The sequence below is a fragment of the Hordeum vulgare genome, chromosome 6H, assembly GCF_904849725.1.
Source record: "Hordeum vulgare subsp. vulgare chromosome 6H, MorexV3_pseudomolecules_assembly, whole genome shotgun sequence".
Lineage (NCBI taxonomy): Eukaryota > Viridiplantae > Streptophyta > Magnoliopsida > Poales > Poaceae > Hordeum > Hordeum vulgare.
Window position 1 is genome coordinate 224937922 of NC_058523.1, and position 72089 is coordinate 225010010.

Sequence of the window (72089 nt, forward strand, 5' to 3'; positions counted from 1 at the left end):
CCATGTTTTCATCTTATCAGTCCACAGGGACTTCCACCGTCCTAATGGGCAACGGTTCACCTGCTTCTGTTCGTGGTGTTGGCATGGTCGATCTGAAGTTTACTTTGGGAAAAGTCGTGCGGCTGAAGAACGTGCATTATGTCCCCTCCGTCAATAAAAATCTTGTTAGCGGATCTCTTTTGTGTAGAGATGGCTACAAGCTTGTATTTTAGTCTAATAAATTTGTAATATCCAAGTATGGAACTTTTGTTGGTAAGGGCTACGATTCAGGAGGCCTGTTCCGTTTATCCTTGGCAGACGTTTGCAATAAAGTTGTTAATCATGTTTACAACAATAGTGAATCGAATGTGTGGCATTCACGTCTTTGTCATGTTAACTTTGGTTGCATGTCGCGACTAGTCAAATTGAACTTAATCCCTAGCTTTAACACCGTCAAGGGATCTAAGTGTCAAGTTTGTGTGCAAGCCAAACAACCTCGTAAGTCTCACACGACTGCCGAAATGAGGAATCTTGCACCACTAGAACTCATACATTCAGATCTATGTGAAATGAATGGTATTTTGACAAAAGGTGGAAAGAAATATTTCATGACACTAATTGATGACTCCACTAGATACTGCCGAGTGTATCTTTTGAAATCTAAGGATGAGGCTTTGAACTTTTTCAAGATCTATAAAGCTGAAGCAGAAAACCAACTTGATCGAAAGATCAAGAGGCTTAGGTCCGATCGTGGTGGAGAGTATTTCTCAAATGAATTTGATTCCTTTTGTGTGGAACATGGTATAGTCCAGGAGAGGACGCCTCCCTATTCACCTCAATCAAATGGGATAGCCGAAAGAAAGAACCGTACTCTAACTGATTTGGTTAACGCCATGTTAGACACATCGGGTCTCTCCAAGGCATGGTGAGGGGAGGCGATATTGACTGCATGTCATGTCCTAAATCGAGTTCCCACAAAGAACAAAGAGATAACTCCATTCGAGGAATGGGAAAAGAAAAGGTTAAAACTCTCTTATCTACGAACCTGGGGTTGTTTGGCAAAAGTCAATGTGCCAATCCCAAAGAAGCGCAAGCTAGGACCAAAAACTGTGGATTGTGTTTTTCTGGGATATGCTTTTCATAGCATTGGATATAGATTCTTGGTTGTAAAATCTGAGGTATCTGACATGCATGTCGGTACAATCATGGAGTCGAATGATGCGACTTTCTTCGAAGATATCTTTCCCATGAAGGATACAGCTACCTCATCTAATCAGGAGATGCCTAATTCATCAAACCATGAATTAGTCACATTTACTGAACCTATCATTTCGACGGAACACTTTGAAGATATTGTGGAGGAGAACAATGAAGTTCCTACCAGGAGCAAGAGACAGAGGACTGCAAAGTCCTTTGGTGATGATTTTCTTGTGTATCTCATAGATGACACCCAGTTCTATTTCAGAGGCCTATGCGTCTGAAGATCCTGACTAGTGGAAGGAGGCAGTCCGTAGTGAGATGGATTCCATCTTGGCAAATGAAACTTGGGAGATCACTGATCGTCCTTATGGGTGCAAACCTATAGGATGCAAATGGGTATTCAAGAAGAAGCTTAGGCCTGATGGTACTATCGAAAAGTACAAGGCACGGCTCGTGGCTAAGGGTTATACCCAAAAGGAAGGTGAAGACTTCTTTGATACTTACTCACCCGTGGCTCGACTGACCACTATTCGAGTACTACTTTCACTAGCCGCCTCACATGGTCTCCTCGTCCATCAAATGGATGTTAAGACTGCTTTCCTAAATGGAGAGTTGGATGAGGAAATTTACATGGAACTACCAGATGGGTTTGTAGTACATGGTCAGGAAGGGAAAGTATGCAAGTTGCTGAAATCTCTATATGGACTTAAGCAAGCACCAAAGCAGTGGCATGAGAAGTTTGAAAGAACTCTAACTACTGCAGGCTTTGTAGTAAACGAAGCTGATAAATGTGTGTACTATCGCCATGGTGGGGGCGAGGGAGTTATCATTTGCTTGTATGTTGATGACATACTGATTTTCGGAACAAATCTGAATGTTATTAAAGAGGTCAAGGATTTCCTATCTCAGTGTTTTGAGATGAAGGATTTAGGAGTGGCTGATGTCATTCTCAACATCAAGTTGTTGAGAGACGAAGATGGTGGGATTACATTGCGTCAATCTCATTATGTGGAAAAGATCTTGAGTCGCTTTGGGTATAGTGACTGCAAGTCCTCTCCCACACCATATGATGCGAGCGTGCTACTTCGAAAGAATCGAAGAATTGCTAGAAATCAATTGAAATATTCTCCGATTATTGGCTCGCTTATGTACTTAGCCAGTGCTACAAGACCTGACATCTCTTTTGCTGTTAGCAAAGTGAGTCGGTTTGCCTCAAAACCAGGAGATGTGCATTGGAAAGCTCTAGAGAGAGTTTTGCGTTATTTCAAAGGCACTGCAAATTATGGAGTTCACTATACTGGAAACCCAAAGGTGCTTGAAGGGTATAGTGATTCAAACTGGATCTCTGATGCTGATGAGATAAAGGCCACTAGCGGATATGTATTCACTCTTGGAGGTGGCGCTGTTTCTTGGAAGTCTTGCAAGCAAACGATCTTAACAAGGTCAACAATGGAAGCAGAACTCACAGCACTAGATACAGCTACGGTCGAAGCAGATTGGCTTCGTCGGCTCTTGAGTGACTTGCCGGTTGTTGAGAAACCAGTACCTGGTATCCTTATGAACTGCGACAATCAAACTGTGATCACGAAAGTGAGCAGCTCAAAGGATAACATGAAGTCATCAAGACACATTTAGAGAAGGTTAAAATCTGTCAGGAAAATGAGAAACTCCGGAGTTATTGCATTGGATTATATCCAAACATCTAAAAATCTGGCATATCCTTTTACTAAGGGTCTATCACGTAATGTGATAGATAATGCATCGAGGGAGATGGGTATGAGACCCACAATTTGAGTTGTTCACAATGGTAACCTATTCTTTGTGATCGGAGATCCCGTGAATTAGATGTGGTAGACAAGCTATTGGTCAACTGAGAGGAAAGTATCCTTATCATTAATGATACCACTCCATGAAGATGCAATACTTTCCTAAACTGCATGGCAGGTTGATATACATCTTAATATGTTCTAAGTTGCTTACTGAAGCAGAGATGTTGTCCTGCAGAACATCTTTTGAAGAACATACCTATATGAGTCAGATTGTTAAACGTCGCAATCTATGAGAGTAGGGTGCTCTCTAGTATACTCACGAAAGGTCTCGGAGTATGACGCATAAGCTCCATCCGCGGGGAAGTCCCACGACAGCCTAGTATCGGTCAAGGATCTGTGTGAAGCTAGATTCGTAGAAAACTTGCAGTTCAAGGCCTAGTCCACTGTTCAAGTTGCTTACTAGTGTAGCATAGAGTTCTAGGTGGAAGTTCAACTTAACAGTCTCCACTGCAGTATCGGTATATAAAACAGTGTTTTGGAACCAAAGGCAAATTTTGTGTGCTGGAATTTTGTGTATTTATGGGCCAACCCAATATGTAATTTCAGAAATTCCTAATAAATCCTAGAGGCCCACGCAGCCCATTTGTGCAAGGCAAGAGGTGGAAATGTTTAGTCCCACATTGCTAGTTTAGTGGGAGTTGGACCTACTTATAAGGGAGGATGTTTCCACACATGTATGAGCTTGAGAACAAGAAAGACATACACGCGCGCTCCTCCTCCTCCGCCGCCCGCCGCGCCGCGGGAATGAGCCGAACTAAATTTTTGCCACGCACGACTGGTATATGAAAGGACACTCGGAGAAGCTGAACATATTGAAAGCACACGCCGCAGTTTCCTCGTTGCGTCTGTTCGCTTCACATCCCGTCGCTGGCCTCTCGCCTCCTTCTCCTGCGCCTACAAAAGAGAGGTCGATCCTCTCCAGAGACAACGCATCAGAAGTTCCCACTCGCCACCGGTTCTTCTCTCTTGGCTGCTGCTACGTTCTTCCTCATCCCGTCATGTGGCGTGCACCGTTCGTCGGGACAGTAGGCCTCCGAAACACCATCTCTTCGAGTCCTGTACGGGAGAAGGGCGATAAGGTTTTTGGGGAGCGCTCAGCGCGACTACTGGCTTCCATCACGGACACCGGCGATCTCTTCCCGGACGACGACTACTTCCCCGACGTCGACCACCTCTTCGGTACCATGGCCAACGACAATGCCAACACCAATCCTCCTGCTGCTGCAACTCAGTACGTACTCATGTGCTTCTTCTTTGAATTCCTATCACACCTTTTTGCTATAGTTTCTCTGCTAGATATGTTCCGTTTCTACTCATTACTCCATATGATACCTTGTCTTTGTAGAACAGTTATACATATGCTCTTTTGTGGATCCTACGTGCACATGTCTTTTGTCTTCTCATCTCTATATAGCTTGCCTTCTTTCATTGTTGTTATGTTGGTTATGTTTTTCCTAGTTTTTCCTGTAATAAAATCCTATGGTAAATTGCTCATATTTTCAATAGTTGCATGATCATTCGCTTGATTTCTCATGACAAATAGCGTTGCTAGTTCTCAACAGAGATGGTCCAACTAACTGCAAGAGCCTTCAACCTTTTGAGTCCACAAAGGACAGCTACAAGTAACTGACTTCACCAGATCTCTAACAACATCTCCAGCTTTTTCGTCCCCCAGCGCACCCAGTGAAGCGCTTTGGGCGTCTGCGCCGACACTTTTTTCAGGGGAGGGGATGTCAAGTTTTCAGACGCGTCCTCAGGTTTTAACCCCAAGCTCTTAAAAAATTCAAAATTATCGGCGACGCGGGTGATGGTGTGCGCGGGTCAAGGTTGAAGTCATGCGGGAAGGTGACGTAGGGTTAAGTCGCCAAGCACGTCGCCGTCAACATACTCAGGCGAGGGCACGTACCTCCATTAGGCTGAAGTCATGTGGGAAGGTGACGTTGGGTTGAAGTCGCCAAACACGTCGCTGTCGACATACTCAGGCGAGGGCAGGTACCCCCACAAAATGGCGAAAAGTTGACCGACGATGTGACGCTCTGCTGGCTCCCTACTGGTCGGCCTATTGATGATGAGGCGGAATGTTCGCCATCCCCATCACCATCCCCATCACGTGAGACACCTCCTCCTACTCCGTCTCACCTCCTCTTACTCCGTTGTCGCGTCCAGTAATGACTGTCGCCCGACAATCAACGCCAGCCTTCCACTAGGCGTTCGTCCAGCCCGGGAGCCTTGCCATCTGCGCCCTCTGTTTTGTCTGCTTTTGTTGGACAAAATCGGTGGCTAGGCAAGGAGGCACATACTTCTTCGAAGGGATGGCGAGCGGATATGAGGAAAATGGCAGGAGTGGAGGGGAAGAAGAGGGTAGATAATGAAAAAATAGAGGGAAAGGAAAGCACGATAGGAAAATCAACTGGTGTCACCAACAACGCAGGCCCACACGCCTTTTCGCTTCAACCTGCGCCCGACGACCCCCATTTCAGCGGCCCAAACCGGTGAAAAATAAGGATCTGGGGTGCCGCTGGAACCTTTTTTTGGCACCGACGAGAAAAAAAAGGCGTCCTGAGAGGCTGTTTGGGGGGGGGGGGGGGCACGGCTAGAGATGCTCTAACTTAACATGCAAATTTATCCCCAAACTCAAACCAAACCAACAGCACAACATATGAAACCATCACCACTTATTAAAATATATCCTATACTTCATTCAATTATTACGGTTATGCTTCGCCTGGGAGCATCAAACAGGCGAGTCCTCAGGCTTTGGGCAGTCCGTTCTCTGCTTTTGTCGCAGCAGCATGTGGAGGCCATGGCGCGCCAGCCATTACTGCTTCAATTTCCCAGATCTCCCGGGGGCAATTCGTCAGGTTCTTGCATCCTTGCCCTGTCACATACTGCATCAGTGGAATATATTGTTAGCATGGAAATAACACGGCTAACACTTTGCAAAGGCCAATGCAATGTGGATGGTACAGAAATTACTGTTGAATTTGGCTGCTGCACTTTTACTTGAGAACAAAGAAAAAAAATGAAACTAAAACCTAACACAGCTGCGTTAACATAGTGTGGTTTTCAGCACAATTGATTTCCTTGAACAAGAGGGAGGGAGGGAGAGAGAGAGAGAGAGAGAGGGAGGGAGGGAGGGAGAGGGAGAGAGATTACCACAGAACTAGTTTAGGCTCGCTAAGCTTTTAACGGTTTAAAAGTTATCAATAAATGTAAAATAAATAGTAGAGCATCACTATAATGTAATAAGATGACCAAAGGGATTGTGAAAATATGCATTTATATGTCCTCGGCAAAAAAGACAAAAGTTTCAGCTCACTGTGACATAAATATATACCAAACCATTTGTTATTTTTGTCCAAGTCACAGATAGTCATATTTTCTAATCGCACCGTTGGATCATCTTATGATATAGGTGTGTTGTTTCAGTATTTTTTCAGAATTTTTGAGAACTTTTACATCGTTGAAAACCTTGACTAGTTCTGTGGCATTGTCAATTCAAACTTTACTGGACAGGTGTGGCCATTGACATCAATACGTAATATGCTTATCGAATTCTTTGTGTTCCACTATGAAATACTCCATTCACAAATATAAGATGTTTTAGATATTTCAGTATGTACTACATACGGACTGAAATGAGTGAACAAACACATTAAAATGTGTCTATACATCCGATTAAGAAGTTAGAACATCAGGGAGCATAAAATACATGTAAAGAGGTAAACACAAACTGTCAAATTCGTACTAGTATCTACTCAAACTTTACAGGAGAAGTGTCCCGTTGTCTAATATGCTTATCAAGTTCTTTGACACCAGAAATACCAAGATAGCTGTAAAGTTGATAGAAACATATTGCTACATCTAAGTTAACTATGAGAAACGGAATATTCCAAGGGAAAAAATCAGTCCACCTTACAATTTAAAAAGTGCACGAAATTTTAGGATATGGCACAAATTTTGACCAACTTTATTTAGAAAATTATGTATATCTACAATACCAAATATATACCATATGAAAATATATTCCATGATGAATCTAATTGTACCTATTTGGTATTCCAGATGTTGGCAACGTTTTCTACAAACTTGGTTAAAGTGTACAAGGTTTGACTTCGAAAAAATCTAATGAGCGCTATATTTTGGGACGGAGGGAGTAGAACTTTTCCAAGAGAGACCAGTAATAGAGCAAATGTGTTGGCATTAGTTCGTACCTACTACAAGTTAGCCACTACAAGTAGCGGACTAGCCGTGCACCAGCAATTAAGAGAGTAAAATTCTTTTACTATGTAATGGAGGAGAGGAACCAAGACATACCAGATCACTTTCAATACGAACACCACCAAAACTTTTGTACTTCTCAATCTCTTCCCAGTTGAAGAACTTTGAGGAAATTGGATCATCTCTGGCAGGCCTCAGCAAAGCATCGATGAAATAACAGCCTGGCTCAACCGTAATAACCTGCAGTGCAAAAACCATGTGAGCTCAGATGCTTGTTATATCTATACGTAAGATGCCCACACACCCTTCTCAACATGGATGCAGAAAATACGGTACTATTCAAAGGAGGATTCACGACCATCTATTGTTCAAATTACATAATCTATGTTTTCCTTAATTTCTTATCCTCGCCCTCAGATAGAATATGCTAAAATAGGAGGAGATATACATCCATATATATGTCGAAGACCTTTAGATGCTTCCATTCAAGTTTGTCATCAAAATATCCATTACGATTACTATATCACAACAAGTCTCAAGGCCTTGATGCCTAACTGCCTACACAAAGCAGCTTGGATATGAAGAGTTGACAACAGAAAAGGTATCAACTTTCAGAAGTTGTGGCCTATGATGTTGTTCATTTAACCACAATACCAGGCAAATGTGACATATATAGTGGTTATGTGTGCTACTAAATGGTCAATAGTCGGTCCGAAAGAATACACATTAACAGAGTTCCAAACAGCTCAGAAATTGTACTACCATCTTGTTTGAATACCCAAATGGTCAATAGTCTGTTCAAAAGAATACACATATACAGAGTTCCAAACAGCTTATAAATGTTACTGGCTAACATGACAACCCAACCACTTCTCAAACAAGAGCGTGTGAAATTGCCAGAGTATTGTGTGCTACTAAATCTTCATAAATTAATGAGAAAGGTAATTATTTACCATCCCTTCTTTAAGTTCTCTTATGGTACGCAAGGAGCTCAGTCCTGGCTCATTTGGCCTCTCTAAGCCCTAAATTCAAGAAACAAACATTAATCTTGGTTGCAGGGAGGCAAGTATAAAGATTAAACTCGCATAGACATCTGTAAAATCCATATCTCAACCTCAGGGTAGCCTCCGGGATCATGGGTGTCAATTCCAAGCAAGTGCCCAAGACCATGAGGCATGAAAACAGCACCCAACCTTCGAGCCATCATATCAGCAATATCACTGAAATAATTGGATTCCGGGGAATAGAAAAATCAGCATTGTAGCTTTACATATTATCATATTTAAGTTCTATGAGCACAAATAATTTGCTCTCACACACGCACCCATGGATAATCTTTTCTTTCTTGAGAGATTCAAGTATTGTCTGCTCGGCCAGCCTGCAAAAAAGATCAAATGGTGCGTAAGTCATTATAATAGACAAGGATGGAGAAACAGAAGAAAAAAGGGTATATCAGCATTATACATTAGCAAAAGATGTTGCAAAATCTAACAACACAGAGGCCAACAGTAAATATTCTTGATATCAAACATAGCAATGAATATAGTGACATTCTATGCATTGAAAATTGCACCCTAGAGGACAACCCATCAAGGATGTTTAAAAATTGCATGGTTCCGTAAGTAGCAATTGTTCTTACTTGTGCATATCGATCCATTTTACTCCAGGCTGCATGTGTGATATGACAGCATTATGAGCCTTAAGGACAGCCTGTAAAATAGTCAGTGTTGCATCAATAAAGATTTAAACAACCTGTCCAGGTTCCAATTCACATACAAGAAGAAAAGCACCAATTCTAACACAAGTACTTACATTGTATACTATTGTCTGGTTGCTGTTGAACTTTCCATTTATCTGAAAAGACAAAAACTCATTCAGGTGATGTCACTAGACAAATAGTATATTCAGATGTGATGATAAGAATGCTCCAGTTTGCATTGAGGTTTGTTGGAAAGAAAACTTCTAGAATTACTCCCTCCGTTCCTAAATATAAGGTGTATTAGTTTTTCAAAAAGTCAACCATTGTCTATGTTTGACCAACATTATAGCAAAATATATAAATATTTACAATATAATATAAAAATATATTTCAGGGTGAATCTAGTAATAATGATTTCGTATTCTAGATATTGATATTTTTGTCAATAAACTTGGTCAAAGTTTGAGAAGTTTGACTTTTTGAAAAAATAATACACCTTATATTTAGGAACGGAGGGAGTATATGACAGAGGGCACATAAAGGAATGGAGTGACAACTATATCATCTATGGCCCAAAGCCAGCTAAATACTTACTAAATCATAACAAACTGTAACAGAGAAATGGGCTGAAGTGAAAAGGAAAGGATATCTGAGGGTGCTCAGATTAAGATATGAGCATTGAATAAATAATGACCGCTGGTAGCATTGATGTTCATAAACAGTTCATTGCACACAATAAGCATAGCCCTTCACACTTTTAACAGTAGATAACAAAAGCAAGTCCATCTAGGAAAGATATTGGAACATAGTCTACCAAACTAGATGTATGAATATTCCGAAGGACTTACGGGGTATGAACATGTGATGTCAGAGCCATAGAAATTATATTCAGCTCCCATGTCCATTAGAGCCATGTCTCCATCATTCAGTGTCTGAAAATATATGAGATGATCATCTACCAAAGAGGAAAAGAAAAACTACACTTACAAAGGAGTCAAAATACAGAACTTCCCCTAAAATAAGAACGACCAATATTACATCAAGACCCCTGTAGCTCAGATCACTTTGTTGGATTTCAATAATGGTATATAGCTAGTCCTCTGATTCATAAATATTATTGTTTCACTCACTGTGTTGGTGCCATTACTAGCAACATGTAAGCTGGATACATTATGATGCTGGGCCTGTTCAACTGCACAGTTTTCATTCAAATTGTCTAACTCGTCACCAGGGTCATTGCCACCCAATGTTCACATGTATCTGATGATGAGAAGTTATTTTTGGCTAACTCACAATTATTGTTTTCCATAAGGGGGTTACCCCGGCCTCTGCATCACAGGATGCACACAGTCATGGCTAACTCATAAATGAAAGGTAGCACACATCAGACACCATTCAGTTTACAAAAAATCATAGGTAGATTTCAAGACCACATGGTACTGACGCTACATAGTACTACTGAGGTAAATGAACTCTACATAGTCGTCGCTGAAGAAGGCTTTCCACTGATAATGCTCATAGAGTAGTGGTTTGGGAAGCATCAAATACTGCCATGTTCAACGGGCAGATGCCTAGCATCACCAAGCTGCTGGACACCATCCAAGCAGAGACGTGGTTGTGGGCAACGGCAATAGCAACCAGCCTTCAAGTGTCACTCCCAGCGGAGCTGAGCTGGGGCCCAGGTTCAACCATAGGGGTCACAGGACACCAGGTCCAAGATATTCTCCTTGCTACATTTCATGTATAGCATACTGTGTCTGTGTACACCCCGTTTTTAGGTGAGAAATAAAACTGATTTACAAGACTTAGCACTTAGAATCATTTTATCGGTGGGTCCGTGGTAGAGGCTAGGGTTCTACCAGGTCTCGGACGTAGGTTGTAGGGGTGGAAGTGCGGGCTGCGAGGTTGGGGACGCCGGCGCCGGCGGTTGGGCGCCGTCGCGGCGTGAGAGAGAGAGAGAGAGGCGGCTAGGGTTTGGGGCTCTCATCTCCTGAGGGAGACGACAACAGAATATACTGTTTATTGTCTGATTAATATCGAAGGGGTACATGTGTTTATAAAGGAGGACAGCCTCCACTAAACCCTAGATAACTTGGGCTCTAACTTGGACTCTAATATAACTTGGACTTCTAAGATAGGTAAGATAACTTGGGCTAAGCCCCTAATTAACCCTGCCCATTGGGCCTCCTCCGTTGGTACGTTGTACCGGTCATAACATCTCTCCCCGCCTTCTCAAACAGCTCGTCCTCGAGCTGAACATCTGGAAACTGCTGGCGGAAATCGTCGAGCTTCTCCCAAGTCGCTTCCTCCTCTGGCAGGCCGGTCCATTGTACCAAGACATGCCAGACGCCGCGACGCTGCTGCGCCTGTAGCACCTTCGCCACCTGTGCGGAAGCTGGAAGGAGGCGGCCATCCGAAGTAGGAGGAAGGGCCGGTGTCGCTGCAGGAGGGTCCCCGCGGTAGGCCTTCAGTAAGCCGACATGGAAGACGTCGTGGAGGCGAGAACCAGCTGGCAGCTCCAAGCGGTATGCGAGTGTGCCGACACGCTCCAGCACACGAAAGGGACCGGCGTAGCGAGGTCCCAATTTGCGCTTGGAGCGCGGGTCCAGAGACTGCGTGGTCCTGTGGAGGAGGCGCAGCCACACCCAATCGCCCACCGCGAACTCCGCCTCGCGATGATGAGCATCGTAGTACTTCCGAGCCAGCTGATGTGCTTGGAGAAGACGCTGGCGTGCCTCAGCCAGAATGTCGTCGCGGGTGCGGAGTAAGTCGCCCGCCGTCTCGGACCGAGCCGTCCCAGGCTCATAAGGGAGCATCGCCGGAGGTGGGCGCCCGTAGACCACCTCGAAAGGCGTGGTGCGCAGGGCGGAGTGATAGGAGGTGTTGTAGCAGTACTCCGCCCACGCCAACCAGTCCACCCAAGCTCGTGGACGATCACCAGTAACACAGCGCAGGTACATGGCGATCACCTTGTTGACCACCTCGGATTGGCCTTTTGTCTGAGGGTGGAACGCCGTGCTCATGCGGAGCTTCACGCCCGCCAGTCGAAAGAGATCCCGCCAGACATGTCCCGTGAACACGGGATCACGATCGCTGACGATGGACGACGGAAAACCGTGGAGGCGGACGATGCCGTCGAAGAAGGCCCGCGCCACAGAGGCGGCTGTATATGGATGACCCAGGGCGATGAAGTGCGCGTACTTGGAGAAGCGGTCAACCACCATGAGGATGACGGATTTGCCGCCCACCTTGGGAAGGCCCTCGATGAAGTCCATGGAAATATCCGCCCACACCTGGGAGGGTACGTCCAGCGGCTGCAGTAGACCCGCGGGTCGTAGTGTCTTCGTCTTGTTCCGCTGGCACGTCACGCACGACCGTACCCAGTCGCGGACCATCGCGCCATCACCGGGGATGTAAAAATCAGCACGGAGACGATGGAGAGTCTTTTGCACGCCCTCGTGCCCTGCAGAGTGCGCCAAGGTCAGGACCTGGTGGCGTAGGTCGCCATGGTCGGGCACGAAGATGAGGCGGCCATGTAGGAGTAGCCCCTCCTCCAAGCGCCAGGGCGCGTCCAGCTCGCCGGCGTCAAGGCGCTGGCGCAGGCCCTGGGCATCCACGGCCGTCGAAGTTCCCAGCGTCGAAGGGGCGGCTGAAGAAGGCGAGCGGTCCCTCGCCCTGGTGAAGGACGGCGCCGAAGCCGATGCCAGAGGCGTCGCAGTCCACGATGAACGGCATATCAAAGTCCGGCATCTGGAGGACGGGTCCCGTCGTGAGCGCCTGCTGGAGAGCCTCGAATGCCGTAGTCGCCTCCTCGTTCCAGGAGAAGGCGTCGCGTCGAAGGAGACGCGTCAGTGGCGCGGCGATGAGGCCGAAGTCCCGGATGTACTTCCGGTAGTAGCCGGCGAGGCCCAAGAAGCCGCGGAGCGCCCGCGGTGACCGCGGGATCGGCCACGCGGCGACGGCGGCGACCTTGTCTGCGTCCATCGCTACCCCGTCCGCCGAGATGACGTGCCCCAGGTACGCGACGGACGTCGTGCCGAACGACCACTTCGCGCGCTTGAGGTGAAGACGATGCGCTCGAAGCTCGTTGAAGATGATGGCGACATGTTGTAGATGCTCCGCCCAAGATGCACTGTAGATGAGAATGTCATCAAAGAAAACAAGCACAAAGCGGCGCAAGTATGGGCTGAGCACGTCGTTCATCAGGGCCTGGAAGGTCGCCGGCGCGTTGGAGAGGCCGAACGGCATCACCAGGAACTCGAAGTGGCCATGGTGAGTGCGGAACGCCGTCTTCTCGATGTCGTCAGGGTGCATGCGCACCTGATGGTAGCCCGAGCGAAGGTCGAGCTTGGTGAAGAAGCGCGCTCCGTGTAGCTCGTCCAAGAGCTCATCCACGACGGGGATGGGGAACTTGTCCTTGGACGTCAGGGCGTTGAGGGCGCGATAGTCGATGCAGAAGCGCCATGTGCCGTCGGACTTGCGCACAAGGAGCACCGGGGCGGAGAACGGCGATGTCGAAATCCGGATGATGCCCTGCGCGAGCATGACCGCCACCTGACGCTCGAGCTCGTCTTTCTGCAGCTGAGGGTACCGGTACGGACGCACGGCTACAGGTGCCGTGTCCGGCAGCAGGTGGATGCGGTGGTCACAGGGCCGCACGGGAGGGAGGCCCTGTGGCTCGTCGAAGATGTCGCTGTGCTGCTGCAGGAGGTCGGCCAGGAGGGGATGCGCCTCGTCCAGTGCGGACGCCATCAACTGGAGCTGTGGAGTCACGGCGCCGGAGCCGCCGATGCCTGTCCACTGAACGCGACGGCCGCCCTCGCGCCAGAAGATGAGGGACAGCACATCGAGGTCCCAAAGGATGGGGCCGAGAGTGGACAGGAAGTCGATGCCGAGGATGAAGTCGTAGCAGCCCAGGTCGATGCCGACGCAGTCGATGGAGAACGGCTCGTCGCCGATGAGGACGGGAACCTGCCGCGCCACCCCCTGGCAAGCAAGGCAGTCCCCGTTGGCGACGGTGACGCTGAACTTCTCCGAGCCCGCCGGTTGGAGTGCGAGGCGGCGCATGGCGTCCCCGGACAGGAAGTTGTGCGTCGAACCCATGTCCACGAGCGCGGTTAGACGCTCCCCGTTGATCGTCACCGGAAGCAGCATCGTCTTTGCCGTCTTGATGCCAGCCATGGCATGAAGGGAGACGACGAAGGCGGTCGCGTCGACCGGCCCGTAGGTCGTGACGCCGGCCTCGGAGAGTGTGGTGGCGTCGAGCTCCGCGGTGAGGGCCTCCACCTCCGCGTCGTCGACGGTCTCCAAGTAGAACAGGCGGGCGCACGTATGACCCGGCGCATACGGCGCGTCGCAGTTGAAGCACAGGCCCTTGCGGCGCCGCTCGAGCTGCTCGGCCGACGTCAAGCGCCGGAAGGTGCGTGTCGGCGCGGGGGCAGACGCCGTAGCGGCCGGCAGGGCGGGGCGTGTCGGGGTGGCGGCCACCAGGGCGGGGCGGGGAACGCGTGCCGCGGCCCGGGAACGCCTGCTGCAGGGCGTTGGCGCGCTGCTCGTACGCGCGTGCGTAATACATGGCCGTCTACAGGTCCTGGGGGTCGCGCATCTCGACGTCGATGCGGATGTGGTCGGGAAGGCCGCCGACGAAGAGCTCGGCGCGTTGGCGAGCCGTGACGTCAGGCGCATGGCAGGCCAACGTCTGGAAGCGGTCGGCGAAGTCCTGCACCGAGGTGGTGAAGGGAAGGCGACCGAGCTCGGCCAAGCGGCTCCCACGTATGGGGGGGCCGAACCGGAGGAGACACGGGTCGCGAAAGCGCTCCCATGAAGGCATCCCGCCCTCGTCCTGCTCGAGGGCGTAGTACCAAGTCTGGGCGGCGCCACGGAGGTGGTAGGAGGCGATCCACGTGCGGTCGGACGCCATGGTCCGCTGCCCCTTGAAAAACTGGTCGCACTGATTGAGCCAGTTCAGGGGGTCGACGGTGCCGTCGTAGGTGGCGAACTCCAGCTTGGTGAAGCGGGGTGGCTGTTGCACGTGTGGCGAGGCCGCGTAGGTGCCCTCGTGACGGCCCAGCGCGGCGGAAGGAGAGTGTTGCAGCACCACAGAGCTCCCGGCGTACGGATCAGTGTACCCGCCGAACCCCCCGAAGGTGGGGGCGGGTGGCTGCAACACCGTCGGCTGTAGTGGCGCCGTCGTGTAGGTCGGCGTGTCCATCCACGTCGGTAGCAGGGACGGCGACGGCGGCCACCGGACCTGGGTGATCGGCAGGCCCTGGGGCACGACAGTCGCCGGGGGCGGTGGCGCGAAGGGCGCCGCCGGCGGAGGCGGTGGTGGCGGGGTTGCGTACGGAGCCTGGAGGAGAGTCCGGAGGTTCGAGACCGCCAGGTTGAGGTCGCGGATCGCCGAGGACATCTCCGCCCGGGAGAGGACGGGAGCGGGTTCGGCCGCGGGACCGGAGGCGGCCGGGCCTGAGGTGGCCGGCGGCGGTGAGTGGTGCGGCGGCGGCTGCTGCTGCTGTGAGGTGGCGGGGAAGGCGGTGGTGGCGGCGGCGGTGGTGGTGGGAAGGTCCGACAAACTCATCGAACCCAAGCTACCTGATACCAAATTGGTAGAGGCTAGGGTTCTACCAGGTCTCGGACGTAGGTTGTAGGGGTGGAAGTCCGGGCTGCGAGGATGGGGACGCCGGCGCCGGCGGTTGGGCGCCGTCGCGGCGTGAGAGAGAGAGAGAGAGGCGGCTAGGGTTTGGGGCTCTCGTCTCCTGAGGGAGACGACAACAGAATATACTGTTTATTGTCTGATTAATATCGAAGGGGTACATGTGTTTATAAAGGAGGACAGCCTCCACTAAACCCTAGATAACTTGGACTCTAATATAACTTGGACTTCTAAGATAGGTAAGATAACTTGGGCTAAGCCCGTAATTAACCCTGCCCATTGGGCCTCCTCCGTTGGTACGTTGTACCGGTCATAACAGTCCGCCCCAGGCTGAGCACTTGGGGGTGTGGCGTGTATTGTTGTACTTGGCCTATCCGTAGGCTTCTAAATAGTTTTGTCTATCTAGCATCAAAATACAAGGCTTTGTGTTTTCTCATGGATTTTTTTTAAAATAAAACATGCCCATTTTCAAGTCACCAGGAGTATGAAACTCATTCAAAAGAGACCTGAGCTCTGTCGACAACTTAATCTCAATTTTGTAAATTCTAACATTTTAAAGCTTGATCAGGTCAAATACTAACAGAAAGAAGTCAATCACATGCCACAAAGCATCATAAAAGAAGAGTACCCGGTCATTTGGAGCAGCCGTATGTCCATAATGAAGAATAGAACTGCAAAATCAACAGAAAGAGTTAAAGCATACAAGATAGTCTAACAAACTCAAATGCAATACACCTTTTGTGTGAATTTCTGAGTCTTGAATCTTGATAGCAAATGCTACCGACCTTCAAGGACTGAAACTTCGTACACCAATAAAACATCTACTAATGTCATATATACCTAATTAATTTTAACCAAAAGAGCACCCATCTGGTTACACAGTTATTCACTTATTCATTTATAACTCAACAAATTGTACAATATAGTCAATAAGTGCACCGAAAAGAGAGGCCTACTAAAATTTTGTCAGTAATCTTATTCTGGCATTAAGAAACCTATATACTAAAATGCTATCTGGTACTACCAAAAGCTCGTGGTATTTGACAATTTGAAGAAACATTATGCTAGTTTTAAATGGAAACAGTGGATAACACTATGACAGGCACTAGATGGTGTAGATGGTGATTTATTGTTATGATGTTGATACTTGTATCACAATTCCTACATACAGGATTCCACTAAAGAATTAGCAAAACAATTTAGAGACATTAAAGTGTTTGTGTACTAACTTATTATTTGTTTTAGATGAGACATGACACATGAACTCACCTGTTCTCTCCAGTAGCGCATATACATGTGTAGGAGCAATGTCGACAGGCTCCATGCCTATAAGAATGATGAAGAAATATGCTTTCTAACTGATATTCCTTCATGCCTGGTTTTGCCTGTCTCATAACCTTGCAAAGTCCAAGTCAAGAATCAGATACACATTTAATTCGCCTCTCGAAAAATAACAAGAGTCGGTAGTTGTTAACAGCTAAAGGAATACAAATAAGATCTCTAAAGTAATTCCTGGCATTGTGGGTCCCAATCTTTGCTTATGAGGTGCCAGAACCTGTTGTGAGAAGACAACTCAATGCTTAACTTTAGTGTTTTGTTTGGAACCTCGTAAATCATAATATAATATTACCAATGTGTCTCCTTCTTTAGTAATTTGGGGCCTTTATTTCATCCCCAAACGAAAATGCCTAAAGCTAGCCCATGGCAACAATTAAAACTATCCCTGGTACTGGTTGAACATAAACAGTTGAATAGATTACTGCAGTTTGATTCTGCAGGATTACATAGTGGTAAGCTAATCCAAGTAGTGCTAGTACCCAATAATCCAAAGCCACGTTAAGTACATGTCTGTGCATATAGTGTCTTGAAGGATTTATCATGGATGATTGATGAATACATTCATTTGGCTCCCGTGAATCATATGCTCGTACTTCTATACAACCTAGCAGGGGGAAAGGTGAACAGATATAGATCACATTTCATCGAGTGCTAAGAGCGAAAAATTGAGCAACCCTTATTTTGACAGGTGAAGAGCCTAATGTACTCTAAATAATAGCAATGAAGGTGCAAACAAATTATTAGCATAGTACAAGACTTTAGTATGATAACTTATGTACCTCAATGTGTGCTTCTGAGCTAACATCATTAGCATATTGAATGAGGGCAAGCTCCATTTCAGATTTGATAACACGGCATTCAGTTAAGATAGGGTGGAGCGTACCCAAATCGGTTTCAAACTTCTCTATCCCCTAATACAGGGGAAAACAACATGGTAAGTTGGTAAATTGAATGCATATACAACAAAGACATGTAGTTGAGGTCTAAAGGAGAAAGGATGGTACTGCACAATTAACATGCCAGATTATGCATTCCGCTTTATTAATCCTTCAAAACCATAAAACTAAGCATCCTAACTTGTTTCATGGCAGTGTGGCTTATTGTATAGCACGTACTTCAAAACTAGCAGGCTTTGAGTAATTTCCGCTGTCAGCACTCTTTCCATACAAGAGAAACAAAAGAGGCTTCCCATGCTCACTAAATCGATCTTGCAGAACCTGCACAATCTCATCGACATAGAAGACCAAATCGACCTTGTATCTATCCTGTAGAGGTATTGATGAAAAATATTATGTGAATTCAGAGTGCTGCAGTATCTGCCCGATATAGCATTTAGAACATCAAATACCTTAAAATGAGACAGTGGTTTTATTTCACCCATCCAGACAGCATAGTCAGGTGGCAACCTTGGAGCAAACAAAATGGACTGTCCAGAGGCGATGTCCTTGGTGAACAATAAAAGGCCAAGTTAGGTAGAAGCATCTAATAAGCATAAATTAATTATCATAAGCATCCATAGAATAACTTGCGGTGGTTTATTCTCGCAGTCAAATAAGTTGTTCAAATTCAAGAAATTGCGGCATAACTGTGTTATAAGTGTAATAACTGCATAAAGATGAGGTGTAGTGAATATCCACAATAAGCATCGAACTAGGTATCAAGGAGCTCAACAGGAACCATGCAAGGATTTTATTTTTCCTGGGAATGAGAGGAGAGTGTACTATAGCGCCGTAGAACCCTGGCTCGCGCACTCCAAAAAGATAAGCAAAGTAGCTCTCCTGCCTGAGACATTGCGCATTATCACTTCAATATGTCATCCCAAAGAAAGAGGAAGAGAAGGACAGCGGCAAATAAAAAAAAAACATATACCTAAATAGCTCAAGATGATCAGTGCAATGTCGTGTCTGCTCCTCGCCACCCTTCAGAAAGTGAAGCCAAAAGGTTGATGGAGGAAGCCCCAAAGGCCCAAACAAACTAGAGATTGCTTAATTATAAAGACGGCAAAATGGGACCTGGAGGAGAGCGAGGCCACGGGGAGGGCTGGCGGTGGCGGAGAGGTGGGCGCGAAGCGCGGTTATCAGGCGGTCACGGTTGCCTGTGTGCAGCTCCATGGGCACCTCAGGCGGAGCAAGAGAGGAGGTTGCCATTGCTGGAGACCTGCCACACATTGAAAATATGAAAAACAATATAACAATGTATTATAGCTGCTAAGCTAGCCCCGCTGCAGTGAATTCCCAGTGTTACGTGAGATGCTTTGGCTGATTGACATGTGTACTTGGTTTTCTCCTGCCTTGATCCGGTTTTTCTATTGGGTTTTTTCTCACCCTGCGCTGCAAAGATGTGATGTGCTTAAGCGGTGCCACCGAATCCTGTAGAAACATCCAGGCAGATGACCGTCCACCGCTTTACAGTTTTTCCCTATCTATACCAACCAATCCCTATTTTCTTAGGTAAAAGAGACCCCCAATCCCCAACAGCACTTGCCCCCGCACCAGGAGAATTCTCCTCCGCCAGCGTGGGCAACGGCGGACTCCACCATCGCCCGGCACTGCGGCCTCGCTGGAGCATCTGAAGTTCCTCCTCGGCTTGCTGGTCAGCTGCAGCCTCCCCTCCTTGCTCCTTGCCCTGTGGGAATCTTCTTCTCCTCTAGCATCGCATTGGATTGGTCTCTACATCACCTCCCCTGCCTCCTCGCTTTCTCAGTTCAACAGGGATGGCAGCACAAGGCCATGCAGCACGGACACTGCAGCAGCGCCCTGGCTGCCAGGGCCATCAGGGCAAACAGCGGATGCACGCGTGCGGCCTTCTTGGGCACGTGACCGCTGTCTAGGCTGTGGAACTCAAGATGTAGAATCTTCCCAACGTCTGAGCTCCGTTTTAGGCGCAACCGCTTGGCGTTTTGAACATCAGTGACTCCAACGATGACCAACTATTCGACGAAATGGCAGAGCAGACAAGGTAAAAAAATCCTTCTAATTTGGTCTGGATAGATGTTGTTGTTATTATCCCAAGATTTGTGTTCTTCCAAAAAAAATTGACTGTCCCTTAAACAGATCAAAGGCAATCCCAAAGGCAGGCTAAATTTCTGAAGGATTTCAGTCATCAACTACATGCCATGGCAATTAGTTATGCAGTCTCTTATCTGGTTTGCCTTGGTCATGACATGTATTGTTAAGTTTAGAAAGATATATTAAAACCGTTGTTACGGGTGATAATATTCTGTTTTTTACATAAATTTGACATTTTCATTATGATAAACAGAATTCATTTATGCTGAAAGTGAGAAATTGACCAAAAGAAGATGAAGAACAAAGCTTTACCATATATCCTCTAACCAGTATTGGAGATATTGCTACTATGCTCCAAAATGAATCTGTCGGCTTGGGTTACAACTTATTGACATATCCAGATGATGGTAACCATTATTCAGAAATGTATACAGAGCATAATATTTAGATAGATGGGTTCTGGTAGAGGCTAGGGTTCTACCAGGTCTCGGACGTAGGTTGTAGGGGTGGAAGTGCGGGTTGCGAGGTTGGGGACGCCGGCGCCGGCGGTTGGGCGCCGTCGCGGCGTGAGAGAGAGAGAGAGAGAGAGAGGCGGCTAGGGTTTGGGGCTCTCGTCTCCTGAGGGAGACGACAACAGAATATACTGTTTATTGTCTACTTAATATCGAAGGGGTACATGTGTTTATATAGGAAGACAGCCTCCACTAAACACTAGATAACTTGGACTCTAACTTGGACTCTAAGATAGGTAAGATAACTTGGGCTAAGCCCGTAATTAACCCTGCCCATTGGGCCTCCTCCGTTGGTACGTTGTACCGGTCATAACATCTCTCCCCGCCTTCTCAAACAGCTCGTCCTCGAGCTGAACATCTGGAAACTGCTGGCGGAAATCGTCGAGCTTCTCCCAAGTCGCTTCCTCCTCTAGCAGGCCGGTCCACTGTACCAAGACATGCCAGACGCCGCGACGCTGCTGCGCCTGCAGCACCTTCGCCACCTGTGCGGAAGCTGGAAGGAGGCGGCCATCCGAAGTAGGAGGAAGGGCCGGCGTCGCTGCAGGAGGGTCCCCGCGGTAGGCCTTCAGTAAGCCGACATGGAAGACGTCGTGGAGGCGAGAACCAGCTGGCAGCTCCAAGCGGTATGTGAGTGTGCCGACACGCTCCAGCACACGAAAGGGACCGGCGTAGCGAGGTCCCAATTTGCGCTTGGAGCGCGGGTCCAGAGACTGCGTGGTCCTGTGGAGGAGGCGCAGCCACACCCAATCACCCGCCGCGAACTCCGCCTCGCGATGATGAGCATCGTAGTACTTCCGAGCCAGCTGATGTGCTTGGAGAAGACGCTGGCGTGCCTCAGCCAGAATGTCGTCGCGGGTGCGGAGTAAGTCGCCCGCCGTCTCGGACCGAGCCGTCCTAGGCTCATAAGGGAGCATCGCCGGAGGTGGGCGCCCGTAGACCACCTCGAAAGGCGTGGTGCGCAGGGCGGAGTGATAGGAGGTGTTGTAGCAGTACTCCGCCCACGCCAACCAGTCCACCCAAGCTCGTGGACGATCACCAATAACACAGCGCAGGTACATGGCGATCACCTTGTTGACCACCTCGGATTGGCCGTCTGTTTGAGGGTGGAACGTCGTGCTCATGCGGAGCTTCACGCCCGCCAGTCGAAAGAGATCCCGCCAGACATGTCCCGTGAACACGGGATCACGATCGCTGACGATGGACGACGGAAAACCGTGGAGGCGGACGATGCCGTCGAAGAAGGCCCGCGCCACGGAGGCGGTTGTATATGGATGACCCAGGGCGATGAAGTGCGCGTACCTGCAGAAGCGGTCAACCACCGTGAGGATGACGGACTTGCCGCCCACCTTGGGAAGGCCCTCGATGAAGTCCATGGAAATATCCGCCCACACCTGGGAGGGTACGTCCAGCGGCTGCAGTAGACCCGCGGGTCGTAGTGTCTCCGTCTTGTTCCGCTGGCACGTCACACACGACCGCACCCAGTCACGGACCATTGCGCCATCACCGGGGATGTAAAAATCAACACGGAGACGATGGAGAGTCTTTTGCACGCCCTCGTGCCCTGCAGAGTGCGCCAAGGTCAGGACCTGGTGGCGCAGGTCGCCATGGTCGGGCACGAAGATGCGGCGGCCATGTAGGAGCAGCCCCTCGTGCAAGCGCCAGGGCGCGTCCAGCTCGCCGGCGTCAAGGCGCTGGCGCAGGCCCTGGGCGTCCACGGCCGTCGAAGTTGCCCGGCGAGTGTCGTCGATGAAGGCGAAAGATGGCCCGGAGCGAATGCACATGATAGTGCCAGCCATGGCAACGTCGTCCGCGACATCCTCAGTGTCGCGGCGGGACAAGGCGTCGGCGACCGTGTTGAGACGGCCGGGGCGGTACTCAACGGTGAAGTCGAAGCCAAAGAGCTTGTTGATCCACTGGTGTTGCGAAACTGTGGAGAGGCGCTGGTCCAGCAAGAACTTGAGGCTATAGTGGTCCGTGCGCACACGGAATGACCGGCCCCAAAGATAAGGCCGCCAGTGGTGCACCGCCTGAACCAGCCCAATAAGCTCGCGCTCGTAGGCCGCAAGCTTGTGATGGCGAGCGGCGAAGGGGCGGCTGAAGAAGGCGAGCGGTCCCTCACCCTGGTGGAGGACGGCGCCGAAGCCGATGCCAGAGGCGTCGCAGTCCACCATGAACGGCATATCAAAGTCCGGCATCTGGAGGACGGGTCGCATCGTGAGCGCCCGCTGGAGAGCCTCGAATGCCGTAGTCGCCTCCTCGTCCCAGGAGAAGGCGTCGCGTCGAAGAAGACGCGTCAGTGGCGCGGCGATGAGGCCGAAGTCCCGGATGTACTTCCGGTAGTAGCCGGCGAGGCCCAAGAAGCCGTGGAGCGCCCGCGGTGACCACGGGATCGGCCACGCGGCGACGGCGGCGACCTTGTCCGCATCCATCGCTACCCCGTCCGCCGAGATGACGTGCCCCAGGTACGCGACGGAGGTCGTGCCGAACGAGCACTTCGAGCGCTTGAGGTGAAGACGATGCGCTCGAAGCTCGTTGAAGATGATGGCCACGTGTTGTAGGTGCTCCGCCCAAGATGCACTGTAGATGAGAATGTCATCAAAGAAAACAAGCACAAAGTGGCGCAAGTATGGGCTGAGCACGTCGTTCATCAGGGCCTGGAAGGTCGCCGGCGCATTGGAGAGGCCGAACGGCATCACCAGGAACTCGAAGTGGCCATGGTGAGTGCGGAACGCCGTCTTCTCGATGTCGTCAGGGTGCATGCGCACCTGATGGTAGCCCGAGCGAAGGTCGAGCTTGGTGAAGAAGCGCGCTCCGTGTAGCTCGTCCAAGAGCTCATCCACGACGGGGATGGGGAACTTGTCCTTGGACATCAGGGCGTTGAGGGCGCGGTAGTCGATGCAGAAGCGCCATGTGCCGTCGGGCTTGCGCACAAGGAGCACCGGGGCGCAGAACGGCGATGTCGAAATCCGGATGATGCCCTGCGCGAGCATGACCGCCACCTGACGCTCGAGCTCGTCTTTCTGCAACTGAGGGTACCGGTACGGACGCACGACTACAGGTGTCGTGTCCGGCAGCAGGTGGATGCAATGGTCACAGGGCCGTGCGGGAGGGAGGCCCGGTGGCTCGTCGAAGATGTCGTTGTGCTGCTGCAGGAGGTCGGCCAGGAGGGGATGCGCCTCGTCCAGTGCGGCCGCCATCAACTGGAGCTGTGGAGTCATGGCACCGGAGCCGCCGATGCCTGTCCACTGAATGCGACGGCCGCCCTCGCGCTAGAAGATGAGGGACAACACATCGAGGTCCCAAAGGATGGTGCCGAGAGTGGACAGGAAGTCGATGACGAGGATGAAGTCGTAGCAGCCCAGGTCGATGCCGACGTAGTCGATGGAGAACGGCTCGTCGGCGATGAGGATGGGAACCTGCCGCGCCACCCCCTGGCAAGCAAGGCGGTCCCCGTTGGCGACGGTGACGCTGAACTTCTCTGAACCCGCCGATTGGAGTGCGAGGCGGCGCATGGCGTCCCCGGACGAGAAGTTGTGCGTCGAACCCGTGTCCACGAGCACGGTGAGACGCTCCCCGTTGATCGTCACCGGAAGCAGCATCGTCTTTGCCGTCTTGATGCCAGCCATGGCATGAAGGGAGACGACGAAGGCGGTCGCGTCGACCGGCACGTAGGTCGTGACGCCGGCCTCGGAGAGTGTGGTGGCGTCGAGCTCCGTGGTGAGGGCCTCCACCTCCACGTCGTCGACGGTCTCCAAGTAGAACAGGCGGGCGCACGTATGACCCGGCGCATACGGCTCGTCGCAGTTGAAGCACAGGCCCTTGCGGCGCCGCTCGAGCTGCTCGGCCGACGTCAAGCGCCGGAAGGTGCGTGTCGGCGCGGGGGCAGCCGCTGTAGCGGCCGGCAGGGCTGGGCGTGTCGGGGTGGCGGCCGCCGGGGCGGGACGGGGGACGCGTGCCGCAGCCCGAGAACGCCTGCTACAGGGCGTTGGCACGCTGCTCGTACGCGCGTGCGTAATACATGGCCGTTTGCAGGTCCAAGGGGTCGCGCATCTCGACGTCGATGCGGACGTGGTCGGGAAGGCCGCCGATGAAGAGCTCGGCACGTTGGCGAGCCATGACGTCAGGCGCATGGCAGGCCAACGTCTGGAAGCGGTCGGCGAAGTCCTACACCGACGTGGTGAAGGGAAGGCGACCGAGCTCGGCCAAGCGACTCCCACGTATGGGGGGCCGAACCGGAGGAGACACAGGTCGCGAAAGCGCTCCCACGGAGGCATCCCGCCCTCGTCCTGCTCGAGGGCGTAGTACCAAGTCTGGGCGGCGCCACGGAGGTGGTAGGAGGCGATCCACGTGCGGTCGGACGCCATGGTCCGCTGCCCCCTGAAAAACTGGTCGCACTGATTGAGCAAGTTCAGGGGGTCGACGGTGCCGTCGTAGGTGGCGAACTCCAGCTTGGTGAAGCGGGGTGGCTGCTGCACGTGTGGCGAGGCCGCGTAGGTGCCCTCGTGACGACCCAACGCGGCGGAAGGAGAGTGTTGCGGCACCACGGAGCTCCCGGCGTACGGATCAGTGTACCCGCCGAACCCCCCGAAGGTGGGGGCGGGTGGCTGCAACACCGTCGGCTGTAGTGGCGCCGTCGTGTAGGTCGGCGTGTCAATCCACGTCGGTAGCGGGGACGGCGACGGCGGCCACCGGACCTGGGTGATCGGCAGGCCCTGGGGCACGACAGTGGCCGGGGGCGGTGGCGCGAAGGGCGCCGCCGACGGAGGCGGTGGTGGCGGGGTTGCGTACGGAGCCTGCAGGAAAGTCCAGAGGTTCGAGACCGCCAGGTTGAGGTCGCGGATCGCCGAGGACATCTCCGCCGAGGAGAGGACGGGGGCGGGTTCGGCCGCCAGGGCCGGGGGACCGGAGGCGGCCGGACCTGAGGTGGCCGGCGGCGGCGAGTGGTGCGGCGGGGGCGGCTGCTGCGAGGTGGCGGGGAAGGCGGTGGTGGCGGCGGCGGTGGTGGTGGTGGGAAGGTCCGACAAACTCATCGAACCCAAGCTACCTGATACCAAATTGGTAGAGGCTAGGGTTCTACCAGGTCTCGGACGTAGGTTGTAGGGGTGGAAGTGCGGGTTGCGAGGTTGGGGACGCCGGCGCCGGCGGTTGGGCGCCGGCGCGGCGTGAGAGAGAGAGAGAGGCGGCTAGGGTTTGGGGCTCTTGTCTCCTGAGGGAGACGACAACAGAATATACTGTTTATTGTCTGCTTAATATCGAAGGGATACATGTGTTTATATAGGAGGACAGCCTCCACTAAACCCTAGATAACTTGGACTCTGATATAACTTGGACTCTAAGATAGGTAAGATAACTTGGGCTAAGCCCGTAATTAACCCTGCCCATTGGGCCTCCTCCGTTGGTACGTTGTACCGGTCATAACAGGTTCATTTAATTGTCACCACTCAACAAGTATAGTCTTGTGATTCCTCAAAAGCCAAATTATATTTTCTCTGACCTTTAAAGCTCAGTTCAATGCTTAATGTGCTGATCTACATTGATTATAGTTTTACTTTATGGATTATATATGCAACGCAATCAAAATACAGATATAAGCATATTGTTTGTGATTTGTCTTCCTTCCTGAAATATGGATCCTTGAAAATACTTGGTCATTAGATGCTCTCTATTGTTATTTTTCTGATCAATGGAATATTTATGATGCTAAAACATTTGGCCTTAACATAGAGCACTATTGAGCCCGTGTGGAAACAGAGGAGTTTTCCTGTAGGTATATCATCAACTTGATACATGTATGCATTGGGAACGGTAGCAGAGCTGATTGGTCCTTGGCTTACTGCTTCTCTTTTTAGATAAGTGTGAATTCTTCTATATTATTAATTATATGTGCAAACATGAAGTCTTCATGTACAAGAGTATAAATAAAATCATCCGTCCTTCTTTTCTGCCATAGTGCCGCTGAATGAGTTCTTTTTTGTTAAACAAAAGATGGTCCAACTCAACGGGCGTTGATCTCAAATACAACTTCACAATGATCTTTCTACTCTGGTTATATCAATGGAGTCATCCTCTCCCTTATCTCTTTCCTTATTTTTAATTACCATCTTCATTGATCTCTGCATGTATGCACACATGCGCTTGGTGATAGCTACCTAGATTACACTCTGGCTTGATTCAGTCTCTGAATGAATGCTCGCACCATGATGTTTTCATGGCTGCATGGAGTCATCTTCTCCCTTATCTCTTTCATTTTTTTCTTAATCATCATCTTCATTGATCTCTCCATGTATGCACATATGCGCTTGGTGATAGCTACCTAGATTACACTGGCTTGATTTGATCTCTGAATGAATGCTCGCACCATGATGTTTTCACGCCTACAGGTTAGGATGCAGGGGCAGCAACAACCCGATCATCTGCAGATATCTGGAAGTGCAAAACAGCGGCTACACCTGGTGAGGATAAATATTTGGAGATGATGCAATCCACATTCAAGTCGTTGAAGGAAGAAGCGCGAGTGACGGCAAAAATGGCAGCAACACTGGCAGGTGAGCTTCAGGCGAAGAGCCAGTCTCTGCATAGGCTCGAGACGACGAGCAACATGCTGGAGTTATCCATCATATGGATTCGGGAGGACGATTCGACAAGAAATCATCGGTGTATGTTTATATGTGCGCTATTAACTGCTACATTCTGTTAGGAAGTATTAGTATTAGTCTAGGAGTCCTATTAGTCTATGTTTACTTTCCTTGCACAAGTCATGTGTAATATATATATGCCCCTTGGGCCTTCAATAAAGATAAGTTGCTTTCCTAACATGGTATTAGAGCTTAGGTTATATTTTTCGGGCACCGCAACTCGTCCTCCCGATCCGATCTCACGCGTCGCCAATGCTTTTCTTGCTGGCCGCCGCTGTCTTTCTCCCTCTTCCGTGCGCTGCCAACTCCCGGCCGCGTTGACTGGTGGCCTCCATACCCGCAGGATCCGTGCGCTCGTAACTCTTCAGACCAGGCCTTGCAGCCACCTCCGGCTCACGTCCAATCCATATGGATGGGGCCTCTGATGTCCTTCGGTTCAGATCAGGCCGCGTCCTCGTCTGCAGATCACCCCCCAGAGATCGGACCGGCTTGGGTCAATACCATCGCGCTGGATCCCATCGTCCTCCGTCCAGATCGAGCGCCTCTTCAGATTGCACCGCACACATTCGTCAGCACCTACTGCGTGTGCCCGCCACTCTCTGCCAAGCGTCTTTCTCTGTCTGCTGCCCGCATGCGGCTCTTCCTGCATCCGCTGCTAGCTGCTGTTCTAGCTGGGCCTAATTACGTGGTGCTGCTAGCTATACTTCCTCCTTCTACGTGGTGTTGTTTCCTGCTACAACATGGTGCATGCTACCCGTTGCTGGCTGCTTGCGTGCTACTACTGCTAGCTACTTCCTGCTGCTACTACTCTACTGTTTTGGCCTCTCTGTCATCTTCCACTGTCATTGCATCTAGTTTATTATGTGCTTTCTAGTTTTTTTGGGGTTTTCCGCTGCGTCCACCAAATCCGTTGATGTTTTGTGTTATCACGTCATGCGAGTCCACCATACCTTTGTCCGTCGGCCTTTTCTTTGGTCATGATCCTTTCTATGCAACTTTTCACGTCATGCGAGTCCACCATACCTTTGTTCGTCGGCCTTTTCTTTGGCCGTGATCCTTTCTATGCAACTTTTGTAGCCTACTTGCCCTTGTTGTTTTCTATAGGATTTTCTGGACTTCTTTTGCATTGTCGATCTACGTCCATCATGCCTTATCCGCCGAGCTTCTTTCGCCGACGGTTGTCATGGACTATGATTTTCTGTGCAATGCTTTATTCTCTTGATGTGCCATCTTATTTTGACAACCCATCTTCTCTTGATACTTATGTTGTATCATCAAGTGATGCGGTGTCTTCCTCTGATGTGCCATCTCTTCGTTATCCCCTTTGGCTTGACTCGACAGGTTTTGAAGACTCTTCATGCTACGACGACACTTCCAAGAAGCGGATTTGGATTATCAATTATTTTTTTAGTATTACACTTCTTCAAATGCAATGCTATTGCATACGCTTTGCATTTGAGGGGGGGTGTTAGGAAGTATTAGTATTAGTCTAGGAGTCCTATTAGTCTATGTTTACTTTCCTTGCACCTAAAGTCATGTGTAATATATATATGCCCCTTGGGCCTTCAATAAAGATAAGTTGCTTTCCTAACACATTCTTCTTCTGTTGGTTTGCTTTTTTTGTACCATGTTCAATTTCTTCATGCTTTTAGCTAATTGATTGAGTGACAAAGATCAAATCTGAAGTTTATTTCTTTGCTCATTGATCCTTATGATTTATTTTACTGAAAGGTAGTTGTTTTTTCTGCTCTGTTTTTTTGCTGTCATTTTCCTGACATGGTGAATTTCCCCCCTTGGACTAGATAGCTAAATTGTTCCTGTTGGGGTGGCAGCAACTATTCATATGTGTTCATACTATGGACATCTAGAGTATACTTGCGTTAGTTGTCATGCTCTATATTGGTTTCATGAGCGTTCCAAGGGCTCTCGTGATGGAAAATATAATTTGCCAGTCTATAATGGTTGTTGTTGTGCTGCAAAAGTCTCACTGCCAAAATTTCCTAACTGGCCTTTAACCCTTTTCCACTAGCATGTTCATTGCGATTTGGTGCCGATGGGAAGACTTGCAAGAAGGAATGAAGCAGCTTTTGAACATATTTTTATCAATGATTGAACATTCTAATTATCGACCTTTATCCCTATCGATTTTGGTTGTTCTCTTTGCCGAGTTGCAGGTCCCCAATTTTGGACTGCCCAATACTTTATGTATGCCTATAAGCAATTGATTTATATGTAGAAATAACTATTCCATTTCCTAATGAATGTGTGCTGAGTTTCACCTTTCCATGGTTGTGCTTCCTGCTTTCAGTTATTCCGTTTTCTGCGTAATATTACTCCCACCAAGAACTAAGCTTATGAGCATACCATTAGTAGATCATTAGAGAAAATAGGGTACAACTATATTTATTTTTTACATTATAGCATGTCCAGATTTAATTGAGATCATGCTCGTCTCAAGGGTATATCTAGATTCTAGGAAATTTATAATTGCAAAATTTGATACGATTTGCAAGGATCTGGGATTCAGAAACTCAGATATTGATGCAGTATATGAACTTGATTTTGTCGTGATAGATTGCTAGGTTAGCACAACATGAACACTGAGAATTTTGCAGCACGGTAGGTCATTGTCCAGATAATTCAGTTAAAATAAGATATTTGGTTGCTGTGCGAGACATTGCTTTATACATGACAAATGGTTAGTGGTGACTGCTACTTTTTCTTGGAAGATGATTGACCACCTTGCACTAAAGCAGTAGAGTTGCTTAAAATTGGTTTATGAGGTCTTCCAATTTATCAATCTCATAGTATTTATATGCCATTATTTTCAAATACTCCAGATTTATCTTTTAGAAATACATGTTCGATGACAGAACTAAAGCATTCAGACATAGATTGGCAGTTGACTAATTAGGTTGTGGGGTAGCTGTGCTCCTTTACCTTTTTTAGCCTTACTTATTTAGTAGAAATGAGAAACATACTGATTTGTAATTGACTGTTGTCCATTTCTAAAGGGATATCCATGCTCCAACATTACATGTTACTTTCCATCTTGAAAAATCTTTCGAGTAGATGAAATTCTTTGCAGTAATGTTTTTCTTATAATTATCATGCTGCAGACTTCCTAGGTTAATAGTAAGATACTTCGATTCTGATCTTGCAACGATTACAAAGTTAAACTTCCCACAGAGACATGTGCATTGAATTCATGTTAACGATGCATCGGATTTTGATAGCTAGACAAAAGTTGGAAGTGTCAAATAACGAACAATTGATTGCAGATTGTAATTATTTTTTCATGGTCTGCCAATGCGTAATGAAAATTTCTGGAATTTTTCAGAAGGACCTCTTCATAGCCAGATCTACCTCAATACCCTTGTCATCCCTTCTCTTACTTCAGAATAAAAAACAACACACACGTCCGGGCGGGCTCAGCCACGGGCGCGGCATGCCGTCGCGCCTTCTGCCTGCTAGTAATCATGTATTCATGTTATGTCATGTGTTACATACTAGAATGACATGCATACATATGACTAGCAAAAATTTAACGGAAATGCTAAAAATCTGATGTCACACTTTTTAAATGTTTTTTATGTCAAATTAAGTTGTCACGGGAATGGGAACTTCCTTTAGCAAACATGGCAGTTCCTAGAAAAGAAACTGAGCACGGCAAGTATTTGCCGTCTCGCGTTTGATTTGCCATCCTCGCGACGACATAATTTGCCATCTCTGGCGTTCGATTTGCCATGCTAAAACATGTGAGATTTGCAGCGAAATCCAATATTAATCCATACATTCATCTGCACATAATTTAACCCGACATAGTTTGATCGATACAGCACAGAGTGCAGTCATGCTTAAATCTTAGTTCATCTTTTGACAGAGATTTTAACCCAATCCATATACCCTTATTACTATGGAATGCTAACCGAGACTGCAGAGAAGGAAAGAGATGAGTGGAAGCGACCTGTGCCGACGCTGGAGGAAGAGTCGTGAGGAGCAGAGAGAGGTTGGCTCGCGGCAGCTTTGGCTACGATCTCCACCAGATCTGCGGGTTGGGGTCCTCAGCTCGGCAGCGGGCCGCGGTGAGGTTGGGTCGGCGGCTGAGCTAAACTAGCTTCCGCCGCAGCTCGCTCTCCATGGGAGGTCGTCGTTGGGGGAAATCCGGTGTATCAGTTGCGTGCTTCCGTCTCTGTTACGCTTTATTGCGATCCCGTAGGTTTGAGGTTGGGTTTGATTGAGTTTGTTCCGTCCCCGCTTGTCCTTCCCATCAGCCGGTCCGACTTTCTAGGGCCGTTGGGTTCGGCTCGGTCCGGGCTTGCTGCCTTGGGCCAGGCGTTCGGTTCCTCGCGCTCCACGTACGCAGCCAGTTTGGAAGGATAACTAGTCAGCGAATACTTCTTCGAAACCAAACGAGAAACGTTTCGAAAACGCTTTGTCCGTGATAATGGTCATACCTGGCCAAACGGGCCGGGCCGGACTAAACAGGCCGGCCCGCGAGCCTGCCATAGGCCAGGCACGACATGATTTAAACGGGTTGTGCCAGACACGCGGCACACGTCTTAGACCGTGCCTGGGTCTGGAGACCGGGCTCGCGGGCCGGCACGGCACGGCCCTTTATTTTTTTACATGTTTTTAATATATACATAATATGACCTAATAAGCTTAAAAATAAGCACATGAGATTAAAATTATGTAGCCCAGCGTGTTAATGGGGCCAACAGGTCGGTCCGTTTAGTAACCGGATCGTGCCTGGCCGTGCCGTGGGCTGATCCGTCACGGCTCGATTACTAAATGTGCCTCGACGGGCCGTGTTGGGCCAAGCACGTTTAGCATGCTTCGTGTTGTGTCGTGTCGGGCCGGCCCGTTTGCCATGTATGATAATGATGGGCCATGTATGATAATGGTTATGCATAGAGCGATTCCGTGGCCGCAAAACAACAAATGCACGGAGTGTCTGATTTTTTTTTTCTTTCCTATTTCTGATTTAATACCTTTCACAATTTACCCTTTGTACTAATTGTGTTTTCTCTTTTCCTTTTCCGAGCGATACAAATAGAAAATAAGCCAAAAAAAAGCACAAACGTGAAGTTTATCGTCGGTTTCTTTTTCCATTATATTTCAAAAAATGGAGATTTCTACGGCAATTACGCATGGGGCTTCTAACACAATTAAATGTCAACTTTTAACTAGAAAATAAACTATTTATAACATTATAGGGCGCCTACGATCGTGATGCTCTTGCTTGTCTTTGCCTCGTTAAGTTTTCATAAACATCTTGAAGAGAGTGTTGGAAATATGCCCTAAAGGCAATAATAAATTAGTTATTATTATATTTCTTAGTTCATGATAATCGTTTATTATCCATGCTATAATTGTATTGATTGGAAACACAATACTTGTGTGGGTACATAGACAAAACACTGTCCCTAGTAAGCCTCTAGTTGACTAGCTCGTTGATCAAAGATGGTCAAGGTTTCCTGGCCATAGGCAAGTGTTGTCACTTGATAACGGGATCACATCATTAGGAGAATCATGTGATGGACTAGACCCAAACTAATAGACGTAGCATGTTGATCGTGTCATTTTGTTGCTACTGTTTTCTGCGTGTCAAGTATTTATTCCTATGACCATGAGATCATATAACTCACGGACACCGGAGGAATGCTTTATGTGTATCAAACGTCGCAACGTAACTGGGTGACTATAAAGATGCTCTACAGGTATCTCCGAAGGTGTTCGTTGAGTTGGTATGGATCGAGACTGGGATTTGTCACTCCGTGTGACGGAGAGGTATCTCGGGGCCCACTCGGTAATACAACATCACACACAGGCCTTGCAAGCAATGTGACTTAGTGTAAGTTGCGGGATCTTGTATTGCGGAACGAGTAAAGAGACTTGCCGGTAAACGAGATTGAAATAGGTATGCGGATACTGACGATCGAATCTCGGGCAAGTAACATACCGAAGGACAAAGGGAATGACATACGGGATTATATGAATCATTGACACTGAGGTTCAAACGATAAGATCTTCGTAGAATATGTGGGATCCAATATGGGCATCCAGGTCCCGCTATTGGATATTGACCGAGGAGTCTCTCGGGTCATGTCTACATAGTTCTCGAACCCGCAGGGTCTGCACACTTAAGGTTCGACGTTGTTTTATGCGTATTTGAGTTATATGGTTGGTTACCGAATGTTGTTCGGAGTCCCGGATGAGATCACGGACGTCACGAGGGTTTCCGGAATGGTCCGGAAACGAAGATTGATATATAGGATGACCTCATTTGATTACCGGAAGGTTTTCGGAGTTACCGGGAATGTACCGGGAATGACGAGTGGGTTCCGGGAGTTCACCGGGGGGGCAACCCACCCCGGGGAAGCCCATAGGCCTTGAGGGTGGCACACCAGCCCTTAGTGGGCTGGTGGGACAGCCCAAAGGGGCTCTATGCGCCAAGGAGAAGAAAATCAAGAGAGAAAGAAAAAAAAGGAGGAGGTGGGAAGGAAGGGGGACTCCCTCCCACCAAACCTAGTCCAACTCGGTTTGGGGGGGGAGAGTCCTCCCCCTTGGACTCGGCCGACCCCCTTGGGGCTCCTTGAGCCCCAAGGCAAGGTCCCCTCCCTCCCACCTATATATACGGAGGTTTTAGGGCTGATTTGAGACGACTTTTCCACGGCAGCCCGACCACATGCCTCCACGGTTTTTCCTCTAGATCGCGTTTCTGCGGAGCTCGGGCGGAGCCCTGCTGAGACAAGGTCATCACCAACCTCCGGAGCGCCGTCACGCTGCCGGAGAACTCTTCTACCTATCCGTCTCTCTTGCTGGATCAAGAAGGCCGAGATCATCGTCGAGCTGTACGTGTGCTGAACGCGGAGGTGCCGTCCGTTCGGTACTAGATCGTGAGACTGATCACGGGATTGTTCGCGGGGCGGATCGAGGGACGTGAGGACGTTCCACTACATCAACCGCGTTCTCTAACGCTTCTGCTGTACGGTCTACAAGGGTACGTAGATCACTCATCCCCTCTCGTAGATGGACATCACCATGATAGGTCTTCGTGCGCGTAGGAAATTTTTTGTTTCCCATGCGACGTTCCCCAACAGAGAGGGCATAGGTCGAAGTGCGCATTGGTCGTGCAACTTGTTTACGTCCAGCTTTGCAAGCACACGACGCCTACGGTGTGATGCTTTTGCTCTTCTTCGGCTCGTTGAGTTTTCATAAATATTTTAAAGGGGGGCTGTTGGAAAACGTCGCATGGGAAACAAAAAAAATTCTACGCACATACAAGATCTATCCATGCTGATGACCATCTACAAGAGGAGAGATCGGATCCACATACTCTTGCAGATCGCTAATCGGGAAGCGTTAAGAAACGCGGTTGATGTAGTCGAACGTCTTCGCGATCCAAATCGCAAGTCATCCCACGAACTTTCCGACCGCGTACCGAACGTACGGCACCTCGGCGTTCAGCACACGTGAAACTTGATGACGTCTCCACCTCCTCGATCCAGCAAGCGAGGACGGAGTGGTAGATGAGTTCCCCGGTAGCGCGACGGCGTGACGGTGATGGTGGAGTAGTTGTCCCGGCGCGGCTTCACCAAGCTATACCGAGAAAACTAGAGGTGGAGATGATCTAGAGGAAGAGGGAGAGGTTGCGTCGTGGCATAGGTGTGTTGCAGCCCTCCCTATCCCCACATATATATAAGAGGAGGGGTGGAGGCTGACGTCCCCTGGGGCTTGGGACGGCGGCCAAGGTGGCTTGCCACCCAAGGAAAAGGTGGCGCCACCCATGGGCCTGCCCTCCTTCTTGCCTTCGGCCGCATGGGCCTTAATGGGAGGGGCTGGTGCGCCTCCTCTCACAGCTCATGGGGCCCTCCGGGGCAGGTAGACCCTCCCGATGGGCCCCCGGAACACTTCTGGCACTCCCGTTACAAAACAGGTATATACCTGAGAACTTTTTCGGAGCTCGAATACCAACTTCCTATATATCAATCTTTAGCTCAGGACCATCCCGGAGCTCCTCGTGACGTCTAGGATCTCATTCGGGACTCCGAACAACTTTTGGTTGTCACCACACATAACTCATTAATACCAAATCATCACCTAACCTTAAGTGTGCAGACCCTGCAGGTTCGAGAACTATGCAGACATGATCGAGACACTCTCCGGTCAATAACCAATAGCGGGACCTGGATGTCCATATTGGCTCCTACATATTCTACAAAGATCTTTATCGGTCAAATCACGATTTCAAGGATTCAATCAATCCCGTATATTGTTCCCTTTGTCCATCGGTATGTTACTTGCCTGAGATTCAATCATCGGTATCTACATACCTAGTTCAATCTTGTTACCAACAAGTCGCTTCACTCATTACGTAATACAAGATCCCATGACTAACTCCTTAGTCACATTGCTTACAAGCTTCTTGTGATGTTGTATTACCGAGTGGGCCCTAGAGACACCTCTTCGTCATACGGAGTGACAAATCCCAGTCTCGATCCGTGCCAACCCAACAGACACCCTCGGAGATACCTGTAGAGCACCTTTATAGCCACCCTGTTACGTTGTGACGTTTGATACACACAAGGCATACCTCCGGTGTCCAGGAGTTGCATGATCTCATGGTCATAGGAACAAATACTTGACATGCAGAAAACAATAGCAATAAACTGACACGATCATATGCTACGTTTATAGTTTGGGTCTTCTCCATCACATCATTCTCCTAATGATGTGATCCCGTTATCAAATCAAAACTCATGTCTATGGCCAGGTGATGACCCACAAGTGTAGGGGATCTATCGTAGCCTTTTCGGTAAGTAAGAGTGTCGGACCCAACGAGGAGCAGGAGGTATTGACAAGTGATCTTGAGCAAGGAATAACTGCAAGTACTAAAAGGTAACTTTTTATGGGTTTTCTAGTATAAGCAACAAAGAAATAAATGCAAGTAAAGTAAATGGTGCCGAGGTGCAACAAGTGGCCCAATCCTTCTGAGTGCAAAGGATAAGCCGAGGGACTAAACTTATAAAGACTAAGGCGTTCCTGAGGACACACGGGAGAGATAGTCAAATGCTTTCATCATACTTTGTCTAGTGTATTGATAAGTGTTATGTGGGTGGATCTTAACTAGTGCATCGTCTAGGCTAAGACAAGTACACTCTTATGATTAATCCCTCTTGCAAGCATCCGCAAATAAAAGAGAGAAATTAAGGCAAAGCCTAACCATAGAAATAAGCTTTAGGATCCAATACTCCCACGTGCAAAAGTATGTGAAATCGGGTTCAGGTTTCTGTCACTCCGGCAACCCACCATAAGCATTCTTTATACACGATGCATTCCCCTAGGTCCTTAAAAAGGCGAAGTGTTATGTAGTCGACGTTCACATAACACCGCTAGAAGAATAACATCATAACTTAAATATCAATCAACACATATTACTTCAACATCATATGACTACTAACATCTAGACTTTTTCCATGTCCTCAAGAACTAATGGAACTACTCACAAGACATAAAAGAGATCATGATTAGAGGTGATGAAAATATGATTAACAATCTGGTCATAACAATAATCCTCCAACAAAACTCAATAGCATTCACCGCAAAAGAGTAATCAACACTGGTAGAGTAGAGGGGATGAATAGTGCAAGGTACAACTCCGATTGCAATGGTGAAGTAGATGGGATGAAGGTGGAGATGGTGCTGGTGTTGGTGGTGATGGTGATGACGATCCCGATAATGCCCGTGACGATGGTGATGACGATGAGGATGATCTCCCTTTCCGGGAGGAGTTCTCCCCGACGGAATCTGCCTGCCGGAAATGTCTTTTCTTCTCTCTAGATTTCCGCCGTGGAGCGGCGGCGGAATCACAAAAACTCTTCTATTCCCAGAATTTTTAGGGCAAGAGGGACATATAGGACAAAGGAGAGCACCGGGGGCTGGGCCCATCACCCAGGCGGCCTCCTGGCGTGGCCTATGGGGGTTCGCGCGAGCAGGTCGCCTGGGTGACCTGTGGCCCCCCTCCAGCTCTTCTTTGGCCTGTCTTCAGGACCTGTTTGGAAACTTCTTCCCTCAAAATTTCAGCGCAATTGGAGATGTTCTGATATTGCAACTCTTCGTGCTATTTTCTCCGCTAAATTCTGCGTCTGCTATTTCGACACCAGAAAGTTGTAAACTGTGTAAAATAAGCCAAAACACTATAAGTACATCATCATAAAGTGAAATATATCAATGTATAGAGACAAATTATGATACAAAATAGTGATGCATTTTGGACGTATCAACTCCCCCAAGCTTAGATCTCGCTTGTCCCCAAGCGAATACTGAGCTCGGTAAACTTGTCCACAAGTTTAGAGAGTGAAGTGTCGATAAATAAGAATATGGACAAGAAGCATCATAATTTCTCTACTAAACTCAACCATCCTCAACAACAATCTCAACTCATAAGGCCCTTATGAAAGAGTAATATCAACTACAATCAAAAGTAGAGCTAAGAAAACTCATCAAACCATGGCAAACATGTCCTTGGTCAAAGAACAACTAACAACTTTTAACTTTTGCTCTTCCTCTTATATCTTGATGAGATCAATTGAGGCTTTTTGAAAGAACATGTTATTAGTCAAGAAGTGAAAATGCTAACACGAAGGAATATGGTTGCTTTAGCTAGGCTTAACAAACAACTCACTTATCTTAACGATAACATCAACAAAGGTGTGATATGACAACTCTCAATGAAACGACATAAATGTATGTGTCTTTGTCAACATAAGGTGTCTGCTCTTTTCAGGATAGAAAGAAGTAGGTTTACTGACTCAACATAAAAGTAAAAGATTGGCCCTTCGCAGAGGGAAGTAGGGAAAACTCGTGTGCTAGAGCTTTTTAGAGAACAACAAGATTGTAAAACAAGATTTTGAGAGGTGCATGATTTGTCAATGAATGCTAGTAGATAGCCCAATACTTCTCATGTTGGACAAGTTTTGAGGAACGGCTCCCAAAGTGGGGACGATCACATCCCCTTAGTCTCCTTTGTTTATCACTACCAAAGTTTTCTGATTTCTCATCAACAAAGCGCGAAGGAGGTTTTGTTTGTTGTTATTATCTTTTACGAGTTGGGCGCGCTCATGCCAGTCCCTCCTCGTATTAGGGGTTCGCACATAACATGCAAACCCAAGATAAACTTTTCCAGTATGAAAAGATCATGAATTATCTACTACTTCCTCATGAGCTAAAACAGAGGCACAAAACAGGCGTAATATTTGAAGGTTTAAAGATAGCACATGAGTAATATACTTTAGGAGTGGCGGTGAAATACCACGTATAGGGAGATATGGTGGACTCTTGGGAAGATTGAGGTTTCGGGGTATGGATGCACAAGCAGTATTCCCGCTTAGTGCAAGGGTTGGCTAGCAAAGGCTTTTTGAGAGCAGACAAATAATGTTGACTTGGATGCAAAACAATATAAAGTTTAACATAAAGAATTGGCATAAAATGTCAAGTTGTCTTCCTTGTGAGCATAACACTTCAAGCATAAGAACCTAAAGGTTTTGGATATGTCGCTACTAGAAAAACTCATGCTCGTTGTTATGACCAATGCTATGTTTGCCAAGATTAAATAAAGTTTTCAAAGCCATACCTGATGTGTAATATCAATACTGTCACGCCCAAGATGCGACCCTATCCTCAATTTGGCACGAAGGCCTCGTCAGGGATAGGAGCGCATCTCGTCGTGTCGCAAGAATGGATATCGTTACAAGTACGTGTACTGAAAAGATGAGATATATACAGAATTGGCTTACACTCGCCACAAGCTACATCAAAGTCACATCAGTACATTACATAATCATCCAGAGTAAGAGCAGGGTCCGACTACGGACGGAAACAAACGAGAAAAATAAGAACGACGTCCATCCTTGCTATCCCAGGCTGCCGGCCTGGAACCCATCCTAGATCGATGAAGAAGAAGAAGAAGAAGAAGAATCAACTCCAAATGAACAATCAACGCGCTCGCGTCAGTAACCTTTACATGTACTTGCAACTGGTGTTGTAGTAATCTGTGAGCCACAGGGGACTCAGCAATCTCATTTCCAAAGGTATCAAGACTAGCAAAGCTTAATAGGTGAGGCAAGGTTAAGCGGTGAGGTTGCAGCAACGACTAAGCATATATTTGGTGGCTAAACTTACGAGTACAAGAAATAAGAGGGGGGAAGATCTACGCATAGCGGACGTGGTCTACTGATGATCAAATGAATGATCCTGAACACCTACCTACGTCAGACATAACCCCGCCATGTCCTCAATCAGAGAAAGAACTCACGAAAGAGATAGTCACGGTTACGCACACAGTTGGCATATTTTAATTAACTTAACTTCAAGTTATCTAGAACCAGTGTTAAACAAAGTATCCACGTTGCCACATAACCGCGAGCACGGCTTTTCGAAAATATTTAACCCTGCAGGGGTGCTCCAACTAGTCCATCACAAATTACCACAAGCCGCATAGAAATCCTCGATCACGACACTCGCGATCTCGTCGGATTCCTTAGTGGAAAACCTCAACTCTGAGAATACCCAAAGCATCACCGGAATCCCGATGCACAAGATATCTCGTCAAAGGTAAAACTAATCCAGCAAGGCCGCCTGGCTTGTCGACGATCCCAGTAGGAGCCACGTATCTCGTTCTCAGGACACAACGGATGAGCGATGGTTACCACGCCAAACGCCGAGTTGCCTCGGGTAGCGTTAGTAAGCTGCTCTGTTTTGGACCAGCACCATCAGCACTGGCCCTCCCTGTATTATGTAGAATTACTCCTCGGGTAGCCCTAACTCCCTATGCATTTCAGTATTAACAAAATTATTATGTTGGGCAAATGTAGAACCAAAGTTGCGCCTTGCCAGACCAGCTTTAATCTAAAACGAATTATCAAGGGGGTCCCCATAACAACCCCGATCGTGTTAGGAGCGCTCATTTATGGAACATAACACCGGTAGCCGAAACTAAGGGGGCAAAGGTGGAACAAAACACCAGGCTAGAAAGGCCGAGCCTTCCACCTTTTACCAAGTATATATGTGCATTAAATTAAATAGCATTTAATATGGTGATATGACAAGGAACCCATGTAATCACATGGAAGCAACCGCACCTGCAACTAGCAACGCTACACAGGGTTAAGCAAGCGGTAACATAGCCAATCAGTGGTTTGCTAGGTCGAACAGGTTGAAGGTTATCATGGCATTATTGAGAGGTTGATATTTAACATGTGGTAGGCAACGAGACATAATCGATAGAAGCGATAAAACTAGCATGGCAATGATAGTAATGGTATCTGGGGAAATGGTCATCTTGCCTGAGATCCCGCTTGGAAGAAGAATGCCTCCGTGAAGCAGACGAACTGACGTAGTCGAACGGGTCCTCACATCCGACACGCTTGCGGAACTCTATCGAGACGAAGCAAACCGGAAACACAAATCAACACACGGAATTCACCACACGATGCAACACATATGATGCATGAGCAGCTGAATACATGCAAGTCACGGCATGACAATTCACACAATCAAACACTACACATTAAGTGAGGTTCAATATGCAACGAGTTTGCATATTGACGAAACTCCACATTTATTTATTTAGTTATATCCCGATTATATACACGACAATATTAAATGTGGCTAAACATGGCAAGAGGTGAAGCGTAATTAAACTACCTATCTAGGCATTTTAAATGAGGTCAGAAATGATATATAGCACCTCCGAGACGACCTCACATGTTAATTTACAATTCTGTCCAGATCTGAACTAACACATTTAATTAGTTGTTAAACAGCAAAACAAATGGGTTCACGTGATTCTACGCGTCATTACAAGCAATTTACACATAGAGATCATCTCCAACGGAGCTACGGATCAAAAGATACGGACACCGCAAGATATGATGGCATGAATGCAATATGTGTGCAACGACGGCCACGAGCACTTCAAAACACACAACCAGCAAGAGAAAATGAAACTACACGTGATTCTAAGCAAGTTTCATGTAGGACACGATCAAATCGAAGCTACGGTTCAACAACTACGAGCAAAACAAGAAATCACTATAATCTGCCAAAATCAGCCACATAGCACTTTCTACGCCCCACAACTACGGGCTACACAACTCCGATAAACTCAAGCAAGGCATGCCACGAAAGAGGGCAAGAAGCACTACTACAAACAAGTAACAACAACTAGCATGGCATCATGGATCACTAGGGAAAGAAGACACAAAATGGCATCTTACACACTATTTCAGACTTACTGAAAATTACACCTCATGAAAGTGCAGTTTTCGATCTGAAGCAATATTGACAGCAGCAAAACCTATAGCTACAGGACTCCAAATGGCATGAAAATTTACAGCATGCTAGAGAAACACAAGGGGTACAACTAACTCCATTGGACCAACCTCAAAAGAGCTACAGATCAAAATACACAAGCAAGACAAGACAGCAACAAAATATAACAGATTCCAGACTTAGAAATATTTCAGCACCTCCAAAACAGCACTATTTCTAGCAACTTGAGAGCAAGCAAACCACACCTAAACATGCATTTCTATTGCAACCAAAAATACCAGGGGCTAGAGTAAACACCCAAGATCAACTCTCTAGTTGACACCTCCTTCAAACGAAGCACGGAATAATTCATACGAATTAAACAAAAGGGCATCACGGCAAAATATTGCGCGAACTAACTTGCTCAAAAGCTAAAACTAAATACACAGAAAAATCCCATGGATTTTTCTACCCCAGAAACATATAAAATATGTGGGGTTGCACAACAAAATAATGCCACACGAAAATGCGAGAAAATAACCTATACACGGGAAAATAAACTACCGACAAATCCCTACACGCAAAAATACAAATGATCGCTCTAAAATGCATGGAAAAATGGTTCCTAAAACATGGGCATTTTATCTACGGGGTTCGGGCTATTCGAACACGCGCGGAAAATAAATGTGGGCACTATCCTATTGAGACAGCACACATTTCTAGGCAAACAAGTGGGTCAAACCACACCAAACATTTATGCAAGTTGCAAAAACGGATACTACGCGAAATTCTACACCAAAACCATATAAAATACGCCTCGATCCAATTTACGGTTTAAAAGTTACGGGGTTTATATATACGTATATTTCTGGAATTTAGATAATTCCTAAAACAACCTAAAGCTCTAATGGGCCGAACAGTGGCGCTACATAGCAAGAATGCGCTCAGGGCAAGGGATTAGGGGCTACCTTGGGGTAGACCTTGGGCCGGTTGGAGGGAGGAGCAGATGGGCCGGGGGAGCTGCTGGCCAGCTGGGCCTCGGCTGCAGCGGGAGGCCTGAGCCGGCTGGGCCGCATCGGTGGAAGGCCCACGCGGGCGAGGGGGCCCCAGGCGGGCGCTGTGCTGCTGCTCGAGCCGTCGTCCTCCTTGGCTAGGAGGTCTGGCGGCGGTGCAGGCCGTCTCGACGGCGAGGTCCGGCGGGCTCCGGCGGGGGACGCGGTAGGGGATGGACCCCCACGGTCTGGGTCTGGCCAGATCCGGCCTGAGGCGGCGGCGCTACAGGGAGGCGGCGACGCGAGGGGCTGCGGCGGCGTGGATCTATCTCGGGGCGGCGCTGCAGGCAGAGGACGGTGTAGGACGGGACAGGAAGGCAGCGAGGAGCCACGGGCTCTCCGGCGAGTGCAGCCGGCGGCGGGGCACGGGGAAAGCTTGGGGCGGCGCGGGCAGCCCGGCGACTCGCCACCAGAGGCACGGGCACGGGAGGAGAACGGGCGGCGGCGGTTTCGGTCCTGCCCGGGCCCGATCTAGGCTCAGCGGGCCCTGACGGCGGCTGAGGGACCGAGGGGAGGAGAGAGAGGGTGCGGGAGGCTAGGGTTGGCACGGTTTTCAAGGCAGGGGAGAGGGGGCTGTCTAAAAAATATGATGGAGGGGTATTTATAAAGAAAAGAGGGGCTAGGTTTAACCGGAATCGCGTTCCGGATCCAACCGCGGGGTCGGATTCAGACGATTCCGAACGCAACAACGGGTAAGTGGCCGTGTAGGGTGGTTTACCGGAGACGAGAGGGAAAATGGGCGGCGCGGCAACGTATTTTAAAACACCGATAAACGTCCGACGGTAGACCGGATACGGTGCCGCTACGGTCGATCGTTCGGGTACGAGACAAACCCCGATCGCGACGAAATTCGATAGGCGGCCTAACTAAAACATATTACGACCGCATGCCAAGTTTCACCCCGATCAGAGAAAGTTTTATGCACACTTTTAAAACAGGGTTACGACGATGTCGCGGGCGCGGGCGTGTGCGGTCGGGCTCAGAACGGACAACGGCGGGAACCGACAACTAACAACGGAAGCAACTTTTGAAAACTGGTGGCAACGGAGATGCCGATGCAATGCAGATGATGTGAATGATGCGATGATGATGCAACAAAAGAAAATAACCACACGCCGAAAACGGAAAGGAGGGGGAATCTTCTGGAACGTCGGCATCGGGCTGTCACAACTCTCCTACACTACAAGAGGATCTCGCCCCGAGATCCAAGAATGAAAGGGGGGAGAGGATGAGAAAGAACAAGAGGTAAAAATTTAGTTGCTTCTTTGACAAACGAGTGAAATAAACGATCCTTTAAGGTTGCAAAGAGATGAGGACTGACATGAGAAAGAAGCAAGAATTCACGGAAAATTTCGGCAGCACTTCGGTAGGAAAATGGGACAAAAAATTCGACAAGGTGGAAGAATTAGACAATATTCATAACAAACAACTAAATAGAACAAGGGAACACCATGATCTTGATAGAACAACAAGATTGACCCAAAAGAGCAATATCACAATGCCTCCGGAACAATCGGATATGAACTAGCTCAAGCGGAAGAAGAGAATGAAGAAAAGAATGCCAACTATCATCACAATAGAATTGAAGAGCCTCCGGACAGAGAATTGACGTAGTGGTTGGAAAACCAACAATGAAAAGAACCAGATAGTAGTGGGCTTATGAAAATCATCTCAACAAATATGAGGTGACAAACAACCACTAAAAGAAACAAGGATAGATTGGGGGCAACAAGAAATGAACACTTTCTTACACCAAGAGGGTGCATTGAGAACCACGATTAATGAAAAGCACCATGATAGCATAATCCATAGGAAAAGCTTTAGGTGAAGTCCAAACCAAGATAGCTCAATGAAGAAATCATGGGTTGCAAATATCTCATGATCATAGAATTGGTGGGTTTAATTATCTCATTCTTGAAAGGAATTCTCTTCGAGGCTCCTACACTAACAAGAATGCTATAATACCACCTCAAAGGAAAAAAAGGAAGAACAAATGCACTTGGAAATGCAAGAGAAGAAAACTTGAGGTTCTCCAATAAGAATCTTGAAGAACACTTTGAGAATGAATTGAAACCTTGATGAACCACCATGAAGGACCACCGTATACAAAAGAATGATGCAAAGATATCAAGGTAGAAATGAATAAGATTAAAGGCCTTGCAATGATTTAGATGAAGCTTCTCCAAGAGATACTGATAGACTTGGAACTTCGGAAAAGAAAGATAAGCACTTGAGAAAAAAAATTGATATCATGAGTCCTCCGGAAGAAGAATTGAAATCTTTTGGAAGAAGGAAGGACAATAATAAGAATTATGTTATGCTCATCCTTCATCAAATTAAATTGATGACAAGCAACAGATTTAGCATACAACTTATTATTCCTGAAAGAAACTGGAAGAGAGAGATATGAAAGCACCACTTGAAGCATAATTGAAGGAAGCACCGGTAAGAATTCACAATTGAATGGGAAAACCAAGAATTAATGACGATACATGAAAATGAAGAGCTCATGAGCCACATGAGAGAAAACTAGAACAAGGCACCGGATAATCGAGAGACGAACGAAGAGACAACAATTGAGAAGAATCGAGGATGAAAGCTGAAAGCTGAGAACGAAGAATCTTCTAAATGATGACCTTTGGAGGAACGAGAATGAAAACAACTCGGAAATGCACCGGACAGCCAGAAGGGATTCTCACGATTGGAACAACTAAGATGATTGCACCAAGCTGGAATGATGACTCTCCAAGAGAATGGATCAAGATTTGAGAGAAACACCCCTTCGAATCTTCAATTGAGAAAATGACGAGAAGAACCTCACCAAGAATAACTGAGACACTCCGGACTAAAGAAGAATGCAAGGTTGAGCCAAATATGAGAAACAATTCAACTTGATCTAGGAGAAGGGATATGACTGATGTAATTCATACTTACGTCGTAGTTGAAAAGAATTAAAGATCTCCGGAAGATTACAAGAGCTATAACAGATTCTGGGGAAAAACGTGTGGGATATGGGCCCACTCAAAGAAACCACCTTGAAAGGATTTCTTAGAAGAGAGATATTGCATCGGTACAAATGAAAACTATATGAGGTTAGCACCTCGAAATAACTGAAGGATTGAAAATCAGAACTTCTGAAATATCCTTAACACTCCCGATAGAAAGAGAGAGGAATTAATAAACAAGATAGGCTGAAAGAATTTCCAACGTCGGAAAGAATTTAATGGTTGAAAGGATATGATGACCACGGACAACTGAATTAAATTCACCGGTAAGGATGACAAGAATGAACAAATATGACACGAATCTCCTGAGAATCTTCACAATGAATCATCGGGTAAGAGAGAAAAGAACAGACAGCGGAAGCACAATGAAAAGAAAACTCTTGGATGAAAATTGAATCACTGAGAAAAAGGACGGGAGGGTGGGGAAAAACAAAGGAAACTTCGGCTAGATGAGATGAACTCCGGAATAAAATGAGAGAATGATCTTGCAAAAAATTAAAGAGGATTGAATTCACTGAAGAGAAGCACACCGGTTGAATGGAATTGATACGATGACTCCGGTTGAAAGGAATTGATAAGACAATTGATAGAGCAAAAGAATTAATACTCACATAAAAATATGAGAACACCTCTTAGAAAAGATCTGAAATCACCACTTGACATCGAAGCAACTCGAATTACCATATTCAGCAAAACAAAGGGATGAGGTTTATGAAACAAGCTAGAACAAACTCATGAGAGAGATTTCGTCCGATATTTTCGTGGACAGGAATCCACTAGATGTCGAACCCCAACCTAAGTAGTTGCATTGCAACTCACCAATGCACACCGCCGACAGATGAAGCACCAAAGACACACCGTCAGTTAACCTCGGAATTCATCTGTTATAAATACCAGAAACATATAGCTGAGAATCCAACCATTAAAGTGAAGTTGTTGATGAGTTGGGTTTTCGAGAGATTTGGATATAAGGTCAAGTACAAGAAGACATGGAAGGCCAAACATGTCGCTTTTAGAATGTTGTACGGTGGATGGGAAGAGGCGTACAACATGCTACCCCGGTTGCTGGGCGCGATGGCCTATAGAAACCCCAGAATGTACCACTATGTCCAAGATATTGAAGGAGTGTTCCGTCGTTCCTTTTGGACGTTTGGCCCATGCATTGCACCTTTTGAGCATTGTCGTCCGGTTTTGTCTATAGATGGAACATTCATGACTTGCAAATACAAGGGCACACTAATGATAGCAATGACACATGATGCTAATGATCAGGTGTTGCCTGTGGCATTTGCTTTGGTGTCAGTGGAGAACCAAGACAACTGGGAATGGTTCATGAGACTTGTGAGAAGCACGGTGATTCCTCCCAATAGGGAGGTATGCATCATATCCGGTCGGCACCAAGGCATATTGAAGGTCGTTGATGTTCACATTCCAGGGCATGCGAGGCTTCACCATCGATGGTGCATGAGGCACTTCGTTGCAAACTTTTACACGGCTTGTAAGAACAAAGATCTGGCGAAGGATCTTAACTCCGCATGTGTGGCCTTCTCCGTTGAGTCGTTCACGAAACGATTGAACAAAATATATGAGAAGGCAAATGAAGGTGGGAAAGAATTCCTACAAAGGAATATAGATAAGAGACATAAGTGGTCACGGGCATGTGACGAAGGAGGCATGAGATATGGCGACATGACAAGCAGTCTTGTTGAGTGCTTCAACTTTGTCTTGAAGGGGGCACGTTAGTTGCCGGTCACGGCAATAGATGAATATACCTTTTACAAGCTAAATGAGTATTTTCTGAAGCACTCCGAAGAAATTGACAAGTTTATTGGTGAGAGTGAGAAGCCTCCCAATGAGATCTATCCGAAGAAGGTTGCCGAGTGGCTAGAGTTTCGAAAGGAGAAGTCAGCCATGCAGCGAGCCACTTGATTTGATAACGCTGAAATGAAATACCAAGTGGATGAGCCAGGCAGTACAACGAGAGATGGGCAATCATATGGTGGTCGCTCATTTATGGTTTCCCTTCAGACGCGGTATTGCACTTGTGAGCGGCCTGGTAAATACCACTGGACATGCTCGCACATGATGACGGCATGTCGCATGAGGAATTTGCCCTTCTCTGATGGTGTAGTTGTGAGGTTGCATGAATTCAACTTGCAAACTCATCAGTTAACATGGGCGTCGAGATTCCACCCTTTTCTTGACCCATCACAGTGGCCATAGTATCACGGCCCTAATATTAGGCCGGATCCAGAGATGATGGTTCAAACGAAGGGTAGAAGGAGAACAAAACGATACAGGAATGATATGGATGACCTGATGAGCACCAGAGAGTTTGGTAGTGGACATTTCATGGAGCCACGTGATAGGAACCAATGCAGTGATTGCAATGAAACGACACATAATAAGAGGACTTGCAAAAGAAACAACGCATCTACTAGTGATGTGGGGGGCAGAGGTGGTTCAAGTGCTGGCGGTGGTAGACGTGGTGGTTCAAGTGGTGGCCTTGCTATGGGCCGAGGAGCCGGCGGTGGTAGACGTGGTGGTTCAAGTGGTGGCCTTCCTATGGGACGAGGATCCGGCGGTGGTAGACGTGGTGGTTCAAGTGGTGGCCTTCCTGTGGGACGAGGATCCGACGGTGGTAGACGTGGGGGCCTTGCTATGGGACGAGGATCCGACGGTGGTGGTAGACGTGGTGGTTCAAGTACTCGTGGAGGTTTTATGGGTAGAGCTTCGGGTGGTGGTAGAGGAATGTTCGGTTACCTACGAGGACCATTTCCGTAAGTTTACTACATTTCATTATTATTGTCATGTTGTACATTATTTGACTTATCTATCATGTTGTTTTTCATTCTCCTTTGTATGTTACTGTACTAACTGTGAGCCCATATGTTTTTATGTAGGTATGGCAGCGTCTCAACCCAACAAGGAGAAAATGGAGTGGGGCGGAGAAGGATGCAGCCAGTGAGGAGCAGCGGTTGATGGAGAGGGCTGCAAAGAAGTTGAGAGAGCAGGACGCAGCCGAAGCAAAGAAGATGGAGAGGGAGCGCCAGTACGAGGAGAATGAAGCAAGGAGGAAGGAGGACCTCAAAATGTTCCTTGAGCACCGTGCTTACGAGAAAAAGAGGAAGGAGCATCACAAGAAGGTGATGGAGCAACGTCACAAAGAATGGGCAGCTAAATTTCAGATTGCTATGGCAGAGGGTGCAGCAAAGAGAGAGCGGGAGAATGAACTCTTCATGGAGAGGGTGCTGGAAGAGGCTTCAAAAATGCGCAAAAGGGAAGACGGAGAGGAAGAAGAGAGGAAGAAGAAAAAGGGGAAGGGGCCTTGCTCGACACAATAGAGCCGGAGGCTTCTATTCTCAAGCGCGCTTTCATGTTTGAACCCTATGTGTTGAACCTTGTTCGCTTGCGTGCTATCTGACTATGAAATCCACTATTATATACTTTAAGAACCTATTATGCATCTTTGGACGTATGTGTGAACTTTAATGGGAACTATTTGTGATGTTTGTACTTTATATGGACTATGTGATGTGTGTATTCTTTGTTCTTAGTTGCATATGTGATATGTATGTTGTCTGTGTGAATATGGGGCACGACCAAGGGCCACGTTACTATCGTTGATACATCTCCATAGCTCTGTGCCCTGTATAAAACATATGTGACATAGCACCCACGAATAAATGACATTTGTTCATATTTTAAAGAATATACGTACCACTCGGTCATGAAGAGGGCCACATTCAAGATGCGCTCCAACTGTCTCCCTAATAGAATTGTTGAATGCAGCATCAGCAACCTCACTCGGCAGTAAGTCCAAGCAATCGAAACGAGTCCATGCTGCCTTATGGATAACTCTATACTCTGTACGCATCCACTCCAAATGCCTTAAATATGTCGCCTCGTCAGTGTCGGGTGTTTGATCATTTTCAACTCGAGCATGTCTCTGAGCATTCCACATGTCCACCCAAATCATGTGGTGCTCCTCCCAATTGATGATACTCTTATTGGTTTGCCGGTTTGTCCTACAAAGCAATAGTTCAATACTACATCAGTTCCATTTTTTCGTGTTAGACATTGATCAACAGGATAAACACGTGATACAAAATACTCACTTATGTAGCTGCACGCTTATCTCGACGTAATCCGGCGGGGTGCGTTGTTGTACCCCGAACTGCTTTGAAATACGATGAGGAAGATGCCACTCCACCGCAAAGAAGCATATCATGGGGCACCGCACACGCCAAAGATGTTGGTCACGAAGGCACATGTTGCTCAGAGGAAACTGCCTAAGTACCGTGTACGGCCTCCAATTCACCTACAGAACGACAAGTCACTCGACCATTCATGAAAAATTTCCAGAAAATTTGCGAAAGCATTTACATGTTCATAAGTCAGCATGTCTAGCTCGCTTTTGTATGCCTTATACCGCCCCATAGCTGCAATACTCGTCCATTGGACATTAGCCCATGTGTGTGCGATAGTGGGGTACCGCCCCTCATCTCCGTCAAACGGGTACATCCAAGGTTCTTCCGGAGGAAGGCTGAGGTTACGACCAACAGGCATACGCTCCCACATCCAAACCTGTAGGGCCCAAACAAAACCTCCAAGAGTGGACGTCAGCTTGCTCCTCATACATGCTCCACCCAACTACAAATTTAATAAAATGAAAATGCATCATATACCCATTTAATATAATGAAAATGCATCATATAACCATTGAATAAAAAAATAAGCATAATATTAAACCGTACCTGACTGTACAAGAAGGCTAGTGCCGCCGAACCCCAACTCCACTTAACATCCCAGTCACGAAGAGGATCCAAAAACATCCACGAGGCTGTGTCCCCGTGCCATCCGGAAAGACCACTTGGGTCAAAAGATTCCAGAGGTAAGCCCTGGCGAACCTCTCCACAACAAGCGGACTATCATCCCTTGGGCACTTGCGAAAATATCTCTGTATCCAAGAGAACAACACACCGGATGGCCTAGGATCCTTCCTGGCTTCATTAGTCCATGGCTCGGGTTCAACACCAACCAATGCTGCAACCCGTTGTCGCCATCCATCGGACCTAACCTTCCCTGTAAGAGCCCTACCCTCGATAGGAAGCCCGGTGATCATACCAATGTCCTCGAGAGTTATTGTCATCTCACCAAGAGGAAGGTGAAAAGAGTGTGTCTCCGGCTTCCAACGGTCCATAAGGGTGGTAAGGGCCGTGGCGTTCAACCATGGTGGTGTCCCTTTAAAGTTGAGCACAAACTGAAGAAGTTCCATTCTTCTAAAATAAGGCTCGTACCGAGGGTCATATAACAGAGATTCATTCGGGTTGTGCCCCCTCAAACGAAGTACTCGAGGAACCTAAACCAACAAATGCATAATTTGTCACAATATGAAAATCATGGACTACAGAAAAATAATCATCAAGACCATCATAATTACCTCTCCTCTTTCAACTAGCACCGCACGATGCTTCTGCTCGTAGAACTCATCAAGTCCCGGATATTTATCCGGCTAAAACGTCCTACATAATATGAACAAAATTCTTTTAGGCATTAAACTAGTGTGAATAAATCTAGGCATTAAACTAGTGTGCCAAAAAAGCAACGCATTCACGTACTACCACTAATATGAACTAAATCTAGGAATTCACCTAGTGCCACTAATATGAACTAAATCTAGGCATTCACCTAGTGCCACTAATATGAACTAAACCTAGGCATTCATCTAGTATCAATAATATGAAGTACAACTAGATTATACCTACAGCCACCATAAACTACACGTAAAACCACCATAAACTACACCTATTAACCATCACAAAATAGTTTTTACTTCAAAACATACGTTACACCTAGTGCAAAAAAAATCTACACAAATACAAACTCATTGCAAAAACTAATTGGAGGGATTGGAGGAGCTTACCGGCCTCTTCGATTTGCCCCAAAGAACCAACAAAACGGTTGAGGGAGGAGGGAGATCGAAGGGGGGGATCTGGAGGCCGAGTCTCTTTGTTCGTCAAAGAAACGAACCAGAGAAGAGGAGAAAGGCGGTTGGTGGCCGACGGGGTCGGGCTGGCAATTATAAAGCCAATAAACGCCAGGGTGCTTGGTGTTTCACCTCACGCCCGCTACGCAACAGTGTCTGGCGTTTCACACGGCCAGAAATGCCAAAGTAGATAGACGTTTTGTGCATGTCCAGAAACGCTACGTTAGAGTGGCGTTTCTCTGTAGAGCTGCAACGCCACGGACTATGGCGTTTCAAAAGGGTCAAAACGTGAAATTCTTTCCAAACGAGTTTGTTCCGTGATTAACTTTCCCCCCTCGGATCAAAACAGTGTAAAACCCCCGATAAATGGTACTCCACTAACCTGAATGTTCAGGGACATCGAGGATCTGGACGTGGTAATCTCACCGACATACATATGCTACCTTCATATGCATGGAGCATGTATATGAGAGCATTAATTAGCAGTCCTTTAGCGCCATGCATGGTCCACCTAGCGTGGCTGCCTTTCAGTATTAAATTCAAGGTATGTACTTCCTCCGTTCCTAAATATAAGACCTTTTAGAGATTGTACTATAAACTACATACGGATGTACGTAGATATATTTTAGAGTACAGATTCACTCATTTTGCTCCGTATGTAGTCTCCTAGTGAAATCTCTAAAAGGTCTTATATTTTGGAACGGAGGGAGTACTACTTGAGCATATCTATCCATGTGGTATTGAATTAATTGGGGCTATTGCCTTTGCCATTGAAATTCATTAATTAGGTGAATATGTGTGTGCATCTCTTTTATGAAACAAAACTACAGATTAATCTCTAAAAGTGCAAATGTGATACTGAATTCCGTGTCTACATAAATTTACCGATGCTCATTTCCTACGCACGCAATCTCTAAAAAAAGTGCAAATATGATACTGAATTCACATATGGTTCACAAATACTCCCTTCGTTTCTAAATATTTGTCTTTTAAGAGATTGAAGTACAAATTACATATGGAGCAAAATGAATGAAATTACACTTTAAATTATGTCTATATACATCCGTTTGTAGTCTATAGTGAAATCTCTAAAAAGACAAATATTTAGGAACGAAGGAAGTAGGAGTTTCTATGCTTCCATATATAGGTAATTTTATTGCGGATGATCCATAGGTAATTAGTAGTGCACAAGTCATAACTATTAAATAATGTGAGTCCTACCGGGTTTATAATATGTGAGGTGTTCCATAATTTGAAGCACATCATACACATGCATTCCTTTATGCCATTTAATGTGATAAAAAGACTCAAAAGTGTGTGTGTGTCTTGTTTTGTGTGATAGCACTTTCAAACATAACTTCCAGAAAAAAAAACTCAAAAGCACATGACCATGTCATATTTAGACATGTAGATGAACATACTCAAAAGTACAAATGTGACGTCGTAATTTTTTAGATTTACAATGCATTCAAAAGACAAAGAAAAACAATTGTGGCAGAGGAATAAACAAATATTGTGCAGACATATGTTACAATTAGGTGCACTGCATGCCTAGAGGTCAGAAAACGATATTACGTACAATATATACAATAATAAATGAGTAAGACATTTGGTGCGAGGACTCTATGCATGTATCCCTTTTTGAAATTACTCAACAAATGATTTTTAAAGTTTCAAAAAAGGAAAATCCACACACTCACACATGTATTGTTATACATAAATCTTCATGGTACGGTAATTTTTAATGTGAGATACAAAATATATTTGTATAAATCTTTCATTTTGTTGATCACATGATAAATTATTTAATAATGAAAGCGCATTTATTTTTAATACTTTTTTGAAAGGTGAAAAAATGATATTCCGTCTTCTGAGAAAAAAAATCTATGGAGCCTAACATCCCTAATAAATTTTCAATAATAAAGATAGAATAGTACAAGGAAGAGCTATGTATTTTGAATAGAGATAAAAAAAGAAGGTTAAGAACAAGATGAATTGATGAAAAATGTTAGTTTGTGAAATACGATTAGTTTCTGTTAATAAATAAATATGAATGGCATGTCATTGACCTACGCACACAAACCAACAAAAAAAGCATCTCACAACACCCCCTCCTGAGTAGGCAAATGTGGATCATATCTGGAAAGTGGTACGATGCAACTAAAAACATAGGTGTGAAAGACAATTATTTGTTGAAGCTAAGAGATGAGTTGTGCAATTAAAGCAAAATTAGTGGATGAGTGATTATAGGGTTCAATGTTCTACTTATTTTATTGTTAATGATCAAATATTTTTGGATAATCAAGATTTGTTTGGGTGAACCGAACTCATATCATTTTCTTAGTTTAGTAAAGAATTACTTCATATGCTTTTAAAATACTATTTTATTTCTGGTAGTATATGGTAAATAGATTGTTAAATCTAATATTATTTGTAATATATAGAGTATATTGAAAATTCTGCATGTGCATTTATGCATGTTACTATGTTTAGTTTTGATTTATAAATCATAAACTTTTTCTATGTATTAGCATCTATTTGAAGGAAGTTATTCTTGGAGGAATACCTTTGGCAAAAATGATTGGAAACAATGACCACGTGTCATGAGTTGCAGTGCCTCTTCCATAATATAATGAACTCTATTATTTCTTTGCCAAGGTGTAATTTAAGATTGTTGAAACTTTAAGAGGCATGTGGTTGCAATGATAAGTTATTTTCCCTTTTATGCAACTTTTGTCGTACGATGAAGCTAGAGCAGTGCTGACGACCCACTACATAGCATATATTCCTGGCATCATTATATTTGAAAAGATTATGCGCGTGATAATACAGAGTAAACTTGACAAGAGTTTATAATATTCGGCAACTATAAATACCATCCAAAGCTAATATATCCATGTTGCACTAAAAAATCCATGCTAGCGTGAGTTGAGAGGACTCGATTTAAAAGTAGTGAATAACTAGGACTGAGTGAGTGAAAATAGGTTTAAAATTTATGACCTGCAATTCAAGAACAAATAAAAAATCTCTGAAATTCTTATAAATAAAATAATATAATTTGATTTGGATCAAGAAATACTTTAATAATTTTAGCATGTTCATATATTAATTAATGGTCATAGTTTCATCTTAGATATCCTATCTATTGTCTTAAATATCACGTGTTTCACATTTCACAAAGAATGTCATGCATTTCAAAATAAATTAGGTTGAGGAGTAAACATCTGGAAATGGTAAAATGAAATCATCACTATTTTCTCACTCTACATGTTGTCGAAGATAATTTTGCTTTACTTTACATGTTCTTACTCTACAATAATAAACCCCACATATTATTCCTACTAGGGACCAAAAATGAAGTGTGAGAATGAACAATATTTCTCTTACCATTAGGCCACAACCCCATTTGTTTCAAAGATTTGATGAGAGCATCTAGAGAACAATCATGATTAAACTGTTATATATTTTCAGAACACTAATAAGACCTTGCCCTCACATTTGTGAGGGCCACCTTGCTAGTTCATGTAAATAGAATAACCATTATTTTGTGACTTAAATGAATAACTACATTGCAATAAACACGATCTAATCATGTTCATGCTCAACGCAAACACCAAATAACATTTATTTAGGTTCAACACTAATGCCGAAGGTAGATGGAGAGTGTGATCGTGATCACATCAAGCTTGAAAAATACTTCCAACACACATCGTCACCTCGCCTTTAGATAGTCTCCGTTTATTCTATAGCTTTTATTTCGAGTTACCGATATTTAGCAACTGAACCGGTATCTAATACCCAGGTGCTACTAGGAGTACTAGTAATGTACACATCAGTAATACATATATCTAATATACTTCTATTGACGTTGCTAGTCTTCTTATCTATCAAGTATCTAGGGCAATACTGCTTCAGTGACCGTTCCGCTCATAATAAAAGCACTTCGTCTCAGGTTTGGGTTCAACCTTGGGTTTCTTCATTGGATCGACAGCTGACTTATCATTCTCAAAGTTTCCCTTCTTGTCCTTACCCTTCCTAAAACTAGTGGTTTTACTAACCATCAACACTTGATTCTCCTTCTGTATTTCTACCTTCACTGTGTCAAACATCGCAAATAGCTCAGGGATCATCTTCTCCATCCTTGGTATGCTATAGTTCATTATGAAGCTCAGTAGCTTGGTGGCACTGAATTAGAGAACTATGTCAATCACTATCTCATGTGGAATATCAACTCCCACTTGATTCAAGCGATTGTAGCACCCACACAAACTGAGCACATGCTCATCCGTTGAGCTTTTCTCCTTCATTTTGCATGCACAGAATCACTGGCTTCAACACGGGCATGAGCTTGAAATTCGACACACACTAAAGGCTATGTATCAACCTAGAAAAAGGAACCCATAAAGGAACTATTTTTTCTGGAAGATGCTTCTTACGTTTCATCGTGATATAACATACTCCCCTCATATCGTCTTTGTCTGTTCGTACCATATGGATGGATTGCCTTGTTCTCGGAAATTGATTCCTAATATCATCAGGAATAAAAGTACGAAACACTCCTAGGTTCTTTCACACCACGGGAGGTAGAAGCCGATGGTTGGTTATGACAAATGTTACAAACTTTGATGGGAAGTGTCTTGGCACACTTCAAAAATATATAATTGTTTTATTACACATGGTTAAACCCTCGGGTGGTCGAGGTCATCTATTATAGTGTCTAGAGAACAATCTTCCTGCGATAAGCGGGCAGCTGGCATCACTTGATCGTACACTAGATGTACATGAATCTCCATGCCATGAGGGCCTGCGGGACCAACTTGGGCCATGTGCTCGGTATGAAGATGAGTAAAGCTGGTCTTCACAATGGCCCACGCTTCTCGGCCTCCTTCTCGATGGGCTGAAGTCTTCCATAGATCAAAACGGCTCTGGGCTCTTTTGAAGAGTTCGTACAGTTCAGCCATCCCTTACGGAGGGGTCTGGTCCGACCATAGAGCTCGGACCATGCTCCGCGTGGCCTTTCAAGCATGTTCATGAATAGTGGAAAGCTCTTGCAGCATGTTATCTCCGATGGAATCAGCTTCTGTCATAGGACGCCCGGTCAATAGATCTGTTGAAGAAAACCAACGAAAGTCTTTGAGTATCCGACGCCATTTATAATGATGTTTCAAACAAACAAGTTAGGGATTCCTTGCTTACCAAATATACCGCTCTTTAGATGTTGTGTTTCTTTGTTGCTCCACGCCAGTTGAGTTTTCAAAGCTTCAATTTCCTCGGCTTGATTTTTCTTCTCCTCCCTAAGTGGTTGTTTTCTTCGTGGCACCTTGTCAATACTCGACGACCGGCTTCTAGTTGGGACTCGGCACATTTTCGAGATTCCTTAGCTGCGTCTAGATCCCTTTGCATATGGTTTATGGATTCGCTTGCTACATCACAAAGTCTTCTAATGAGTAATTGGTCTTTTGTAATATATTACACCATCGACCATTTTAAAACTTACCATGAGCTTCCCTAGTAAACTTCTTTACATCCTCGAGCTCTGCCTTACTCGCTTGAACTTCAACTTGCATTCGCCACACGTCTTCGGACAATTTGTTATTTTCCTCCTTCAAAGTCTAGAAAAAACAAAAACAATAATCAGGTCGAGCCTTAACTCGACCGTTCCGACCAAATTAAGGCTCGGGGGCTACTAGACCTGAATTTCGGTTCAAATTACCAAAGGGGCGGTAAAAACGTGTAGTTGGGCTGACATTTGCAAAACTACTTCTTTTATACTATTCGGTGCAGCGCGAATATAGGCATCTACTGAATTGAGCGTGTTAAATTGTTGTTCGGAGAAGACAGGGTGTTGTAATGACTCCTTGCGATGTCGGTGGTTCATGTCACTGTCAATTTCGGAATTCGTCGCTGAAACATCATTGGTAGGACCAGGTGTCGGGCAAGTGTCCGGAGCCCCCACGTTGGCTGAAGATTGTGGATTCGGCTGGTCCTCCAATTCCTCAGCCCCATTTCCGGGTAAGGAGGTTCGCGTTTGTTTCCTGCAGTTATCAGCAAAAAGTATTCTAAATACACCAAGGAAGCCACTGTTATTGTAAAAACAATTGGTGGATATCAATACCTGGATCAAGGGATGGACGCAACATTGCCTGCCACCGCATGTGCGGGAAGATGTTCCTCAGCTGACACGACCACGACCGGAGGAACGTGGGATGCTGTTCGGCGCGTGCTGCGATGACGTTTAGGAGCGGTCTCAAGGCGAGTGGCTGCCATTTGCTTGATCGCCGAAGCTGGAAGAGACCTTGGGTTATCAGCCAAAAGGGCCACAACCTGTCCGTCAAGACTCTCCTGATAAAACACCCCATCTTCAAAGATGAGGGAGACTTCTTGATCTTCGTGGGATCAAGGGTCATCATCTTGGGCATAGTTCTCAGGCTGGGGAGTGGGGCAGCTCACTGTATTGATCCAGTGTTTCCAGTCCTACAAGCGAAGGATCATGAGTTTTTTCTTTGTTTATTGGTAGCACAGTAAGGAAAGGTAATCACAAATGTGTTTGTACTTACCCACAATATGGGGTTGTATGTTACGAAGCCTTCTCGGAAGGAAGGCGGGCGAAGTCTTCTTTCCCCCACTTCAAAAAGTCAGCCAGAATGGCCGCTAAGTCATCGCGGGTGTCCGAACCTCGTCGCTTGCAACACGTCGAATCATCTATCCCGCTACACTGCCATAAAGGATGTATGCGCTGCTTGAGTGGATGAACACACCTGGTGATGGTGGTGGCCATCACTTGTACGATGGTCAGACCACTGTGAGCCAGTATTTTCACCTTGGCGGCTAGGCGCCTCACTGCCGAGATCTCTCCCTCGGACTTACTCTTCGGATGCGAGTTGAATCGCTTCTTCAAGGGAGTCGCTGAGTATTTGGGAAGGACTTGCCGAACTGGCTCGAATAAAGGGACGTCGTCAATATAGAACCTCTCCAAAGACCATTGCTCGGTCTCTTCATTCGGTGTACCGACTGGGCATCCGGTGGTCGCTATGCGCCATACCTCAGCGCCGCCTACTTCTCCGATGGAGGCTCATTAGTCCGGGAGATAATGCAAAAATACTTCCTCCATAAATCGAAATTAGGTTCGCAGCCTAAAAACATCTCGCAAAGGGCTACGAAACCTGAGATATGCACGATGGAACTTGGGGATAGGTTGTGGAGCTGTAGTCCGTAAAACTCTAGCAGACCTCTTAGAAAGGGATGGATTGGAAATCCTAGCCCACGCAGTAGGAAGGAGGTGAAGCACACCCTTTCGCCTCTCAATGGGAGGGGGGATTTTTTCTGCGAAGGCCTCTCCATTATAGGAAGTTAAGCCGGCATGCGTGGGAGCGAGATCGGAGGAGGGAAGATACCCTTGCATTTCAAGGCCCCGCAACCAAAGCTGAGGAACAGAGCAACTAGCCGAGTCACCTGGTTGAGGGCCGAAGGGACGAGAGGAAGAACTCACCATGAATCCGGATGCTAGAATTTTAGGGTTTCCTTGGCTGCACTTGCGGGGAAAGGAATGGAGATATGGCATTGGACCGGGTCCCTTGTTTGCTTATAAAGAAGGACACCTTCCCCCAACGTCTCTAATAGACGGTTCCGTTGAATCATTGGGACGCGTGCCAAACTTTATGGCACACGATGCTCAATAGGATATCAAAATGCAGGGACAAGATCAAAGGTTATGGGTCCCGTGACGCTTCAACATTTGAAGATTCGTCGAAGACTAGTTCGTCACGCTACAAATCGGAAAAGTAACTCGCCTTTGAAGCCGATAACCACATATGTGAAAAGCTGCCGAAAACTCTACATAAGGGCATGAAAGGCTAGTTCGGGGGCTACTGAGGGAGTCCTCGACTACGGGGTGTGATGTCTACTACGCAACCTTCTCTTTGTAGACGTTGTTGGGCCTCCAAGTGCAGAGGGTTGTAGGACAGTAGCAATTTTCCCTCAAGTAGGTGACCTAAGGTTTATCAATCCGCGGGAGGCGTAGGATGAAGATGGTCTCTCTCAAGCAACCCTGCAACCAAATAACAAAGAGTCTCCTGTGTCCCCAACACACCCAATACAATGATAAGTTGTATAGGTGCACTAGTTCGGCGAAGAGATGGTGAAACAAGTGCAATATGGATGGTAGATATAGGTTTTTGTAATCTGAAATTACAAAAACAGCAAGGTAACTAGTAACAAAAGTGAGCACGAACGGTATTGCAATGCGTGGAAACATCTGAAAAATTATGACAGTCTGAAGAAATTGCATAGAAATCAGCAACAAAAAGAATCAACTCAAAAGCTCTTACTATATAAAAATGAAAATTCTTTTCGTGAGCAGAAAGTTTCTGTCTTTTTCCAGCATGATCAAACAATCATCACCAAGACTAATCATAACGGTTTTTCTTGGCACAAACACAAAAAGAAACACAAAAGACACAATCATAACAGAATTATGATGGTGTGGAGAAAACAAAACAGGAAGCAAAAAGCAAAGAAAAATGTATTCATTGGGTTGCCTCCCAACAAGCGCTATCGTTTAACGCCCTTAGCTAGGCATTGATTTCAATGATGCTCGCATAAAAGGTAAGGATTGAAACACAACGAGAGCATCATGGAGCAAATGGCTAGCACATTTAAGTCTAACCCACTTCCTATGCATAGGGATTTTGTGATCAAACAATTTATTGGAGCAAGAATCAAGTAGCTTAGGAAGGCAAAACAAGCATAGCTTCAAAAATTTCAACATATGGAGAGGAAGCTTGATACTATTGCAATAAGTATAAGCATATGATCCTATCTCATAGTAATTTTCAGTAGCATCATGAATGAATTCAACAATATAACCAACACCTAAGGCTTTCTTTTCATGATCTACAAGCATAGGATTTTTACTACTCTCCACATAAGGAAATCTATTCTCAAGAATAGTAGTGGGAGTATCGTAAAAGACTTGAGCACTACAAATTGTGTCCACAATGAAAAAGCAAGGTTTAGCAAAGGGGTTCTCGAGAGTATGACAAGTTTTATCATCCCTCTTCATTATCGCATAAGTATCCTCACAATAATCATCATAGATAGGGGGCATGCTTTCATCAAAATGATTTTGATCATTCAAATTGGAAGAACTAAAAAGATCATCTTCATGAAATATAGCATCCCCAAGCTTGTGGCTTTGCATATCATTAGCATCATGGGTATTCATAGAATTCATGCTAACAACATTGCAATCATGCTCATCATTCACATATTCTATATCAAGCATTCTATGTAATTCTTCTTTCAGCACTTGAGCACAATTTTCCTTCCCATCATGCTCACGAAAGACATTGAAAAGATGGAGCATATGAAGCATCCTAAATTCCATTTTTTTGTAGTTTTCTAGAGAAAGAACAAGAAACAAAAAGATTCGATTGCAAGATCTAAAGATATACCTTCAAGCGCTAACCTCCCTGGCAACGGCGCCAGAAAAGAGCTTGATGTCTACTAGGCAACCTTCTCCTTGTAGACGTTGTTGGGCCTCCAAGGGCAGAGGGTTGTAGGACAGTAGCATTTTTCCCTCAAGTAGGTGACCTAAGGTTTATCAATCCGCGGGAGGCGTAGGATGAAGATGGTCTCTCTCAAGCAACCCTGCAACCAAATAACAAAGAGTCTCTTGTGTCCCCAACACACCCAATACAATGGTAAGTTGTATAGGTGCACTAGTTCGGCGAAGAGATGGTGAAACAAGTGCAATATGGATGGTAGATATAGGTTTTTGTAATCTGAAATTACAAAAACAGCAAGGTAACTAGTAACAAAAGTGAGCACGAACGGTATTACAATGCGTGGAAACAAGGCCTAGGGTTCATACTTTCACTAGTGAAGTTCTCTCAACAATGATAACATAATTGGATCATATAACTAGCCCTCAACATGCAACAAAGAGTCACTCCAAAGTCACTAATAGCGGAGAACAAACGAAGAGATTATTGTCAGGTATGAAACCACCACAAAGTTATTCTTTCTGATCGATCTATTCAAGAGTCCGTAGTAAAATAGCACGAAGCTATTCTTTCCGTTCAATCTTTCATAGAGTTCGTACTAGAATGACACCTTAAGATACTTATCAACCAAGACCCTAATGTCACCTAGATACTCCATTGTCACCTCAAGTATCCGTGGGTATGATTATACGATATGCATCACACAATTTCAGAATCATCTATTCAACCATCACATAGAACTTCAAAGAGTGCCCCAAAGTCTCTACCGGAGAGTCAAAACGTGTGCCAACCCCTATGCATAGGTTCCCAATGTCACGAACCCCCAAGTTGATCACAATAGATAGACACGTGCAAGACATACATCAAGTGTTCTCAAAGACTCAATCCGATAAGATAACTCCAAAGGGGCAACTCAATTCATTACAAGAAGGGAGAGGGGAAGAGCATCATAAGATCCAACTATAGTAGCAGAGCCCACGGTACATCGAGATCAATACATCTCAAGAACACGAGAGAGAGAGAGATCAAACACATAGCTACTGGTACATACCCTCAGCCCCGAGGGAGAACTACTCCCTCCTCGTCTTGGAGATCGTCGGGATGATGAAGATGGCCACCGGAGATGGATTCCCCCTCCGGCAGGGTGCCGGAACGGGCTCCAGATTGGTTTTTGGTGGCTAGAGAGGCTTGCGACGGCCGAACTCCCGATCTAGGTTTCTTTCTGGAGGTTTCTGGATTTATAGGAGCAGAAGGCGGTGGAGTTGCGTCAAGTGGGCCCCAAATCCAGGAGCAGAAGGCAGTGGAGTTGCGTCAAGTGGGCCCCTAAGGGGCCCACAAGCTTGGTTGGTGCGGCCTGGGGGGCGCCGACAGGGCTTGTGGCTTCCTCGGGACACCTCTCCGGTATCTTTTTCTTCCAGTATTTTTGATATTTTCCATAAAAAATCATCGCGAAAGATTTATTCCGTTTGGACTCCGCCTGAAAAAGGGTCAAAAACACGGAAAGAACAGGAACTGGCACTTGGCACTGAATTAATAGGTTAGTCCCAAAAAAGATATAAATGGTATATAAAACATCCAAAGTTTGACAAGATAACAACATGAAACCATCAAAAATTATAGATACGTTGGAGACGTATCAGGGTCCTCGGGGCACCGGCCCATGGACCGGACCATCAGAGTCCGGATGATCGATGACTTTGTACGAAGGAAGTCAAGCACCGAGGATTGGCATGGACTCCAAGCGTTAGTTAGCTATATTGCGCCAATCTGCTATCAGGCTAGATCCCGAATTCGATCCGTTACGTTTTTTTCTCTCGGCGAATTTGTGTAATTAACCGAGGAATTTGAGAATTACAAAAAAAATACATATTTTAAAATGCTCATAAATATTTAACCGTGCATCGGATGAAAATATTTTAGATTTGTAAAATGTCCATAATTTTGTGTAAATCAATAATATGCCACTTTCATGCATGTTAAAAATATTTAAAAGCGATGTTTGCATTGATTTGCGTGATGTCATATCAAAAATTATTTAATTCATATCTAAATAAACGTGCACGGGATTAAAATGATTTCAACATGAAAAGTGCTTAGAATTTTGCATAAATGCCATGTAGGAACGGTTTTTGTCATACCTAATTAACCGTAACTCCGATTAAAATGTTTCAAAGATGTAACTTGGATAGAAAAATGTGTAGAATAACATGGTAGCATTTATTTTCCTGTTTAACAACTCTAAAATTGTGTTCAGACATATATGTAGCAAATTCAAAATTACTTATGGGGACTTTCTGGAATTGTTATCCGTTGCTTCGGCCTCATTTAAACTTTCCTAGATATCCATGTAGCTTCATATTATCTTCTGCATCCATGTTTTACCATGCTTGTAGCTGACATTTGCATACATGTTGCATTCTTACTGTGTCATCTTGTGTTGCTCATATCTTTTAAATCGTAGCTCCGTTTTGAATGGTCTATATACGTAAACCGACTAGAATGTCGTGTAGAATCACATGCTCCACTTTATTTTTTAGATTAATAAATATAAAATATGGTTAGATCATATCTGGACAGATTTTGAAATTAACATATGTGGTCATTACGAAAATACTATAAGTGTTTCTGACCTCATTTAAAATGCCTAGATAGTATAGTTTATTTATGCTTCACCTTTTGCCATGTTTAAACAACATTTAATATTGTTGAGCACGTAAACGAGAGTGAACTAAATATAGAATGTGGAGTTTTGTCAATATGCAACGAGTTGCATATTGAGCTTCACTTAATGTGCAGTATTCGATTGTTGTGATGTGCCATGCATATGTGTTTGTGCATCATGTCATGCATATGTGTTGTGAGTATCATGTGTTGATTCTTGTTTCCGGATTGCTTCTTCTTGATAGAGTTTCGCAAGCGTGTCGGAATGTGAGGATTCGTTCGACTACGTTGATTCGTCTGCATCATGGATTTGTTCTTCTTCCAAGCGGGATCACAGGCAAGATGACCATTTCCCTAGATACCATTACTATCATTGCCATGCTAGTTGACTCATTTATTTCTTTATGTCTGACTATCTACCACCTGTTTAATAAGCCCCCCAACGTTGCCATGAAAAATCTCTAACCTTTCCACAACCCAACAAACCACTGTTTGACTACGTTACTGCTTGCTCAGCCTTCTTATAGCATTGCTAGTTGCAGGTGCAGTTGCTTCCATGTGAAAACATGGGTTCCTTGTTATATCACCATATTATTGTTATTTAATTTAATTTACCTATATACATGGTAAAAGGAGGAAGGCTTGGTCTTTTGGTTGGGTGTTTTGTTTCGCTTTTGCCACCTTAGTTTCGGTTGCCGGTGTTATGTTCCTTAAATGAGCGCTCCTAAAATGCTTGGGGTTGTTATGGGGACCCCCAAGATTTTCGTTTTGGGATAAAACTCGTCTGGCGAGGCCCAACATTTATACTATATTTGTCTAATAACTAATGAACCGCATAGGGAGTAATTAAACCGTGGATAACTAATCAACCCCCAGGCCAGTGCTCCTCATGAGTGTTACTCCAACCCAGAGCAGCTTATTAACGATCCCCGGGGCAACTCAATGTTTTGGCATGGTAACCATAGCTCATCTGTCGTGTCGTGAGAACGAGATACATGACTTCTATCGGGATTGTCGACACGCCGGGCGGCCTAGATTTGTTTTACCTTTCTCGAATGTCTTGTGTGAGGGATTCCAAGGATACTTTTGGCTATCTTGAGGTTGAGGTTCTCCACTAGAAATCCAAGGAGATCACGGGTTTTCTGCGGTCAAGGTTTTTGATGCACTGTGTGGTAATTTGTGATGGACTAGTTGGAGCACCCGTGTAGGGTTAAATCTTTCGGAAAGCCGTGTGTTCTGTTATGTGGCAAACTTGGAAACATTGTTTAGCATCAGGTTCTAGATAACTTGAAGTAAACTTACTTAAAACTTGCCATCTATGTGCGTAACCGTGATTGTCTCTTCTCGTGAGTTCTGCATCTGAAAGAGAACATGGTGGGGTTATATCTGACGTAAGTAGGTGTTCAGAATCATTCATTTGATCATCATTAGTTCACGTCCATTATGCGTAGATCACCCCCTTTTATTCTTGTACTTGTAAGTTAGCCACCTCAAATAAATGCTTAGTGCTTTTTGTAGCCTCACCAGTCACCACTTAACCATACATCACCCATTAAGCTTTGCGTCTTGATACCTTTGGAAATGAGATTGATGAGTCCCTGTGGCTCACAGATTACTACGACAGCTGCAGGTACAGGTAAAGTGATAGTTTGCGTGAGCACGATGATTGTTCTATTTGGAGTTTCTTATTCTTCTTTATCGATCTAGGATGGGTAACAGGGTGGCAACGTGGGATAGCAAGGATGGACGTCATTCTTTTATAGTTTGATTTTGTTCGTAGTCGGACCCTGCTCTTCTCTATGATGATTGGATGTATTCATGTAGTGTGTTCATCATGTCATAGCTGTGGCGACTGTAAGCCAATTCCATATACTCATCTCTTTTGTACATGTACTTGTAACGATATCCATTCTTGCAAAACTACGAGATGCGGTTCTATCTCTGTCGAGGCGCTTGAGCCAAAATAAGGATAGGATCACATCTTGGGTGATACAAGTTGGTACTAGAGCAGTACCGACCTAGTAGCCCCATTGATTGATCGAACTTGGCCGAGTAGAGTCTAGTTAAAACTACTTTGAGTCTAGTTACATATCGAAGAGTAGGATTCTTTTTACTCCTCTTCTATGCTCTGGTGAGGGATCATGATGTAGTAATTTTAATTCTACTCCTCTTCTCACTCAAAAGTTTTTAGGATCACGCGAGTATTTTGGAATATATATGATGTTGATGTGTCGGAGTTCTGTCTTGGTGTCTCCTGTCTGACTTGATTTTTCCGGGGAGTTGAGCTCGAGGGGATTCTTGAGCACATCGTTATCATTCAGATTTCTTAGTATCTTGGGACGGAGGATGTACAGGATTGCTTCAATACTAGTAGTGGCAAGAGGAGTCTCGTATCCCCAGTACTGGTGGAGAGAGTCCGGATGTAGTGCCATACTTCGTATCATTGTGATTACGAGTGTTTGATTTAGATGAATTTCTGAGATCTCTGGCCATGTGTTGACAAATGTGATAGACGGTAGTTTTATTGCTAGGAGTTGAGTGATGGATTTTACTCCTTGTATCCGTGGACCCGAATGCATAACTGGAAAATTTCAGAAGTTCTTAGGTGGGAATTCAAGTAGTTACCTAGGATTATGTTTCATCAAATTTACGATGTGAGGCTGGGGTTCGACATCTAGTGGATTCATTTGTTCACTATCTTTTTTACAAAGGACAATCTCGATATATGTAATCACATATGGTCCGTCAAGCCTTGTAGTTCGCTAAGCCTAGGGAGCATATTCGAGCATAATTTCAATATGACAATCTAATGTACGATGAAGCCCGTGCGAAACTTAGCACGAAAATATCGAGCGGAATCTCTCTCATATTTTTTTCCGGCTTGTTTAGTAAGCCTCATCCTTTGTTTTGTTTGAGTATGGTACTTCGAGTTGCTTCGATGTTGAGTAGTGATTTCATATCCTTCTGAAGTGGTGTTCTCATATTTATATGAGAATGTTAATTCTTTTTCTCAATCAAGTTGTCTTATCAATTCTTTTAAACCGGAGTCGTCATGTCAATTATTTTCCATGCAGAGTTCTTCTCTTCAAGACAATTCAATCATCTCCAAAATTTGCAAGATCAATTATCTTATTCCTTTCCGGTGTTCATCTCATATGTACCAAGTTTTCTTTGTTTTTCCCCACCCTCCCGTCCTTTTTCTTTAGTGATTCAGTTGTCATCCAAGTGTCTTTCTTTTAAGTTATGCTTTCGCTATCTTTTCTATTGGATCATACCGATGATTCCTTGTGAAGATGCTCAGTGTTAAATTCATCCTTCATTCTTGTTTTCTACTCCGGTGGATTTAATTCAAGCTTTCGGTGTTCATCATATCCTTTTCATCCTTTAAATGATTCTTGTGTTGGAAATTCTTATTCAACTCTCTCTTATTTATTCATCCTCTCTCTATACTATTAGGAGTGTTGTAGGTATCTCAGAAGTTTCATATTTCTCCAAATCCTTCAATTATTTTAGGGCTCTCATCTCATCAAGTTCTTCATTTATACCGGTGCAATATCTCTATTTCTAAGCAATCATTTCAACGGTGTTTTTTTAGTGGGATCATAACCCACAGGGTTTCATAGGATCATACCCGGCTTTTCTAATCTTTTCTGAAGATCTCTAATTCTTTTCAAATGTCACGTAAGAATTTATTCCATCAGTCATATTCCTTCTTCAAAATCGATTCGAATTAATTTTCATCATTGGCTCAACCTTTGTTTCTTCATTATTCCAGAGTGTCTCAGTAATTTTGGTGGTGTTCCTTCTCATCATTCTGTGCATTGAAGACCGAAGAAGTGTTTCTCTTAAGTATTTGTCCATTCTTTTGAAGATTTGTGGTCTCAACTTATTTCTATCCTTTCAAATTGTTTTGGTCATGAGTAATTACTTCCATACCTAACAGGTGCATTTCAGAGTTCTTTTCATTTTTTGATCCTTCGAAGGCCTTCATCTCAGTAGATTTCTTCGTTCTCGGCTTTTAGCTTTCAACCTCAAATTCTTCTCAGTTGTTGTCTCTTCATTCGTCTCTCAATTATTATGGTGTCTCATTCAAGTTTTCTATTAGGAGGCTCAAGATCTCTTCGTTCCCATGTATTTCATTCATTTCTAATGTCCCCATTTGTTCTAAATTCTTCTAGTTGATCATGATCTCTTCGTTCTCATGTATCTTCATTCATTCATGGTATTTTCATTCGGTGGCTTGTTCAAGCATTCTCTAATCGAATCGTGCTCTCTTTGTCCTCATGTAGCCCGGCTCATTGTTTTATCCTCTTTCATTCCAAATTCTTACAGGTGTTTCTTCCAAGACTTCTTCAAGTTTATGCTCATATCTCTTTTCTATCCTTTTTAATGAAATAAGTGGTATGCTAAATCCGTTGCTTGTCGTCAATTTAACTTGATGAAGGATAAGCATAACATAATTCTCATTCTTGTTTCACTAAAGGATTTCAATTCTTCTTCCCGAGGGGCTCATGATATAAAATTCTCAATTGTAAGTTGTTCATCTTTTCCTTTTCTGGAGTTCCAAGTTTTTCACAAGTATCTCTTTGCAAAGCTTCATCTAAATCATTGCAAGGCCTTAAATCTTATTCTTTTCAACCTTCAATTCTTTTCTATCATCCTTTTGTACCTGTTTTCTTCGGAGGTTCTTCATGGTGGTTCTTCAAGGATTTAAGTCTTTCTCAAGGTGTTTTTCCAGATTCTTGTTCGAGAACCTCAAGTGTTCTTTCTCTTGCATTTCAAAGTGCAATTCTTCCTACATGTTATCCTTTGAGGTGGTGTTATAGCATTCTTGACCCACTAGGAGTCTCGAGAGGAATTTGTTTGAAGATTAGATATTTAAACCCACCAATTTTTTCATCATGAGATATTTTCAACCCATCTTTCTTTCATTGAGCTATCTTGGTTTGGATTTTACCTAAAGCTTTTCCTAAGGATTGTTGCTTTTATGGTGATTATTATTGATCCAAGTTCTCAATGTATCATCTTGGTGAAAGAAGTTTTGCATATCTTGTTGCTCCCAAGCAATCTTTGTTTCCGTTAATGACCGGTTAATACCTCATAATTTTGGGATGGTTTTCATAAGTCCACAACAAGATTTCTTTTCATTGTTGAATTTCCAACAACTCCTTTCAATCCTTCTTTATAAGGTTTTTCTTTTAAAATTTAATTTTGGTAGTAGTTGCCATTTTCTGCTCTGTTCTTTTCTTTCCAATGATCTAGTTTCTATTCTTTTGTTTTGAAGGCTTTGTGGTGTTGCTCTCTTCGTCCCATCATCTCATTTCATCAAGGACATGCTCTTTCCTTGTTTGTTCTTTAACCGGAGTGTTGTCATCTCTTTTTTCAAGATCTTTCCATCTTATCAAATTTTGCCTCTCTTTCCTACCGAAGTGGTGCCGATTTTTTTTTTGAATTCTTGTTTGTTCCTCATGTCATTCTTCATCTGTTTGCATCCTCCAAGATTCATCGGTTTCACTCGTTTGTCAAAGAATCGACTAAGTTTTAACTATTGCTCTTACTCTTTCTCATCCTCTCCCCCTTTCATTCTTAGATCTCGGGTCGAGATCTCTTGTTATTGTAGAAGAGTTGTAACAGCCCAGAACCAACGCTCCACAAGATCCCCTTTTTATTCCATTATCGTCGTGTGATTTATTTGGTTGTTGCATTCATCATCGCATTATGCGCATCATACGCATTGCATCGGCACTCCGTTGTCGTTAATTTTTCAAAACTTGCATCCGTTATTAGTTGCCGGTTCTCTCCATTTTGTCGTTGACCGTGTCAAGACCAACCACACATGCACGCGCCCCGATACCATTTATATATTGTTTTTAAAAGTGTGTATAAAACTTCTTCGGATTGAGTTGAAACTTGGCGTGCAGTCTTAATTTAATGTAGGTGGGCCACCTGCCAAATTTTGTCACAATCGGGGTTCGCTTGATACCCAAAGTGTTAAATATATAACGGCACTATAACCGGTTTAGTTGTCGGACGTTTTCGCATTTTAAAACTCTATCACGGGTCACACAACTTCTCTATCGTCCCCACATAGCCCATCTACAGAGCCGACTAGACCCACCTAGCCCCTGCCTACATTCGTGATCGACGGATTGCGATCGGACGGACGAGGTCCAACCTACAATAGACCAATCCCTATATAAACCCACCCCACGAAGAGGCGCCTCTCATTCTAGGATTTCCCACTTGCCAAATTTATAGCCACCAACTCCTAAACCTACCACCTAGCCATCAAAACCCTCTAAACCCGCAACCCTAGCCAGCCCCTCAGATGTAAACCCTTAGATCTTGATCTAAGGGCCCAGAATAAGCAGATTTCGCCTCGCCGGACATGTCCGCGGTCAAATCGGACATGTCTGGGTAATCGCAGATGCCCAGCGCCCGCTGCCTCACCCGATCTGGGTCCCGAGCTGCCCGACCCGAGCGCCGCCTCACGCCCATGCCGGTCGATCGTCAGAACGCCGCTGTCGGTCGCCACCGTCGTCAGGTGCGACCCCGTCGCGATGGAGCTGCGGTCGGCCCCGAGCACGCCGCCACAAGCTCCGCCCCGAAACTTGCTCCGCCGCCCGCCGCCCGCCGCCGGCCTCTCCCAGCCCGCTTCCGACCATGGATCCGGTGGGATCCACCCTCCCTGCCCCAGATCCGCGAATCCCGGTCGGCGCCTCGCCGCTAGAGTCCTCGCCTTCCTGCCGCCCCTCGCCGGCGCAAGCCCCGCACCGTCGCCCCTGCTCGGGATCGAGCGAGGGAGCGACGGCCTCGCCCTGTCCAAGTGTCGCGCTTGGGCCGCACCACGCCATGGCCCAGCAGCTTCCCCGCGGCAGCCCGCTTCGCCTCGCCTCGCCCAGTAGAAGCGCCCCGGACCAGCGCGTGCCCACAAGCCGCGGACGGCCAGGTGGGCCGACCAGCGCCATATCCGCTGGCCCAGCAACGCCCAGCCATCGACCGCATCGCCAGCCCAAGGTGAGCCGATCCAGTACCCTTTCCCATGCCACGATCATCAGTTAGCTATATTGCGCCAATCTGCTGTCGAGCCAGAACCAAATTCGGCCCGTTACGTTTTTTTCTCTCGACGAATTTGTCTAATTAACCCAAGAAATTCAGAATTACAGAAAAATGTGTATTTTAAAATACTCATAAATATTTAACCGTTCATCGGATGAAAATATTTTAGATATGTAGAATGTTCAAAATTTTGTGTAGATTAACAATATGCCACTTTCATCCATGTTAAGAATATTTAAAAGTGTCGTTTGCATTGATTTGCGTGATGCCATATTTAAATTGATTTAATTCATATCTAAATAACCGTGCACCGGATTAAAATAATTTTAACATGAAAAGTGCTTAGAATTTTTTGTAGTTTTACAATAACCAACTTGAATTCATGTTAAAAAAATATTAACTTTTTGTTTTCATTTATTTTGCATAAATGCCATGCAGGAACAGTTTATGTCATACCTAATTAACCGTATCTCTCATTAAAATGTTGCACATATGTAACTTGGATAGAAAAATGTGTAGAATAACATGGTAGCATTTATTTTCTTGTTTAACAACTCTAAAATTGTGTAGCAAATTCAGAATTACATATGGGTAATTTTCGGAATTGTTATTCGTTGCTCCGGCCTCATTTAAACTTGCCTAGATATCCATGTAGCTTCATATTATCTTGTGCATCCATGTTTTATCATGCTTGTAGCTGATATTTGCATACATGTTGCATTCTTATCGTGTCATCTTGTGTTGCTCATATCTTTTAAACCGTAGCTTCATTTCGAATGTTCTATATATGTAAACCAATTAGAATGACGTGTATAATCACATGGCCCACTTTATTTTGCTGTTTAATAAATATAAAATATGTTTAGATCAGATCTGAACAGATTTCGAAAATAACATATGGGGTCATTACGGAAATACTGTAAGTGTTTGCAACCTCATTTAAAATGCCTAGATAGTGTAGTTTATTTATACTTCACCTCTTGCCATGTTTAAACAACATTTAATATTGTTGAGTACGTAGACGGGAGTGAAATAAATAGATGAATGTGGAGTTTCGTCAATATGCAACTCGCTGCATATGGAGATTCACATAATGTGTAGTATTCGATTGTTGTGATGTGCCATGCCTTGCATAATTAAACCAGAGGTGCATCATGTATGTTTGTGTATCCTGTCATGCATATGTGCGGTGAATATCGTCTGTTGATTCTTGTTTCCGGATTGCTTCTTTTCGATAGTGTCACGCCCTGTTTTTACCTCACTTCAACTGTAGCCTTTTCAAAATCTGAGTTTATTAAAACTTTTTTAATGAAGTGCTATGAGTGCCATGAATGGTATTGTTTGTATGTATGCTTGAATGAGTGGATCCAAAAACTATATTTTATAGCATGATATTTTAACCAAAACCTTTTTCTCATTTCCGATTATTTC

The 72089-nt window shown here is 45.6% G+C and overlaps 1 protein-coding gene across 3 annotated transcripts; it reads right to left on the bottom strand.

Annotated features, from left to right (window-relative positions):
* Positions 1-5666: 5666 nt before the first annotated feature.
* On the bottom strand, positions 5667-31333 carry LOC123404058 (xaa-Pro dipeptidase-like). 3 transcript variants are annotated; one of them, XM_045097984.1, is made up of 18 exons: positions 31041-31333; positions 30440-30540; positions 18931-19075; positions 18788-18837; positions 18640-18700; positions 18267-18362; positions 18034-18183; positions 17698-17829; positions 16850-16977; positions 16209-16251; positions 9777-9860; positions 9042-9083; positions 8869-8939; positions 8554-8607; positions 8344-8449; positions 8183-8251; positions 7326-7469; positions 5667-5896 (listed from the first exon to the last, which is right to left on the bottom strand). In XM_045097984.1, the coding sequence occupies exons 2-18, from the start codon at positions 30454-30456 to the stop codon at positions 5759-5761; spliced, it is 1530 nt and encodes a 509-aa protein (XP_044953919.1). In that variant the 5' UTR covers positions 30457-30540; positions 31041-31333; the 3' UTR covers positions 5667-5758. The 3 variants fall into 3 exon arrangements, with proteins under 3 accessions (XP_044953919.1, XP_044953920.1, XP_044953921.1); XM_045097985.1 differs by having other exon boundaries at positions 30420-30540; XM_045097986.1 differs by lacking the exon at positions 30440-30540 and having other exon boundaries at positions 31041-31180.
* Positions 31334-72089: the final 40756 nt, after the last annotated feature.

Coding starts and splice junctions, on each gene's coding strand:
- LOC123404058 (XM_045097984.1), bottom strand. Junction 18,184..18,266: donor AACCACTGTCTCATTTTAAG/GTATTTGATGTT, acceptor ATACCTCTACAG/GATAGATACAAGGTCGATTT. Junction 7,470..8,182: donor GAGAACTTAAAGAAGGGATG/GTAAATAATTAC, acceptor TTTGCACTGCAG/GTTATTACGGTTGAGCCAGG.